At 38.8% G+C, this 70404-nt stretch overlaps 6 protein-coding genes across 7 annotated transcripts in view; 4 read left to right on the forward strand and 2 right to left on the reverse strand.

Annotated features, from left to right (window-relative positions):
• Window positions 1–16750: 16750 nt before the first annotated feature.
• On the reverse strand, window positions 16751–29158 carry LOC117788707 (UDP-GalNAc:beta-1,3-N-acetylgalactosaminyltransferase 1). Of its 2 annotated transcripts, none has more exons than XM_034627547.1 (3): window positions 28349–29158; window positions 18720–19807; window positions 16751–17991 (listed from the first exon to the last, which is right to left on the reverse strand). In XM_034627547.1, the coding sequence occupies exons 2-3, from the start codon at window positions 19695–19697 to the stop codon at window positions 17584–17586; spliced, it is 1386 nt and encodes a 461-aa protein (XP_034483438.1). In that variant the 5' UTR covers window positions 19698–19807; window positions 28349–29158; the 3' UTR covers window positions 16751–17583. The 2 variants fall into 2 exon arrangements, with proteins under 2 accessions (XP_034483438.1, XP_034483439.1); XM_034627548.1 differs by lacking the exon at window positions 28349–29158 and adding an exon at window positions 20203–20311.
• LOC117786946 (GATA zinc finger domain-containing protein 16-like) lies at window positions 23940–24542 on the forward strand. Its single transcript, XM_034625376.1, has one exon. It carries the CDS (start codon window positions 23940–23942, stop codon window positions 24540–24542), a length of 603 nt encoding a protein of 200 aa, XP_034481267.1.
• A 578-nt stretch (window positions 29159–29736) lies between the features above and the next one.
• Window positions 29737–35302, reverse strand: LOC117788672 (nose resistant to fluoxetine protein 6). The gene is made up of 6 exons (XM_034627506.1): window positions 34812–35302; window positions 32887–33513; window positions 31176–32031; window positions 30753–31118; window positions 30156–30699; window positions 29737–30090 (listed from the first exon to the last, which is right to left on the reverse strand). Exons 2-6 carry the CDS (start codon window positions 33239–33241, stop codon window positions 29953–29955), a joined length of 2259 nt encoding a protein of 752 aa, XP_034483397.1. The 5' UTR covers window positions 33242–33513; window positions 34812–35302; the 3' UTR covers window positions 29737–29952.
• A 1400-nt stretch (window positions 35303–36702) lies between these two features.
• LOC117788389 (mucin-5AC) lies at window positions 36703–59421 on the forward strand. Its single transcript, XM_034627153.1, has 6 exons — window positions 36703–37644; window positions 44075–44812; window positions 54543–56855; window positions 57771–57964; window positions 58033–58444; window positions 58509–59421. The coding sequence occupies exons 2-6, from the start codon at window positions 44446–44448 to the stop codon at window positions 58817–58819; spliced, it is 3597 nt and encodes a 1198-aa protein (XP_034483044.1). The 5' UTR covers window positions 36703–37644; window positions 44075–44445; the 3' UTR covers window positions 58820–59421.
• Window positions 59422–64565: 5144 nt separating this feature from the next.
• Window positions 64566–66154, forward strand: LOC117787688 (neurotrophin 1). Its single transcript, XM_034626280.1, has 2 exons — window positions 64566–65012; window positions 65073–66154. Exons 1-2 carry the CDS (start codon window positions 64566–64568, stop codon window positions 66006–66008), a joined length of 1383 nt encoding a protein of 460 aa, XP_034482171.1. The 3' UTR covers window positions 66009–66154.
• A 129-nt stretch (window positions 66155–66283) lies between these two features.
• The window catches only part of LOC117786947 (neurotrophin 1-like), a 4568-nt gene continuing 447 nt past the window's right edge, over window positions 66284–70404 (forward strand). Inside the window, exons 1-4 of the mRNA XM_034625377.1 lie at window positions 66284–66402; window positions 66458–66604; window positions 68937–69613; window positions 69791–70404. The exon at window positions 69791–70404 is cut by the window's right edge and continues 447 nt beyond it. Coding sequence (XP_034481268.1) covers window positions 66284–66402; window positions 66458–66604; window positions 68937–69613; window positions 69791–70404 — 1557 coding nt within the window. The remainder of the gene's footprint in view (window positions 66403–66457; window positions 66605–68936; window positions 69614–69790) is intronic.

Genomic DNA, 70404 nt, shown 5'->3' on the forward strand with positions numbered 1-70404 from the left:
TGTCCATTTTTTGCATACGTTCCCCTTGTCACTATCTCCCAAATTTCAATCTGCTAAAACTTTGTCAAATCTTAACCGATTTTCCTGCGGAATATCAATTTTATCATTATTTGGCCTCTATTTTAATTCTGCATCCAAATTGGAAAATTGAATTTTTCTTCCATCACTGACAATTTTTTGCATACGTTCCCCTTGTCACTATCTCCCAAACTTCAATCTGCTATAACTTTGTCAAATCTTAACCGATTTCCATGCGGAATATCAATTTTATCATTATTTGACCTCTATTTGAATTCTGCATCCAAATTGGAAAATTGAATTTTTCTTCCATCACTGTCCATTTTTTGCATACGTTCCCCTTGTCACTATCTCCCAAACTTCAATCTGCTATAACTTTGTCAAATCTTAACCGATTTCCATACGGAATATCAATTTTATCATTATTTGACCTCTATTTTAATTCTGCATCCAAATTGGAAAACTGAGTTTTTCTTCCATCACTGTCCATTTTTTCCATACTTTCCCCTTGACCTTTTTTCACAAACTTCAAACTGGCATAACTTTGTCAAATCTTAACCGATTTTCCTGCGGAATATCAATTTTATCATTATTTGGCCTCTATTTTAATTCTGCATTAAAATTGGAAAATTGAATTTTTCAGTCATCTTTGTCCATTTTTTCCATACTTTCGCCTTGAATTTAACTTAAGCAAGAGTTCGTTACAGCGAAGTTCTACTGTTTAAATTCATGTCCTTTTGCAGTGACTAAAATTTATCGTTTTAATCAAGTTTTAAATTGATGCTCATTTTAGATAGCTGCACACATACTTTTGCCACCCTTTGTGGCACATTTGGGAGTTCATTAATGATAAGACGTAGCCTTACCTCGACTAAAGCCAAAGCCGCTGGTGGAACCGGAAACTGTGGTGTCGAGTGGTGCGCGTCGTGGTGAGGCGCTAATCTCACGCGGACTGCTGTGGCTGCTGTTCAACATTTTGTTGTAGTTGGCTGTGCCTAACGGTGCTGCACGATGCTGTCCGTTGTTGTTGGTGCGCTGTTGTTGTTGCTGGTGCTGGTGGTGGTGTTGGTGCTGGTGTTGGTGGTGCAAGGACTGGTGGTGCAGTGGCCGTGGTGCATGACGTTGCTGACCAGCGGCTATTGGCATGCTGGTCTGCCAAAGACTGTCCGTGCGATCCGATATGTTGAGGCCGTGTTGCAACTTTAGTCGTTTCGATTTATTTGTGCAACAAATTTATGTGCATGTATTAAGGACAATTTGTGTTTATTGCTGGGTGAGAAAGACAATGGCCAGCTCAGAGAGTGATACAGAGAGAGAGAGAGAGAGCCAGTTGCAACTAAGATGAGTTTACAAGGATACGGATATCAGCACATGTTAATTGCCACAAGCGGCAGCAATTCTTTCCACCTGACAACTGGCAACACTGACAAACTTTTACGTTTATTTAAGTTTGGGCTTTAAGCACTGCTGCACCACAAGCCCAAAAACTCTACTCAAAAGTTTGCAGCCACAAAAAGTTGTTGGCTTTTGTCCGACGGCGCAAGTTGCAATTGCAACAAAAGGCAAATAGCATAAATATAAACTCCTTGTTGAGCAGCACAAAAACAATAACAAGCAGTGCACAATTATTATTAAATGTGGCTTCGTACTCAGAACGGGTTGTTGGCTGCTTGTGGTGCTCATGACCCTTGCCCCTTTGTGCCTTGTGGCTTGTCCAGTTTTAGTTTCAACACGAAAAACTAATTTAATAAAAACCGGAGTACATTGCCTGCGGTTATGTTTTTCAGTCTGTATTTCACTTTTTTTTTTTTTTTTTAAATATATTTTATTTATTTTATTATTATAATTCACTTGAGTTTGCTTTGAGGCAGCGCTCGATGTGCACTGACCACCAGCGTAGCTTATAGACCAGGCCCAACTGAACGGCAACGAGTGTTATTTAATTTATTTATTGTGTCCTGCACCATGTCCTTCTGCCCCTTCCACCCTCGGCAATCCATAAAATTGCATGTGCTGCACGTTTTGCGTAATGGGGTTACACTGTTTGCGCTTTGTGGACACGAACAAAGCGTTGGCCAAGTAACCGTACAGCTAAGCCAGGTGAGGGGGGGGTGATGGGGAAGAAGGACTCTTTGATGAACGACCAATTTGTGTGTGAACTGCCATTGACAGTGGTCTATGTTAATGGCTCGAATGTGTTGCGTAACATATAGCGTATGTATATGGCTTTTTTGGCCGCACTATGATTTTAGCTCAAGGATGGCAGGATGTGAACTGTCGACCGTCAACTGAGCAGTCGGAAATGCATTGAAGAAATTGCCGATGCATAAGCAGCTTTTGTGTCTGTCAACCTCGAGATAAACGACAACGGAAACCTCAAGCCGAAACCCCAATCCAAAACTGTAACCGAACTGTGTTCCATTGTGAATGATGAATGATTGTGACTGCCCGACAGACGCCGCGGTTGCTTCATTATGTTTATTTGGACTTGGCTCGATGACATCAGTCAAGTCAAGAAAACACAACGGAACTCACATTGACAGTGGCAGCTAGAAAGAGACAGTCAGCAAGTAGGACATTTTGCATGTGCTCTCTCTTTCTGTTTTTCTCTTAAAGGATGTCGCCTCTCAACCGGTTGCTCCCATGGGGCAGCAGCAGAGGTAATATCTGTGGCAACAAGCAGCAAGTGAAAGTCATACAAGCATTCTTGACTCTCATTTCACTCTTCAACATTTTTTTTTCCCCTTTCTAGCTGTCTCTTTCTGCCTCTGCTGGCATTTACATGCTTGCATAAACTTGAATATTTTATAATGCGACCCACTGCAATCGGGCTAAAAGAATCCTCAGCCAACTGTCGGCTTGTTATCGTTGTGCTTGTAAAATTGAATTGTAAATATTTAAGTGGCAGACACTTTAAAGCATCCGTCGAGTATACTTTGAATGCAGAACACTGACTATTTTTTACAATGAGCTGAACGAAACTGAACTTGAGCACATATTTATGTGTTTTTGATTTAAAGTTGTTTATTCAGTTGTTTCAATTTATTTAATTTAAGTTCTCTAAGACGATTTTTTGTTTTATTGGCTTATTTATACAGATGACAAGTATATTATTATAGTAGCATAACTAATATATTTTTTTAAGATTTTCAGCTTAAATTCAATTTAATTTTTATTTTGTAATAACAACCATATGATAATCTGCTTCAATATTGATTTCTCCGCTATTCAAAGCCATTATACATTTAAAATCAATAAGCACACAAATAATTTATTTAATGCCCCTATTATAAGACAAACTCAAGTCAAATTACATGGGAAATTGAGACCGAGCTCCATTTGATTAAAAATAATGAGTAGAAAATGCTCGAGCAATTAGTATAAATTACGTTGATTGGTTGCTTGTGTTGTGGCCATTTTCACTAGCATTTTACTGCTGACCCACTCAGTTAAACCACTGAAACAGCCACCCATTTATTCAGAGTGCAGTCAACTAACCATTTACCTGGAATTTCGTTTTTGGCCTGGTCAACAGCATTGACCAATAAATTGCGCAGTGTTTTAGAACAGCTGCTGTCTGTTCGTTGCTTGCAACAAGTTGCATGTTGCTGTGTCACTACAGCTACAGTAAATGCTGTTTTTAATGGCCATCAGTCTTGTGTTGTAATTACAGCAATACGTATACGAACTGTTGCAACAGGGTGCAGCATGTAGCGACGCGGCGCGAAGTGGCGCCACTTGTGCCCATTTTGGGGCAGCTGCGACGCCTTTGTGCGTCAAATTAACAACTTCCGCATGAGGCCACATGCCACTTGCACCCAAATGCGTCATTTTCTATGCCGCTTTTGTGCTCTGACACAGACAGAGACACACAGAGGACACACAGCGGACACACAGGACTTGGGGACAGTTTCTGGCGCAGGCCACTTTGGCCATATTGTCATTGCTTGGCCAGCTGCCAGAACGAAGGGTCTCTGACTTAACTGAAGATGCAGACTGCTTGCAGCCAGAGCAAAGAGACAGTGACTGAGACAGAGACAGAGCCTATTATTGTGCTTTAATGGCAGCTAAAATGGCAACAGCTTAGCACACAGCAAACTAACTGAGCTGACTGAAATGGGACATTAATTAAAAAAGACTTTCGAGTTGCACACGAAACGTTTAGCACAAGCATACAAGAATTTATTAACAAGCTAGTCCTAAATAAGTTTCAGAGTTGCTTTTTATTCTAAAGCATTTTCTCACTATTACTATCGAACTTAACAAACTGCTGAGCAATCAAACTATTCAAACTATTCAATCAACGTATTTTCAGCATTCAAATGGCATGTTTCCGTTTGTCTAATATCACCGCAAGGCATTCACAATGTGAATTTCCCACACATCCAGAGTTGCCAATCGATACTACACTAAAGTGTGTGTCCTTTGCAATATTCCTACACTTAAGTTGCTCAAAAATGGCAACTTTCAAGCAGCATCCTGTTGCAAAAAGTTGGCAACAAATTTGCTAGCTTGAAGCATGCTTCAAATTTAAAACACTATTCATTGTATAAGCCTTTCATAGGTCTTTGGTAGGGACCAGAGAACTGCAACGGGTATGAAATGTTCGATCATACTCAAACATTGACTCGAACCCGTTATGATTTTTTTGCTTTGGTTAAGCGACAGGAGCGGACCGTTCGAACTGAGCGCTCGGTTCGTTCGCTCAGTTCGAACACATTGCCAGTTTGTGTTCATGACCGTTGTGTTCGTTTGTTTTTGTTCAACCACGAGCATTGACCGAACCGGCAGGCTGACTTGATTTGATGCTTACTCATTTTGTTCAAACGATCAGGTTTGGGTATGGGTATGAGCAAGGGTAGCGGTTTTGGGTATCTAAATGGGTATGGGTATGGGTATGCGAATGAGTGTCGGCTTTTGGGTATGCAATCAGGTATGGGTATGGGTGTGAGCATGGGTATTGGTTTTGGGTATCTAAATGGGTATGGGTATGGGTATGAGTATGGCCGTGCGCATGGTTGCCTGCGTTTGGTTATGCAGGCTTGCAAGCGAATACATACGCGTATGTTTTTTTTTTGTACTCTTGTTAGTTAGTTGGTATTAAAATTATTATTGAATGGCAAAATAAATTTATGACAAAGAAATAATAATTGAAAATATATGAATTGCTTTATTTTGAACATAAAAAAAAACGTGTTATTATTAATAAATATTATTTTTGCTTTTTTAAAATGAACTTATGCTTAAAGTATTTTACTGACTGCATTTTTTAAGTAAATTAAACGAAGGAAACTAATTATTATTAACTTATTTCTAGAAGTTAATTTTAAGGTTTATTTAAAATTATTGACGAAACTATAGTTGTAAATTTTATTTACCTAATCCTAAAAGTTATACTTATTCAAGCAAAAGTAAAATTTTATCTTTTCTTAGACCTGTACAATACATACTATTTCTTTCACATACACATTTTAGTGTAAAAGTAAACGCCGCGCGTGCTCGCTATTGCGCGCTCTGTCGCACTCTTGTTAAGCACAGGCACTCAAGCTCATACCCATACCCATACCCATTTAGATACCCAAAACCGATACCCATGCTCATACCCATACCCATACCTGATTGCATACCCAAACGCCGACACTCATTCGCATACCCATACCCATACCCATTTAGATACCCAAAACCGACACATGTTTTCACACCCATACCCATACCTACCCAAGTTCGAAGCATACCCAAACCAAAACGTGGCTTTGGGTTTCGTCACAAACGAACCTCAATCCGGTTGAGTAGTTCGTAAACAAACAATCACGCTCGATACTCGATCGTAAACAGTGACGCGCGGAACCTGATCGAACACGCTGCGCCCGAGTGGTTGAGTTGATTTGGTTGAATTTTCTGCACACATGTTCGATCATACTCGAACATACCCAATGCAGCTCTCTGGTAGGGACTACTCGACTAGGAAATAGCTCCTGCTTAATATTAATAATGCAACATACGCAGGAAAAGCTTAAATTCTACTATGATAAATAATTTCTTGTCCACGTGGCATTTTTTACGCACATTTTGGGGTTTTGTGAGAAAAAAACAAACAAAGAGCATTCGTCTTAAAAGTTCGTAAAAAAAACAATTCAATAAAAAAAACTTCTTGCTTTAAAGTTGTTATTTTTTTGTTTTTTTAAGATGTTTTATTAAAAAAAATATATAAAACAATATTCTTGATTTTAAAACTAATTTTTTGTTAACACTCTAGAAAGAATATCATTTGTCTAAAAGCTTTTTAGCAGAAAATAATTTGGTTTTCACATAGAATAAATAGTTTATAGATTAAAAACACATTCTCTAATTCTTTTCATAGAACGAAACTTTAGCTAAATAATCAAATCCAATAGTATCAAATGTTTGAATCTCAGCAGAATAAAGAAATAAGTGTCTGGCGTTTAGCTTGGAAAGTCATAAGCGACTTCATAGCCAGGTCCGAAACGAATTCCCGTTATACTCGTATTTGGCTAGCAATTTAAGAGAAATCTCTCACAGCGAAACGACGAGTGACTAAGTGAAAAAGCCGAAGAAAACTTTTGCACTCAAATTGCAGTCAGGGACATAATATTTTATATGTGTGTGTGTGTGTTCGTCTCTCTTTGACTATGTGTGTGTGTGTGTGTGTGTGTTGAGGCTAAGGCGATTTTCTTAATGTTTACTGGAGGCTCTTCAGAGCATTGAACCAGACGCTTTTGCTGCTGCTCCTCTGTCTATTCTCCTGTGTCCTGACTCTTGGTCCTGTTTGGGTATCCACTTGGTCCTCGATTGGTTGGCAGCCAACGCCAGCGCCTCTGACTGCGCTTTGTGTTTGTCTTTATGGTCCGCACTCGACGCTGGTCAGAATGAGATGGAGGGTAGGGGTGTGAAGAGGATCATCAAAGTGGAACGTAAAACGCTTCGCATTTTTAATTTCTTTTATTTGGTCTTTGTTTTGCGGCCTTTTGTTATGTTTGCCTGCAAATTATTTGCTTTTTACTTTTGGTCTCGTTGCGCTGCGTTTATGCCAAAAGATATCAGCTCCCAACTGCCAACTGCCAACTACCAATGGCCAGCTGCTAAAGGCCAAGTTAATGCTAAATTAGGGACACAAACATAACAGAATGGGGATGGGAAAAAACAGAGTAAAAGGCCCAAATTAACTAATGATGAAAAATGCCTAATGCGCTGTTGTCTCTTGTCATCTTTGTCATACCCTAGAAATGACTAATAAGTGGGGAATATCAACTTAATTTATTTATTTTAACAACAACAAATAAGAAAGGTTGAACAAAAAGAAAATAAACATGTTAAAAAAAATAAGAAATGGAATTTATGATAGTAAAAAAATTAATAAAAATTATAAATAGATTTAAAATAGAAAACTGAGAGGCTAAAAAATAAATTAAATTTTAAAAGTGTAAGAAAAAAATGTTCCACTCATAAACTTTGCCTATTGCTTGATAATTTACAGGGTATCTTATAGTTGAGCATTGACAGCTGCTGTTGTCTGCATCGAGCTGTTATTTACAGATCAGCCTGGTCATTAATGTCGAGTGCAAATGATGTTTTATATGCGAGCATCAAATGAAGTTTTCTTCTGCGCAGACCAAATTATGAAGATAGAGACGAATCGCAGTATATATAGAAGCAGTGTCTGGCCAAAAGCCTAAGACCTCAATGCGTTGTGCATTTGCCAGACATTTGGGAAGAGAAAGCAGCCACCGAGACCACATAACGTACATAAAACAAATATTAAGCATACGCTCTGTCAGCCACAAGATGAACTTTGAGGCTGTCGAGAAAATTTACAAATGTTATGCTAATGCAATTGCACAACTACACACACACACTGATGCACTTACACACACACTTACACACGCACTCACACACTTACATATGTATGCAGTTAAGTTGATAGAAACTCGTGTAAATATATTATGTTAAAGAACTTAATTTTCGGCTAAACTATTTCCATTGCAATTCGGCAAAATGATAATGAAAATGCAAATGCAAATCAAATTATGAGTATATTCAAATGAAGCATACTTACACTTGAAATTGTATTCACTTATTTCATAGATTTACAAAAGCAAATTATGAAATTTTATATATAAATTGTACAGATTTAATTTCTAGGACTCACCAATTCTACGTACTACAGTTGTGTTGAATTTCATGTGAAAGAGAAGCATTTGATTGGTTGGTTGATTTTTGTTGGTTGATAATGCGTTTTGTTTATTTGTTATGCAAATTTGTACAGAGCGATTTTGAATTCCAAATTCGACGAATTTGTTGAGCAAGCATCATGAAATGATTACGGATTTAGTTAGTTGGTTAAATTAATTATAGTTGGTATATTACATAGGCTAGGCATTTAATACTAAGGATTACAAACATGCAGGCTATGACATGCATAGGCGTATGTGAAAGGGGCGTGGCTTACTTTTATAAGAAAAACCGCTAAGCGAAATGTTGAAACGCTATTTATTTGCTGATGCTGCTGTGACTGCTGTGAGAGGGAGTGGAAGAGGATGAGGGGGAGGAGGAGAGTGCAGGGAGCAGAGGGTCTTAACTATGTCAACTGTAAAGCCAGTAGGTCAGGGATAGTCCAAAGTTGCATGCAAAAATCCCAAGCAGCGCAGCAGCAGCAGCAAAAACAGCAGCAGTTACCTTTCTATATATGTGTTGGCTCTTTCGCGGGCAGGGAACATATACATACACTATATGGAACACACACATGGCTATGGGGGGGGCTGAGGGGGTTGACGGGGGTCTACTGGGGGGGCAGGGGAATGACACACTTACTTTTCATAATACGATTTCGGTATTCATCGTCGCGCTGCATGGTTACGCTGCCTCCTCCATTGGAGACCATCGAGCTCACTTGTTCCATAGGCACAATATCCTGCAGATCAAAGAAAGAGCGAGAGAGAGTGAGAGAGAGTGAGAGAGAGGCAGAGAAATAAATAGCAGCCAACTTGACAGCAATAATAACTAAAAGCATATTTATATGAGTTTGTTTTTCATTCGAAAAACTTTTGCTGCTGTGAAAAAATGTTGAACTGGGAAACTTAATTAGCAGCGTGTATGTACAACAGCCAAATTGCATTTATCCAGTACATGGATACCCCATGCAGTCGTTGCTCCTGGCCATTTTATAGTGTCTCTCTCTTGAGCCCCTTTCATCATCATCTTCTCTATTGCGAAAATTGAAGTAGATAAATTGTTTTTTTTTTTTTTGGTGTAAGGTTTTCTATTTTGCTGCCCCGCTGTGTGATGCCAACAATAGCATTTTCCGTATGCGGTTTTAAATGCTTCCTCTTGTTCCCTTTCCCCCTCTCTGACTGACTGCATCAGCAGCTGCTGCGTTGCCCAGCGAGCTGTGATATTTTTCAATGTTTATTGTTTGCATTCAGCAAACAGCCATTGCTCTAAACCCAAAAACCAACCCCTCATTTCCCTCTTGTTCCCTTTTGTCCTGACATGAGCAAACATTGAGTAAAATGGATTATTTTCTGTACGCTCGTCGACATTTATTAATGAAATTCGCAGTTAGCCGAGCTGGGCATTGTCTGCCCGGATTTGCGTTATAATAAACGCATTTTGGCCAACTGAAACATTTGCCGGCCAATCAAGAATTAGCTGATAATACATTCTGTGTGCGTTATTTTTTAAATGCTGAAATTGCTATAATAAAATTAAATGAAAATATTAATAGTTTTTTCATAAGCATAACTATAACAAAATAATCCTATGTTGGAGTGAAATAAAAAAGAACGGTTTTTTTCAAGGCTATATGTAAAATAATGTAATAATTTGGGGCAAATCTTATTATAAATATTTCACGAACTACACCATAATTTGCATTTGTAAATTGTTTCTATATTTTTAGTCTCCATATTCGGAGAATGCTCATTATTTTTCTCGGAAATTATTCAAATTTATTCATGAATTTTACCATTAGATGTTTATAATTGCCTATTTCTATCTATTTTTGTTGTTTGTTTATTAAAATTCCAATGCATGTTTATAGTAAACAAATTAATTGGAGAAATAAATAGAGCAATTTGTTTAGAATAATAATAATAATAATAAATAAATAAATTCCAGAAATATGTAGAAAACATTTATTTCAAATCAAGAACAAATGTTATTTGGTTTTTAAAATGAAGCAATCAAAATGCATAATAGAAAGTAATATATAATTGAACATTAAAACTTTTGAAATTTGATATTGAATCCACATGTACAAATAAAAGAGACCGCCAATCAAATGGCATGAATAAGAAGAATGCTGAGAGTAAATCGCCAAATACGGATATGCTTGGCTATAAATCAACCCACAGCAACAACAGTAACAACAACAACAGCAACAACAAGAATAACAGATCAGAAATGTCATGATTTATTTGTAGCATCGTTCATCTATCGTGTGCCTTCATCTTTCGACTGAACGCCCAAACTGACAATAACTTTGAATTTAATCTGTCGCACAGCAGACGTGCCCGGTCAGACACACACACACACACATACATAAGCAATAGTCATTTGTATTATGCAGCAAAAATAAGAAATATTAGAAAATTCTAAGCCGGGCTGCGAATGAAGTGCCAAAATAAACATCACGTATACGCCATGTAAAATGCGCAATTCAATTTTGATCTAAACACGCATTATGCAGCATATTACGCATACGCCAAGTGAGCACACTTGCACACATACACATAAACATGCATAAAATAACAGCAATTTAAATGCAAGGAGAGAGGGGGACTAGAGGGGAACTTTAGCTGCGCCCCTGCGTCACATTAACGACTTTTGCATATTGAAAATGTTTTGCCGACAGAATGTGACAAACTTTCAACGACTTTGTCGACGACATTTGCCTGCCAAAGTCAGAGTCACTGAAAGAGAAGAGTTTTTAGCTCTGTTTGCTGAAATGGCAGTCTGCCAAGTGGCATGCAGCTATCTTCAATACATACGTGTACATAGGTCGTATCTGCTGATGGCAGCAGGTAGCCCCAAAAACTAGACTTCAATTAAAATGCAACACAAATTGGTTTTTTGTGTTTGTGTTGTAAATAAACACAACTCAGAGCTCAACTGCCTGGGCGAAAACAGCTAACAGGTAACATTTCCCCATTAAATGTTGCTCGATAAACGGATTAAGCTGGAATCTCTCTCCTCAGGTTGATATACTGATAAACTGATATGCTGAGTGAAATGCTCTACAGTTGATGGCACTTTGAGTGCAGTTCTGGCTCTTTGATTTTAATTTAACAAGTGGAACTCAGTGAGTGCAGGAAAATTATTCATCATTTTTAGTGTTCACTTAAAGCCAGAATACTTAGCTTTATGAATACAGTTTTATTTATGACTCGTATTTATATTTATTTAATGTCAACTATGGTTATTGACATAAGTAATAATTATAACAAACATCAGAAAAAGTAAGATTTTTAATGATAAAAATAATATATAAAAATATAACATATTAAAATACTTATTCACCTTAAATTTTCTCAACTTTTTCAAGATATAATATTTAATATACTTAAATATCTTAACTTTATTAAGACAATCATTAAAAAAAATATTCGTATAACGATTATACAATTTTATTGTACGATAAAACTGTCTTAGCTATGTTCTGTCAAAATTTCAGCCTTCTAGGTCTTATGGTTTCAGCTGTGCAATGATCAATCAGTGAGTGAGTCAGGACAAAGAGTTTTATATATATAGATTTATAATTAAGAAATTATACAAAATATCGATGAATCTAACCGAATACAATAAATATTAAAAAACAAACCAACAATACCAAAATTAATTAAAAATACCTAGTAATATAAAACTTAAAATTTTTTTTAAACTCAAAATTGAATTTGCTGTTCTACTTTGTGCTCACTTTAAACTTGCACTATATTAAATGTTGTTGTTGTTGATTTTGTTGTGGCTGCTACTTTGTCATGTAAATTAACGGTTAAATTGTAGCGACAACGCGACCGCAACGAGGACTATGGAATAAGGACCAAGGACCGAGGACAGCTGCCAGCACCCAGGAAAGTAGCAAAGGACTCGCAGCTCGGTGTTGACTATGCGCTCGCTCACAAACAGCTGTAAATCAAACAAAGGCTCACACGATACACATGGCACACACACACACACACACACACACGCACATATAGGATATACACACCCACACACACCCACATACGTACACACGCTTAGGTATAAGTAAGCTGTTGGGTGGCTTAGTGCGAGCGAAAGTTTATTGCATGTTGTATTGAATAATTAACATTTTATTGATCGCGATTGTGTTCACACACACACCACATATACACACTCACACACACATGCTTTGTTGCTTTAACATGTTTATTAGTTTTGAGGCTTTGTTTAGTGGCTCAGTTAGTGGGGCATAAAAGGCTTTCAGACTGCCCTTGTTAAAAATACTACGACGCATAATTATGTGTCTTTGTATTGTTCCAAAGTGTACTCTGTGTTTATGAGTGTGTGTGTGTGTGCTGTTGATACAGTTGTATGGCGCTAATAAAGCTAATGTGAACGCTAAACTGCTGGCCATGACTTGTAGTTGGCCCTTCTGACCCAAACGAAGTGCGCTAATTGCCTTTTAAGTTGTTTACACAACTCTCAGCGGCTTTCGGCTTTCTTCTACATACATGGTTTACTTTCAGTCCTTGCCCAGTTATCGGTGTATTAGATGGATAGTTTCAGTGTTTAAGGTCTTTTGAGTGACATAGCATACAAAAGGAAATAGATACTTGGCCGGCAAAGTGTAAAAGCACCATAAAAAGAGAGTGCATGCAGCAGTTAAATTCTTAATTTATATGGTCGCAGTGTACACTGGACATGCAACTAATCAGACGTGAATAAGGATGACCAGAGTGCATCCTGACAGCTTGCTTGATCGCCTAAGACAGTCGGAGATAGACGTTTAAGCAGTGGAAATTGGTTTAGAGAGGGCTTAAGAGGGATAGATACAGAGAGAGAGAGAGAGAGAGAGAGAGAGAGAGAGAGAGAGAGAGAGAGAGAGAGAGAGAGAGAGAGAGAGAGAGAAAGAGCTAGAAATAAATTCAGTTGAGGTAAAGGCAGAGAAAATTAAATTAAGATGTGTATTGAGAAAAAAAGAGAGAGGTACACAGAAAAAGAGAGAGAGAGAAATTCAAACAATGAGAGGTTGATATAGAAACGATTGAAAACTTGGAGAACGGAAATAACAAATAACTAAGCATACCTTTCGCTGTCTAACATGATTTGATCATAATAAAGTATTTTGTCAAACAAAGATTTGTTTTTTATTCCTTACAGTATTCAGCTAAAATCTTGACTTAAGATTAGACGTAGACAACCTTCAAATTCCCACAATAACCTAACAAACATAAAGGCAAGATGTTGAAGTTAAACCATCACTACAATTGTTTTTCCTACCTTTAAAGTACATACAATTAATAATCATTTTAAGAATAATATTAAGCTATAAATAATCCGAAGAACGAAATGTTACAACCATGTATTACAGCTAATTAAAAATGTACATTAATTAAAAGAAAGCAACAGTTTGACAGCTTGTGGTAAAGCATCTAGTATCAAATGAAATATCACGTATACGCCATGCAAATTATATACACAACAGAAAGCAGACTGTGTACAAAAATGAAAAATTAATTACAATTAATGAAAAATACAAAACATAGCAAATAAATAAACGTAAAAGCCACAATTGAATAAAATGTTGTAAGCATTTCCTGCACAGATTTTAAGCTGTTCTCAGGCCAAACTCATTAACTGATGCCACTGCGAAATGAAGCTGCTTCAAGTGGCACTTAAATGCGACTGCAACATTCATATTATCATTTGAAGCATGCAACGCAGCTGCAACTTAAGGTTTAATGGCACAACTAAATATTTGGCTAAAGCTGGCATTTAGAATAAGAGCTAAAGCAACTGCAGAAGGTAAATCACAGCTGGAACAAAAGCCAAAAAACAAATGTTGTAAGCTGTTGAGCGTAACGGTAAATGCAGTGGCAGCGACAACGACAACGACAACAGCAAACTGATTAAATATCCGGCCTACATTCGCTTGAAGGAAAGTCAGCATAATGCAAATTCTTGTAGAGAAATGTAATTTGAACAGCACAACAAACAGCAGTCGAGCAGAGCTTTAGTCGGCGAGGATAACAGGAGAGTAGAAAAGGGGAAGGGGGGAAGCTGGAAAAGGGAATGACAGGATGTTGAGTAGGTGGTTGCTGGCGCGAAACAAAAGCCGCTGTTGCTGCCGCATCCGTTTGCCACTTCTTATTTGTCTTAACTGCCGCTGCGTGTGTTGCATGACAGCGGGCACAGGACACAGGACACAGCACAATGTGGCAGGACAATGCCATGCCATAAGGATTAAGAGAAAAGGTAGGTGGCAGAGGAGGGAGGAAGGGGTTGGGCAACTCACCTCGTAGCGTGTGTCGATTTCAGGTAATTTCTCTAGAAACTCTTCAACCATCTTGTGTTGCACACATACAAACACACAAACACACACGGAGACACGGATTTACACAGGATTGTGCATTAATTAAATTTGTTTATGATTGTTAGTTTAATATAAGCTGAAACACCTGTTGTTATTGTTCTTTTTGGCACATTTATTTTTAAGTTTTTTTATGGAAATTCTTAAATTGCTTATTTAATTTGCACTCTATTGTAATTGTTTGATTGTCCACTTGTCACTTGATTTTAGGCGCTATAATTTTTTAGCTCACACACGCACACACCAGCACACACACACACACACACACACAGATACGTGCACGAGCACAAATACAGAGATGCAAAGAGTCGAGTAGATCTGAGCTCGCTGTGAATTACGTTCTGGTGTTGATGTGCGAGAGATGATGTTGGCCAACAAACGCTGCCCGTTCACCGTTCAGCACTAACAACAAACTGCAGAAAAACAAAACATTTATAGGCGCACGGACGTTGAAACGAAGCGAAGCATACACACATGTATATGTATATGTAGATGTAGTTGTATGTGTGTGAGTATGTGTCTGTATCTGTGTTGGATGTTGTACATGTGGATACGAGGAGCAGTCAACACAGTCTGTGCTGCCCCAGCCAAGTGTTGCCGAAGCCAAGGCGAATCTATATATATTTTGTGTACTAAAAAAAATACTAAAAGCATTGGCCGCAGTCAGAGAAGTTCGACAGCTTGCCGAGCCAGCAGCAGCTGTGGCATCAACATAATCACTGTTGGCAGCAGCAACTGAAAACCGAACTGAAAAATCTGTGGCATGCGCGCTTTCGCAGGGGCAGCAACAATAGTCAGCAGAAAGCGCAACGACTCCTCTTTCGTGTATGTATAAGCATATAGTATAGTACTCGTATTCCTACTCCACAACTTGACACACATTTAAAGTTGAAGAGCTTTCATGCCACACAGCATACACAGCATCCACAGCATCCACAAAAGTGAGAGATAACCGTTTTTAGCACCATTGTGGATCGCAACTTGGACAACTCAGCTGAAGTTGTGTGTGGAGCAATGACTGTAGCGACTGTGCAGCATGTGGCAAGTAGCATGTTGTTTGCATCCACTTGTTAACAAATTTGCAGCTAACGAAGGCGGCATTCCACTCAAAAATGCAACGAGGCTCGTTGTTAGCCCAAGTCTGGATAAGCGGCAAATACTTCAGTTCCGGCATTGTTTGTGTCAGCTCAAGCAACAACAATAGCGACAACAACAACTTTCTGTTGATTGTCAGGCAACTAGAAAACTATAGAACTCACCAACACCATTGTAATACGAGTATGTTCCTTTTTTTTCGAATTCCTGACTATTTCCTGTCAATGTCCGTACACTTTGACCGTCCAATGGTCACTAACAACACGAAATGTGTTGAATGCAACAATTTGTGTGGCAGACACACGTCATCAACGCCAGCGGTGAAAGGTTAAAGGCTGTCTAACCCGCTACACTTGGAGGCGTGTCAATGTCAAAGGCAATCGACAGCGAAAACAAATCTTAACAGACAGTACTCACCTACATATGCACCTGTGTGTGCCTTTATTTAACAATTGCCTTTTATTTGCACATTAACGGCCAACGTAGCGTATGAAAATTAAGCGATATATTTGCATGTCCTTGAACGCAGCTGACGAAATGAACACATTTAATTATTCATTTTATACCATTGCTGTGTATTAGCGCCTTAGCAATTGATAAATCGATATTGCTACAGTTAATATTATTAACAACACTTAGCAATGTTTAAAAATTTAAAAGCTCCCGCGCAGTGCAGTTCAGTTTGCTATCCACTAAAAACTCTCTGCTATGCTACTCACATTCGTTGAGTTTACTGCATTCCGTTTGTTATCCACCAAGAGCTGGCTGCTGTGTTACTTGTTATAGTCAACAGTCTGCTGCCTTCGTTGTGTTTACTGCACAGCGCACTGCTTGTCAAGCAGTGCAACTCGTTACATATGTTCAATTCAAACTTGGTGTCCGTTACATTGTACAATTTGTAAGTTTTTATTTTTTATATATGGATTTTTCATGTTTTTTTCATATATGTATGTATATAATTTCTGACAAACTTGAACATTCAATTAATTTGTTTTACACATTTATAAATTTCATTTGTTACAAATTTCTTTCGTTCATTTCGTTACATCCTTGTTTGTTTGTTTTGTATGATTTTTTGATATTTCTGTTAACGTTCCTGGCATTAATGTTCCCTCTTTTTAATCTGTCTTTCTTTGTTTGCTCCATGTATACAATGTCAATTAGACTAATATTTTCATGCAGTTTCAATAAAACGTAAATAGATATTTTCTATAGACAAAAATACAAAATAGATTATTGATTATTTTCATCTTTATGCGAAATATTTGATTTACTAAGTTCCCCAACAGATTTATCATATTGCATAACACTCGGTTTGCACAATTTCAATTTCAATATCAATTAATTTATATTAGTTCAGACTAAACATTTTTGTTATACATCATGTTTGCTAGTTTTACAAATAATCGCATCGATTTTGAAATGAGTTTGCTTTCATTTGCTTACAGTGGCGAAAAGACGTTTTGAAATTAATTGTTCTTCTTGTTGTTGCTTACTATTGTTATAACTATTGTTGGCTTAGGAGTTAAGAGTTGTGCTTAAATCTTTATGTTCATATACGAATGTGTGTATCACCCAGAGAGGCTTGAATGTATGACTATCGTTAATCATTAATCGTTATCGTAAGTCATGTATTTATCGTTATGCTTCAGTTATGCTATCATTAATGATACGAATGATTGTAGGCAGGTGGTTGGTGGTTCACTTGACTTGCAATGTTTTTCTTGTTTTTCTCTTCTTTGTTTCAACTGACAAAATGCTAACTAATAGTTTAATAACTAGTCTACAGATTAACAACTAAATTAATAGCAAAACAGCCAAAAGTATAAAATAATAAACTTAAACTAAACGACGACTCGTCTCTTCCATTTGTACAACTGAAATCCTAAGCTTTAACCCATAAACTAGCTAAATTCCGAATCCGTGTCCATATCCGTGTCCAGCTGAACGTTACGCTGTGTCAGCGTATAGTTCTGTGCCACATGCAGCTGCCACAGTGCGCTTATCTGCTCCGGCGCAATGCTATGCCACGTGAAGAGAAACTCCTGCTGCTCGAGATCGCTCTTCCCGCTCAACAGACGCTCGCATTCCAGCCTATAGAGCACATACGGCTGCAGATTCGTGATCGTTGTGTTTGTTTGCTGTGCCAGCACTCCGGTAATGTGCACATCATCCACCCAGAAGTAGCCAGCATGCTGAGCCGCCTGATAGAGGCGCTGCACCACATCCGACGAGTAGACAATTGCAAAGCCGGGACAATACGGCGGATAATAATGGGCGGGAAACTCGCGAAAGCTGACACGCCACTTGGACTAGATAAAGAAAAGAAAGTCAGTAAGTTAATATATATAAATAAATCCATATTACATAGCCTAACTATTTATCTTTTCAGTTATAACATTAACACGGTTAACATACTAAATTACAATTTTCAAAAATGCAACGGACTCGCTTTGCATAAATATTAAAGCAGAAAGAATTTAGAGGCCAAACTGTGATCAAAATGACATTCTGTTTAAAATTCGGTTCAGTTTTGACAAAGTTATGGAAGTTTGAAGTTGGTCAGACTTTGGATCTTACAACTTTACTAGTCAAAATTTTTGTCAGATTTCACATGATTTTTTACAGAAAGTTGAAAGGTATCAGAAACATATTTAAAGTGTTGTCTTATACTATTTACGATATAAGGAGTTAATTAAAAGTGAAAACTTGACAATTAAAATTTTTAATTTTCAAAATATCAAAGGGGGGACCCTTAGCATTGAACCTATGATCTATAGGAAAAAATTTTTTTTACAAAACTAATTAAATTTAAGTGCAGAATGAATTTCGAGGCCAAGTCATGATCAAACTGACATTCCGTTCATCAATTGGTTAAGTATTGACAAAGTTATAGAAGTTCAAAGTTTGACCTTTGACCAAACAACTTTACAAGTCAACATTTCTGTTATTTGGTAATATAAAGCAATTATAACCATAATTTTTGTCGACATTAAATTAATGAATTATTAAATGGGAAATATATCTAGTTTGTACTCACGCGATAAGAGCGCTTCACACGCGTCGCCAACACGGGGCGACAGAAGAGCAGCTCGTGACGTTGTTGCAACAATGAACGCAACGAAGGCGTCGCTGGCGTCGACGACGACATGGTTAGATTCGAATTTGTCGGGGAATCACGGAGCAGCTTTATCAACTGCGGCGTATTCACATAGACATCATCGTCCACCTTGATGAGCAGCTGGGCATTTGGGCAATTGCTGTTGAACCATTTGAGAGCCATCACATGTTTGTAGGTCATGTTGCGATAGGCATCCCGAAAGTTGCCCTGCACCATATCGCCATGTCGCACATTCTCCAGCGACAGAGAATGCTGCAGTTGATGCTCCGTTTGGTTAACAGCTCCCAGCAGAAAAACAACACGCAATGGTGAATTGGCATTCGTCATGGGACGACTTCCCCACGTCTGGCGGATCAGTGTACGCTTCTCTGCGTTCCGAGGTGCCGTGTGGACCAGGATGAGTGCTTGGATGTGTGCCTCACATGATGGCTGACCCATTGTATATGCAAAGTTATGCAGATCAATCAATTGACTGTCATCCGCTGATGATGATGACGATGATGATGTTGATGGCGATGATGGTAGCGAGAGTCGACTGGCGATTGTGGGCATTGGAGCGGGCGTGGCCGCTTTGTCTAGACTAACTAGGCTAGGGCTATAATAATAATAACTACTTAGGTTGCTACTAAGTTGCTGAGTGCGACTAGGGTCGTGTATTTGGTTTGGTTTACTACTGCCATTGGCACTCGATTGGGCTTCTTGCTGTTGCTGTTGCAGTTGTGTTGACGCAATCAACGCTGAGGATGCCGATGACGATGCTCCTCCATCATCAGTTGCCTCCAATTGTTGCACGCTCACCAGCCAGATGACAAAGCACAGATTCACACAGATGATGAGGCAACACAGTGAACGTTTATCCATCGTGTGGTTGTTCTTAGCCCGATTAACTGCTCCCATTTGCAGGCTGTGACAGCTCGTCCACTTCCTTTTTAACTGTTTGCTGTGGGCACCTCAAACGGAAGCGTTTTCTGCGTGCCTTTGCCATTTAATTGACAATCGACCAGTGACTAAAAAGTGATAGAAAAAGTGAATTTAATTAAACCACACACACCACTCATTGAACTTATTAACAAATTATCTACAGAGCTTATCAATAGGCGATTTATCAGGTGCGAAATAAGAATCAACATTAATTTCATTGAGCACGCCACGAACATTGTTAAACGGACAACTCAATTTTGTGAATTGCCCCAGTGAAAGGACACTTGCCACTTGCCACTTGCTCCCCGTAGTGAATACGATTGACAGTGCTGTGACATTTAGCTGCTTTCAAGCTAATTTTAGTCATGCTAAAAGTACATATTTTTAGATTAAAACTTTCAAGTGTTCTTAATAAAAAGGAAAGGTCAACACCTGACGTCATTACAATCGATGCGCTTTTAAAGTTAAACCGAATACACACCTCGCATTACTCGTAATTAATTCACTTGCAAAAAAAAAGAAGAAGAAGGAAGGAAACACCTGATGGATTCCGTCGAGTGTCTTGCGGTCAACTGAACCCCGTGCCCATTAACCAAGCCCAACAAACCCACAATCCACATTCCACAATCCATGTTGGGTCAGGCGTCTATCAGTTAAATGTGTCGATTGTATGCTATCTGTGTATGTGTGTGTGTGTGTGTGTGTATTTATTATCGGTGTGGCCTTATCGCGGCAATTTGACGCAACTATGAAAACTACAACAACAAAATTTGGTCAATTATATTTTTCTTAATCATTTTTTTTTATTATTTTAGGTTTGTCATAAAACTAATTTTGTTGAAAATGAAAATGCGGGTTTTTTGATAAGATTTCCAATGCTTACGCCAGTTATTGGCGTTTATCAATCAATTATAATTTGAAATTGTATTTACAATGACCCCGATTTAAGCAGGCAGAAACAGAAAAAGAAAAAAAGAAAATCGAACCTAAAGAAAATTATCCGATTTAGTGGAAAAATCTTACATATACTACTCTTGTAAGGGTATCCTGGCAGCAGGATAAACTTTTTTTTTTCCAGTTTCATTAAAAAAACTAAATTTAAGCTTTTACTCTATGAATTCTAAAAATTGTACGATGATCGAATCTAATACAGGGTAACTGCTAGGCGAGCGCACTTCATACGAGCGTTGACAAATTAATTCTATTAAGAGTATCAAAAATGGGCGTTTGTCTGGCATATTTCGACAGTCTTTCATTCAATTGATTTGTTTTTTCTCTTTTTTACTTCTTATTCATTCTTCAGGTTCATTCAACCAATTGTCAGTATATCATATTTTATACAAGAGTTGCCTTCATATGCTGCCACATTGTGTCGTGTTTGCCACAAAAGGCAGCTGCGTTGTTGCCCCATTGTGAGTCGATCACGTAGTTGCCACATACGATAAGTGTAATTGAAATTTGCGGCATTTGCAACTGCAACACATGCCAACATGCACATACATATTTACATATATCTTTCATTATATATAAAGAAATGAACAAGCTGTTGAAAGGCTTTTGAACGTGCTCTGATAAGATAATGCCAACTGTCAATCACAATCAGCAATGGCGATAAGATTAGACATTGATAACAGTGTAATCGAAGTCGGATCTATTGCTTAATTAGTACCTTTGAATACTGCAGTTAGTCACAAGGCAAAATCAATATTTTCGTGAAATTACGAGTTGCGTTTTGAAACGCGTTACATGCAAAGTTCACGGCAAAGGTCGTTAAAGAAGCGAAATATTGAGCCACACAAATGGAGTGGCAATAAAATTTTAATATTCATGTAAATTCTAGGGATACCATCATGTACAAGGGTTGTGTTTTCCATTATTATATTGTTGTTGCTGTTGTTATTGTTGCTGGTGGTGCGACGAAGCGTGGCATAGAGCGTCTAGACACGCAATTGCCCTTCTGGCTTTCATGTGTTCTGGCCTGGCCAGGACTCTGCTGGGCTTAACCCTAGTCCAAGTCGGAGTCGAGGAGCTGCAAAAGCCCCAGATGACGTCAGCGAGTCTGCGGCTGCGTCGCAATTTCTCAATGGCCCCAAGATAAGGAAAAACTAATTACAAGTCAGAGAAGCCGACCTGCACAGATTGATTGATACTGAGAGGGCTGTCCAAAAACACATGATTTCTGGTTATAATAATTCAAGTGTTGTTAAATTTAAAGAGTATCTCTAGTCTCTCTCTCTCTACTGTCTCTATTGACCGCATAAATGATTCACGCTTGCACTGCATTTTCAACTTCATTGCTGTTTATTGCCTGTAAAAATACTCGCAAATTTCTTGAATGCATTTGCCAGCAGTGCATAACTTTACGTGCCACTCTCGTTGCTACAAAATAAAACCACATGGACAAAGGGTACAGTCAGACTGCGCCTAGTTGGGTTTAAAATTTTCTGAGGCTCTGAGCCTGGGCCGACTGTCAGGCGCCTGCCAATGCTATTTGTACCCTACACACAGGGTATATCTGACGAGCAAGCAATAAATGAAGGTGAATTCAGTATATATAAAGTTAATATTTATTATTTAATTAGAATTATCAAACAGTTCATAATAAAAATTACAAAATAAGAATTAAATTTAATTTAAAAAAAACTAAGCAATAAACATTTAAAGTATGTATCTTCAGAATAAACTGTGATTACCTTTTTTAAATTAAAAGTTTCCTTTCAAATTTGGTCGTTTTGACTGCTTAAAGGGTATTTATCAATCGAGCAGTCTCGACTTGTTTTTCTCTAGTGATTTGCATTTTGCACTCGATAAAAATGGCAAGGCAAAAAAGTTTTTTTTTTTTTCAAGTCGAAGGTTAGATTTCATCGTGGCATTTTTTTTTGGGAAGCAACAACAACATTTTTGTTGTTATTGTTCGCTGTCGTCTATTGTTTATCGAGCTTTGATTTGCAGCAGACACATTGCAGCACTTGCACCACCCTCACCCCATAACCCACATTGGCTGAGCAAGTTGGCAAAATAAATTTGGCAGTTGGCCAAAAACGCTTTGAATGTTTGTGCACTTTTCCACTTGCAAACAATACGAGGAGCATTTTCATGAGGAGCAAAAACATTTTGATATGTTGTGCAAATGTATGTGTCGGTGTGTGTGTGTAATTGTAATTGTTATAAATTCTGGCTGGAAATGTGTTTAGCACTTCATTGGCGTTCACATGCGCGACTAACAACAAAACAAACAAACACACAAATGTGTGAAATATATACATACATATTTATAGAGCAGATGAAGTATATATTTGCCACTTGGAGAACTCTCGCAATTAGCGTAAGCGAAAACAACTTCAATGTCTACTGCTGCACTTGTAATTGCTAAAAACAACATTTTGGAGTAGATATAAAAGCGAAATTTAGCGGAAAATAGCATTTAAAAAAAATGCTTACATATAACCTGTAACTAAGCTAATTCCACGATTTAGATTGTAAAATATTCAAAGTTATGTAAAAATAAGAAACATTGTTTCAAATGAAAGGGCTGATTAGGCAATTACCCTATAAATAACATAACTAACTATTATAAATACAATCTAAATACAAATATGTATAAAAAAAACTCAGTTTGCTACAAAAATAACAAAATAAATGCGTTTAATTATATTATAATTTTTATTATTATATTATATTAATATATAATAATTCAATAATTATTGAAAGCGTTGAGCAAGCGAATGTGCTTTTAAATCATAACTTATAAATAAATTGGATTAATCAAACATTACAAATTTCGTAGAATTCGAAGCTAACAGAGGCTGAACAAAATTTAGAATTGATTATTTCATTTCTATAAACTTTCCAAAATAATTAATTATTCATTTAGACTTTAAATCAAAGTTGACCAGCTGCATAACTTATTTTTAACAATTATAGAATTACAGCTAATACAAAGAACAACTAATCGAAGTAATATTAGAAACTACTTCCGAGTTTTTGATTCAGAGAATTGTTATTTCCATGTTAATATTTACATTCATTAAGTAACTTCAAAAGTAATATTTTTACAAAAACAAGGTAACTTTGCTTTTCAAAGTTTAGAGCTTCTTGTCACATAGATTCTTAAATTAGTTCCAGCTTGGAGGTCAGACAAGAAACATACAAAATATCAGATGAGGTTATAAGAATATCTCAAAAACAATTCAACATATATCAAATAAAAACTCGAACATGTCGTCCAACTCATCCCAGATTGATCCCCGCGAGATTGACGATCGCAATTCAAGCACACCCATTATAGTGGACGAGATAACTCCTGCACAACCCCCGATTCTTAGCAATGATCGATCAACAGGAACACGTCGACGTGGACGTCGCACTGGAATTCGAGTCCGTCGTCTGGCCGAAATGCAACGTTTGGAAAGTATTGATCCAGGCCTCGCTTATCGGTTGGATCAAGCTCAAGTGAATAATCATTATCGTCCTTACGTTATTCGACGCAGAGGTCGAAGAATTGGGCCGGGAGTAAATCGCAACGTTCAACAGCAAGCCGAGGGCAGTCATATTACTCTTCAGCTCAGATTAGTGGAAGCTGGCGTTAGAAATGTGAACAATGTAATCAACATTGATATCGGAACACCAGAAGGTAGCTCAACTACCTTGGTGGCAACACTCAGTGCTGGCAACGACGAGACCAATAATGAAAATACCAACAACAATGAGAATAACCCCAATAATGAAAATAACCCCAACAGTGAGAATAACCCCATTGGAGACAATTCCCAAGATGCTCCAATAGATCGTGATCCTGTTGACCAAGTCCGTAGCATATGATACAGATATCATCTATATTTATCTTATAAATGTTATTAAACACATAACAAGAACAAACTCGCTGTTTAGACTTTTTATTATAGATAACATATAATTTCAAGCATAATATTCGTGGAATAAATTCATTATCTTCTAAATAATAGATAATCCTAGACTTGAACTTTCTCGTAAATAATTTATATAATTTATTTATATGCTTTATTTGAAGCCGTAGTTCCTAATTTTATTTTAACCTATATGACTTATGTTAAATTTAGGTAAAAATGCAACAGAACATTTCTTATATTCTCACGCTTGTTTTAGGCACAATTCTCTGCCGACTACAGTTATTTGATACCCCTTAGATAATAGGCTTAGTATCTATCTGTCCTGAAAATTTCATAATAATCGGACGACAAACAAAAGAGCTGCTTAAGAGTCAAATGGGGCAATTTTGTTGCATGACTTGGCGTTGCACTTTGTTGTTGTTGTTGTTGTTGCTGTTAACATGCTGCAATTACAACATGCAATGCGATACCAGACTATATATGTATTAATGTGTGTGTGTGTCTGTGCATAAGTGTTTTCTCCCCCTTTGGCTTGTTTGTTGTGTTGCACAGCAACTATTTGCGGCTTGTTGAGGCACAACTTTTGTCGGGTGCCACTTTTTAAATGCTGTGCCACAGACAACAAAATTACAACAAAAAAGCAAAGTAAGTAAAGCCGGATGCGTTGATTCATTCGCAGTGTAGGCGTTGGAATCTATATCAGTGTTTGTGTGTGTTGATATCTGTGTGGGGTTGCAATAAGATGTACGCAGGTCGCAAACATGTTCAAGGCATGCACAGTCGACATCGGAAGTAATCTGCCAACGTACCCCAGTTGCACAGTGGTAATTTTGGGCAGTTTAATTAAATATTTTTATAAAAAATTACACCTTTTACATACAGTTTATTTTAAATATTTGTTTATTTATTCCTACTCGACCATAAAAATAGCAAACGCACTAGAATACACAGAGTTATATATTATTAATCAATAAATCACAAACTATCGAATATATAAAATAAATATATATAAAAAATGGAAAATAATTGAAGGTAAATTGCATAAAAGGACCACTGTGCGTTGGTTAGGCTCAAGCACACACACACAGACACTCACGTAATTAACCTCAGCTGCTCCTTATAGAGCAATAGATTTCCTTTTTGCTGTGGCAGCATCCGTTTCCTGCCTCAGCAGAAACGGAAAAGGAGTTCCAGGTTGCCTTTTAGCCTGACAGAAAAGGCGAGGCGCCTTTGGATACTTGTATGGAGCGGTGAAAGAGGCAGAGAGACAGAGAGAGGGTAAGGTAGACAGAGAAATGAAACGGCGAGAAATGCATTTGAGTTGATTGACGACAGAGAGTCGACCCAAATTGCCAATTAAAATGTGACAACAACTCAAAAGGAAAACATGCAAATATATGAATGTTTGTACTTATATAGTGGATATGTGTAGATGGCAGACTAAAGAATAAAATAGAACTAATAGAAGCCACTGTGGACACACCCAAAAGACAGTTGGTCAAAAAGGTTGGTCTAAATAATTTATGAATAAATATTCTCCTTGTCCTTTAACTTTTGTATACAAATTTAATTACTCGCATTTTGTTTACATTTTCACGGCTGTCGCCGCTCACAAGTCAACTGGGCCAATGACCATTTCTCCTCGCCCCTCTTCTCAAATCCCTCTTCCGCCTCAGTTCGAAACGAGTTTCATGCACGCACAACAATTGATGACGGAAGGGCGGCGGTTTAGGGCGGGCCAATAGTCTTATAAAGAAAGGCAACAACATGAAGTGAATGGCCACAAAGGCAAAAATCATTGACAGACGAGCACAGTGCGATCAAGAAATCACGCTCTGAGCATATGAAATTCAACAACAGTGAGTCAACAATTGCACAGTGGGCAATATAAACAACATACATATAACACTCAACACTTGATAATATCCCTGTAAATATCATTGAATCTCATATTGCTTACGGCGCTTTAAATTGCACAAGCTTAGAGAACTGTTATAAAAAAACTGTAATCATAAACAATTTATTATAATTTGTGTTAATTGTTGATAATATATTTTTTTTTTGGAATTATGTTTACTGCTGATAACTAAATCATTCCGGAACATTCACCAGATGTTTTTTTTTTTTTGCGGAAGGGCAAGATAAACAAACATTTGCTTGTTGCAAGACCGGTTGGTCCCACTGCCCATTAATAAATTCAAGTTTCTTTATCAAGTGTAAACATTGCCATCATTTCCAGCTGTTTCCAACTGTCGACCACATAAAACACAGAGTTTTTGTTTACAAATTACCATTGATTATTTGTATATTTTTGCAACTGAAGTCAGAAAATATGTGCAAGTCGAGCCATATCCAAATATTTGGCTAATTTGGTAGATTAAACTAACTATAAACGGAAGACGTGGCATTTGTTATTACTTAATAGCCGCACTTTAGGCATTAATGTAATTAAAAACTTATATGAGGGGTTGAATTTCGACAGACAACTTAAGAGCAAAAAGTCACGAATGCTGATAACACTTGTCGCACGAGCTAGCCGATAAGGAAGGCTAACAAACTGTCAAAACTGTTTACTTGAACAAATTCAATTACAACAATTGCAGACTTATTTGGCATGTTTTCAAAATAACGCAGTGAGTTTTTTTAGCATGATTCATTGGCACATGAGTAAATGGAGCTTTATGAATTTTTTTTTTGGCCATCAATGGAATTTTCAAAGAATAAAAAGCTTTGCACGTGACGTCGCTGTTGTTAACAAAAACAGGTTATGACACATTGGGTTCAATGTCCGACGAAAGTTGTAGACAAATAAACAAATTTAACAATTACATAAATAGTAATGCGAATAAGATTAATGTTAAACACTTTCTTGCCAATTAAAATGTTTAGAGAGCGACAGACAGAGAGAGCGAGCGATTAACGCGCAACTTCAGTCAAACAAAGAGCGAGCGAGCGACAGAGAGAGAGAGACTGAGGGAGAGCGAGAGCGGAAGCTTATATCGGAAGCTGCTTATGGCATTTGAACACGTGATGGGAAAAACTTTAACGTCATCAACGCATTTAATAATATTAATTGACAACAAATATTTGCTTTATATGCAAGACAAGAATATATTTATATATACATATATAAAAGAAACAACAATAAAAAAGCACATTGAATGCGTGTGTGTTAAGTAAGCACTTATGTATTTTGCTTGTTGGCAGGCGTCGCTGCAGCCAAGGCCAAGGCTTCCTTGTGTCAGCCGGCAGAAGCAGAGCAGGAGCAGCAACAACAGTGCCTGTGCAGCTGAACTTGTTCAAGGTCAGCGACGTCGCGACGTTGGCATGCAAAGAGCTGCCAAAGTTTGAGTGCCAAAAGGGAGCAAAAGAAGCCAAAGCAATTCCACATGAGCAATAACTTGAGCAGCAACAACAACAACACAATTAGCGGCTGCCAAAAAAAAGATGAGCGCATGGAGTGTGGAGAGAGAGAGTGCGTGTTGAGAGAGAGTGAGTGAATGAGAGTGTGGGTTCAAAAAGAACCACAGCAAAATTGTTGCCTGATGATGCTTTCCGTTGCGTTGCGTTGCGTTGTTGTTGTTAAGAGGCAAAGAAGAATAGAAGAAGAGCGTGAAGTGGCAGCGTCGACTGCCAAAATAGAACACAACACCTAAACATATATGCATACATACATGCGTATGTTTTCCACATTTCGGGCTAATTTAATTCATAAATTTGCATGCACAGTTTAATGGCTTATTTGTGAATTTTGTTTACCTTCTTGGGTGTCGCTGCTGTTCCCTCTGCTGCTGCTGCTTTTGTTGTTCTTGTTGTTGCTGTTGCCGTGGCGCGTTTTATTGGCACATTGGCAAACATTGGCTGCCCACACACACACAGGCACACCCTCACACATGCACGCACACACGCACACGGACACTCAGGGAGAGAGTGAACTTCAGAACAAAAGGAAACTTAAAAAGGAATAAAAGCTTGAGGCCTTTTGTTGTTTTTGCTCTTATGGCTGTTCTCAAAATCACATGTCCTTAATTGCTCTGCATTTTTAATTGATTTTGGAGAAAATTATGCATCAAGGCCAAAACGATAAATAAATAAACACGTTTCGATCATAATAATAGCCACATTTCACTTTTGTCGATTCCACTTTCATTTAATTTGCACTAAGTATAAATATTCTGTGGAATTTTTGCGGCATTGAGGGCGGAGCACACACACATGCTCATGCACACATGCTCATGTACACATGTACACACACACACACACACAGGGACCCTCTGAAGGATGCTCCCTTGATGCTGATGCTGAGCGTCGCTTCAAATTGGCTATGCAAATTTTCGCATTTCTTTTCAACGTTTTCAATTACTTTTTCTTTGTGTATTTTATTTAAATCTGTACGAAAACGTTTCTTTGCAATTAAATTAAGACAAACAAACTATCTGCGCGCGATTTTAAGCAAGAAAATGCTACGGGAGGAATGAATTTAACTTTGTGGGCGCACGCGCTGCGCTTTGGTGTTTTTCCGCGATGAAAATGTGGGACTGCCTCTGGGAGCAGCCGGCGCAGCACTGAGAGCAAGTTACTTTGTTACTTTCGTGCGCTCAGCCCACACACACACACACATCCGAATTTATATTTAAAATTTAAACAATTTAACACCAGACAGGGAGAGAGAGAAAGTTAGCGAGAGCACAAGCCGACGCGCATACGCACCACTGTTGCCAACTTAGCTATTTTAGGGCTAGGTCTGACTATTTTGAAAGTTCGTTGGCTAGAAATTTTTGAAAATTGCTATTAGCCGGAAATCTGGCTATTTTAAATATATTTTCAGCTGTGTTTATTGCAAACATTTTTTCTATAACTGTGCCAAAGTGCCACAAAAACAAATTTAGATGCTTTCCAGCCAGAAACATCTATTTTTTTCCTAATAAGTTGGCAGCACTGATGTGGTAGCACTATTTTGGCCCAAGAGGCTGCCACCCAGCTAAATTTTTCTATCTGGCAAGTCGTACCATTTGAGGTAATATTAAAAAAATGGTACTTGCCAAAATATAAGTTTATGAGTTTCTTAATCATAAAGCTAGAATTTTTTAAATTTATGCAGAATTATTTTGCCCTTATTTAACTAAAAAGATTTTACTATGATTTTCAAGGTCTGGTAACGTTCAATAAACTTAAGCTGGCAACGTCTGTCAAAGCGCGGGTGACTTGTTTTTGTTTTGCTTACATATTTATTTTGTTTATAATTACATCTACAATTATAACAAGACTACGGCTACTAATAATTTTAACGATAACAATGAGTTGTACGTGGACGCGATCACAATTGAATTATGGAGGCATGTTTACTTATAAAATAGCATCATTCAGGCGCTTTTCGGTTTGCTGCTGGCGCCTCGCTTCAACAGCAGGCTTGACAAATTGCTGTAGGGCAGCTCGAATGCCAGGGAGAAGAGGATGGACGCCAAATAGACGATGACAGCAAAACCACAGGTGACTACACTCTGAAAGAGTAGAGTATGAGCATTAATATGCAATTATTAATGAGTGTTCATCATATAAATCTCACCAGCATCAAAGGATCTGCGTGTGTGCTGGAGCTGGTCAGGCTATAAATGAAGGCAATGACCAATGGATTGAGCAAGTAGATTGCATAGGATAGTCGACTCAGGTGCTGGAAGCCCTTGGCCTCCAGGAGACGTGACCACCAGACGCCGCGTCCCTTCGCACTGCCCGCAATCATCCAGCATACGCTCAGCGAGAAGAAGAGTCTTCCCAGGACAAACAACGAGATGGCCAGCAGGGAGCCCAGATCCCGCTTGATTGTCGAGTAGATGCAGATGAAGAAGACGCACAGTGCAAAGTGCCAGCAGGAACGCTCTTGCATGTCACTCAGTTCTAGCTGGGAACGCTTCTCCAACAAGAACCAGGCTGTAATGGAGCCTAGGATGTAGGGCAGAATGCGTACAAATGGAGATGTGTAGATCTCGGTGCCAGTGGCAAAGGCGGCATCGAAGGACAGCTGGAACTTGATGGTTAGTCCAATGCCATAGGACCAGGCAGTGCTGCAGATCAGAATCGTGGGTACCAAGATCTTTGTCAGCTTGGGATGCCTGAGAATGAATATAGTTAATCAACTGTATCTTTATATCATGCTCTAGCTTACTTGGCATATAGGAAGAGCAGCACATTGGCCAGTATAAAGAACTGCATCTCACAGGCCAGAGACCAGCTCCAATTGGCGCACATATCGCGATGATCAAACAGATTCTGGATGAAGAAGAGATTGCGCCACCAGTGCTTGGAGCACATCTCATCAAAACGCTCATTGATGTGATAAACTGAGGTGTCTCCGATGTAAGCATAAGCCAGATCCACACAGAGCATGACAACGAGATATAGAGGCCCCAATCTCAGGTAGCGATGAAACAGTAGCTTGCCAAAGAGCTGCAGATTCTGGCGCCAGCTATTCCGACGCACTGCCTCCAATTGAGTCGAGTTGCGCAGAAAGTTGTACGTTTGCAGAAAGCCACTGAAAGGAAGCTGGATTAGTATGGAAGATCACTTTAAGGAACACTCCAAAACTCACCTGATGGTAAAGAAAACATCGACTAGCAGAGGAGCCGAGGAGACATACTGAAAGAACGCCTGTTCCGCATAGGTTATCAAGACGGTTTTGTTGTGCACGGTAAAGTACATGAACCACACAACATGGAAGATCATTATCCAGATGGCACACACAGATCTCAAGCCATTCATCACTGGAATCTCATGGACTTTATTCTCACGCACCGCAAAGATCTTCGACCAATTGCTGGGCACATCATAGCAGCTGACCAGCTTCTGTAATCTTTGCCAGCGGAGCAGCGAGTGCAAGGCGCGCCAGAGCTCCGATTCAGCGGGAGCTAATCCTCCAGACTCCTGCTCCTCTTCCCCAACTGGAGGCAACTTCTTGCTGACCAACAGCTGCTGGGCGCAGAGCATCAAGGCGCCAGTGGCCAAGGCACTGGCCACCAACAAACGGAAGCTGGAACGCTGATAGAAGACATCGCGCAATTGGAGATCCTTCATGTAGACCACCTCCGGGCGTATATCAAAGATGTCGTTCTCGGCGAACATGCCACTTGATACATATTCCCCTGCCAGCTGCTTCACTTCCTCCGAGCTGCAAGCTCTGGGCAGGCACAGTCCAATGTGGATGATCTGCTCGGACATTAGCTTAATCTCCACCTGCCAAGGTGAATTGTGACGTAGATAAACGACCCGATAGTCCATATCGAAGGGTGCCTGCTGAGTGATTAATCCATAGTGCATAACACGATCAAAGTTCTTGGATAACGTGATGCCCACGGGACTCTGGACTCCTTTGCAGGCCTCCCGACTGCCCAGCCAATAGTTTTGGCCATAAACAAAGCCAGACGGCTTTGTTCCAGATGCATCCAGTACTAAAGAAGAGGAAGAGGAAGGGGAAGATCATTTAGTTAAGCTTGAGCTGGATTTGGAGATGCAACGAATGCCACGTGACTCATTGATCAAATTCGAATGTAACTATGCATATAACATTTGCTAACAACAAGTATAAGTATCGGTCGAGTGTAATCAACGGCCAAATACTCGATACTCAGCGACTAACAACAAATAAATTAATACTAATCAGATAAATAATACAAACTAAAAATGGCCAAAATAAATAAGAAATCCAAAAAAAAAGAAAAACAAAAAGTGAATTGTTTTCCGGGTTTTTCATACGGGTTTAAAGGTCTCAAAGTGAATCAGCTCCTACATGGATGATTAACATTCGATTCTATTAATCGATCTATATTAAAATTAAGCAATATAATCAGGGACACTTAAGCTATATTATCAAGGCTGTCATTTTTAAATTGCAAGAGCGATATTTAAAATCAATAATAAACGTCTTAAATATATGTATTTTTTTTTTTTAAACAAGACAATAACTTAAGAGAAAAATACAAAATTATATCTTATGTCTCCTTCGCATTAAAGGTCAAACTCATTTAAAATATTAAATATGCGCAATTAGTGGGCAAATGTTTTAAAGGGTCGAAGACGTCTGTTACAAAAATGGCCATTAAGTTGTTAAACTCTATTACCCTTTGGTTATCGAGTGTAATTATTGTGTCAACAGGTTTGTTGTTTATGTTAATTGACAACTATTGAAATAGTCGCAGTCCACACAAGTGTTTGCGTTATTAATGCGGATGCTTTCTGGTACTACACACGACTACAGTAAATCCTCGGGATATGCACCCACCCACCACCCACCACTTCACACTCACCTTTCATTGCCCACGGCTGTTTGCTGAGTATTCCACGTTGCACTTGACGCAACTGGGATTCGCATTTGGCATTCACATTGCTCTCATTGGCCATTTTTGTTAGCCCAAAGATGACCGAGGTGCGTGTCAAATGTGGTTCATGCAGTCTGCTAAACTCTGCGCCAAGCAGAGCATCAACTGAGGCAAGCTTTTGTTGCACCTGTTCCTTATGTTGCAAGCTGTCATTTAAACGATGTTGATGTTGCTGCTGCCACTGTGTTGCTGTTGTTACTGTTGCTGTTGCTGTTGTTGGGCTGCTCTGGTTTGCAATGCCCTTGGCTACGCCCAGAAATATGAAAATCAGCCAGATCTCCATGTTGTCTGTTGTCCGTTGTTGTTGTCACTTGTTAGTTGCTGCTATCACCTTGCTTTATTTATTGTTGTAATTATGTGCGGTATTGAATCTCTTTCTATGTGTGTGTTTGAACACCGTTTGCTTGCTTGGCCTGGTTGATTTTTGGCTTTTGTTGGCCCGAAGGTCAAATAGCAAGTTTACCAACACCTCTATTTACTTTATAATATCTCTTAATAGTTGTTAAATTATCTATTAAATTATTTTTTCGCATTTATTTCACACACTGCAACGAACTGTAAAAAACAAGAGTAAAAACGCAGAAATTTAATTTAAAACTGGCTTAAATGTCTTTTAATTTTGTTATATTACAAGATCTACAAGGATTCCCTTATAAATTCTAATAACAATTTATCAAATTACCAAAAATTAATTGGCTTCATATTTTTTTTAGCTATCATTTAATGTATTTATTTATATTTGAAATTATCTTCTTTTTAGTTTGACCTAGTTAAGTTTGTCCCCACATTTTTCTTTCTTGTTTCGTTCCTGTCTTCTTCTTTCTCCACTTCACTCCCCATCTTTTTTACTTTATTAAGTTACGCTCATTTAATCGCTGTCAACCACTTTGCTTCACATTTTTTACATTAATTTAAAATGCATTTAGAATATTACGCATACGCCACTTAAGCCGCTTTGATTGGTTTATCACGTTGTCGTTTCAATTAATTTGACTGAAAACTTATGCAATAATTAACACACAATTTCGGTTAATAATTTCATTATTTATCTCGAACAGTAAAAGTTTTTGAAACGCAACAAAAAAAGTAAACAAAACAAAACGAAAAGCAAAACAAAACAAAAACCAAACTCCAACTCAACCCAATTTCCGTTGGCAACCACAAAACGACTAAGGTTCAATTGACCACCGACAACAACGCTGCTGATGATGATGAGTCCGACTCGAACTTGAGTTGATATTTGAGTGAAATCGCTTACAGACTGACCACTGACTGTCTGATTGACTCTGACTCGGCTCTGACTTCAACTGGGAGTCTCTCGAGTCGAATGAATGTTTGCTGGCCTTTCGTTTTCGTTTTGGGCGACACGTAATAATTCCAAGTTTATTGCTTATTATTGCAAGACCCGGGCTTATGTCGAGTCTGCTGTGCTTGTTGCTTGACCGAGAATAAAGTTTTTCTTCTCTCTCTTTGTTTTTTTTATAGCTGCAGGGAAAAGCGTCTGGCATTGACTAAGGTCGTGTGTTTGTGTCTGAGTTATACATATTTTTCTGTTTTATTTGTTTTAAGCTATTTTTTGTTGATGATCCACCTAATTTGCATAGTTAACGCTTTTTGCATTTTTCGCTTTCCTCAGCGTTGTTTAAGCTTTTGCATAATTTGAGGCAAGCTTAATGCGGGTTGGGCTTCTTTCTTGCAGATGTTGTAAGCTCCTCTTTTATCTTTATATAATATTGAGTTATGCATAACAAATTTCAAGCCGATCGAACGCGTGGGGAGAGTTAAGCTCGTTCGTTTCTTCAATTAACAACTATTTATTTGCACTGAGTTCAGAACACTTTAAGCGAACTTACTCTTCTGGGATTTTTACTATCGTTGTTAATCAGTTCAGTTCAGTTGATGAGCGTGTGGTTAATTTTCACTTTGTAGCTAAGTACATTGCCGGCGATACGAAATTGCGATATATTATTTTATTGAGCCATTTACACACACAGAGCGAGAGAGACACGACTTGGCCAGTTGGCTTTGGGCTAATGGGGTATGGCCTGAAGATCCGTGTTTATGCTTTGGACCGACTTTCGTTTTCGTTTCTTGCTGATGCCGTTGATGCTGATAAAGCGCACTGCACAACAACAACAGCAAGCACTGTGATTAGCTGCTCTCTTGGCCCTGAAGCCCTGCAACTCGTTTTATTTCGCTGTTAAAAGCTGTTAACCGACAACCGAAATTTCGTTTTTAACTTGAATTGTTTTCTGTTTTTTGTTTTTTTTTTTTGTTTTTTGCTTCTACTTTATTTTGATGATCGACACGACAGACGGCCGCGCGTGCAACGTTGTCGAAGCAACTGTGCGACGCTTGCATTTTGGCCCAAAGTTTTATAAACTTGGTCAGTAAGTCGCAGCGGCGTCGCAGCGACAACGACAGCGACAGCAACTGAGAGATAAATCAACAATTGGTATAACCCTCTCAAGATCAACATAAAATTGTTGGGGAGCCGAAACTGCCCCGTTGCTGTCTTCCCCCATGGCTCCGCCCTCTTCCCGCCTCGGGAGACACTCGGACGAGTGCTTTTCGTGTTGCCTTTTGGGCGGCGCTTTCGACGCGCTTTTTTCGTAATGAGTCGAACTCAATTCCGGCCGATCGTTACCACGCACATCGATTGGTTTTTTTTTATATTTTTACCTGTGCTGATTTTACGATAATATTTTTTTATATATGCTTTATGGCATATAAGCGTCAAATGACTCAAATAGTCGCCCTAAATTTGTTTCTTTGCAATTGTTTAATGACAAGCTTATGTAAATCCTTAGCAACTCAAACTAATTAACTACTTATTTTTAGGCTTTTTATTTTTATTTGTTTCAATTTGAGATTTAAAATCTTAATTTATTCAAAATCCGACGGATGGAGTCTTTGTTTAAATCGAAGACAAGATCCATAAGGCTAATTTTTTTTTAAGCGAAATGAAATAAATTTGAACGCCTAGTAATTTAAGAGTCCAGTTTATGATCAAAATGACATTCCGCTTGAAAATCGGCCAAGTTTTGACAAAGTTATGAAAGTTTGAAGTTGGCCGAACCTTTGACCTAGATACTTTACAAGTCAAAATTTTTGTCCAATTTATCATGATTTTTTACAGAAAAATGAAAGGTTCCAGAATCAAGTTTAAAGTGTTGTTTTATACTAACTACGATATAAGGAGTTGACTAAAAGTGAAAACTTGAGATTTCAAATTTTCAGTTTTCAAAATATCAAAGGGGGGACCCTTAGCATGAAACCCATGATCTAGGGGAAAATATTTTTTTTTAACAAAATTTATTAAATTTGAATGTAGAACGAATTCAGGCGCTAAACCATGATCAAAATGACATTCTGCTTGAAAATCGGCTCAGTTTTGACAAAGTTATGGGAGTTTGAAGTTGATCAAAAATTTTCAATTTTTACAATATCAAAGGTGGGGATCCTTGGCAACCAATTCAAAATACTTTATCTGGTGAAAAAGATTTTTTTTAATTTAAGATTTTTATCTAATATTATAGATATTTTAAATATTTAAAAATCTAACCGATTATTAACAGTTTATTTATTTTAAAACCAAAATGATCAAGTCCTTAGTTGCTAGACTTTTTAGACAGATGGCGCTTAAGCACCAATCAACAGCTTTCTGCAAGTAAAGTCAATGCTTGAGCTTTTAAGCTCCGCTCGCGCTGTTTGCGCAGCTGAGCCGCTGCTTTCGCTCAGTCGTCTCGCGCAGCTTGTGGCCAACAGTACAAATCGCGGAACGTGCGATACTCAATTTTTTTCGCCCACCCCCACCCCCACAGCGAGGTAGCGAAACGAACCAAAGAGAGGGAGAGATCGCGAGTGAGGAAGAGCAACAATATCAATTTGTGGGTGCTAAACGCGCGCGCGCAACTGAAAAATTTACAAAATTCATGAAAATATTTTAGGCAAGAGCTGCGCTTCTCTCTATCTAAGCAGGTGTGTGTGTGTTTTGGTGTTTGTTTGTGTGTGAATTGTGTTGGTGTTGAAAAAGAAAAAAATAAAATACAAACAAACCAACGAGCAGCAACAAGTGCAAAAGAAAAATCCAAAACAGCTAACAAGTTTTTTCTGCGTAGAATTCAACGACATCGAAATTCCAAGAAAACAACAAGTTGTTGTTGATTTGTGTTTTGTTTTGTTTTGTTTTGTTGTTTTAAAGCGGGTCAAATGCATAAATAAATAAGTGTATTTATAAAATAAAATTAAAAATAAAATAAACAAAAAACGCTTAGGTTTTTAAGCTGAGAAACCTGAAGCTAAAGTAAATCACACGAGTTACTTATCATTGTAAATGCAATAAATACAACAAAAAGAAGCGACAACAAAAAAGTTAAATGAAAATTGTTGCAAAGTTTTTCGGCAATCTCTCGCACGTACTCGCAGTACCAACTAGTACCATATTGCCATCCCACTCCGACACGCGCCCGCTCTCACTAGACTCGCTCGAAAGCTCGACGTAGTATGTAAAGCAACAACAACAGCAGCAGTAACGACAACAGCAACAACAGCAACATCAACAAGCAAAACAGTAAAAACAAAAGATACAAATAAAGTTGGGAGTTCTAATCAAACCCGAAATGCTACTGCACTTGGCGGAATTGTTTTGAACACCTTTTGTGGAATCACCAAATGGCTGTTAAAGTAAGAAAACAATTTATTTACCTATATATTTATAAATTAACTAATTTAATTGACATACATTGCGGGATACCCTGTAGCTGCAAAACAGTTTTTGCATTTCGGTTCTCACGCCGAAACAGGCAAAAAGCTGTAAACCACAAAAAACAACTGTATACCTTTGAACTTTAAAACAGGAGTGCAAAATGCAAACAGTCATCAATGAACCAGTCAGCAATCGAATAGTACGAAAATAACAACCATCGAGTACCCATAAAAAAAGGTTTCAAGAAAAGCCAACTGTAAAGGCGCAGACACTGCACAGTGGCCGGAAAGTCTGGCAATTTATGAGATATTCTGGCAATACTAAAAAAGTAGGTTGGATGTTTAGTTTACTTCCAAAAAACTCCGAGTTACTTTAATGATCTAAAAAGAGTAGATAGTAGATATTCTTTAGCTATAATAAATTGTAAAAATACTTTATTAACAGTAAAATATATGAATATGATAATAATAATAAAATAAGGAATATTCAAATGTGAATTATTTGCTTTTTTGGTTTTTTTATTGTTTCTATTGGTCAAACTAATTTAAAATTATTGAATTTTTAAACATTCAATATGTACATTATTTTAAAATAAAAACAAAGTTTATAAAAGCAAGAAAGTGTACATAATTTTGTAGAGCTATTAAAGGGATATCCTCTTTTAGTATAATCTTCAAAATAGAGATCCAATAGGAAAAGCGCAAAACATACACAAAACAATTTCTGCAAACTTCTAACATATTTTAAATTATTGCAGGGTGCTCAAAACTTATTAATCATACACTGTTTGATTCGTTTTACTAGTTTATAAAATTGATTTTCTGCAAAATCAATAAGAAAACTACTTTGAATTAATTAAGTTGTAATTTATGCTGCACATACACAGTTCTATAATCATTAATCAGTGTGAAATAGTCTTTAACCACTGTGCGCACTGAGTGCATTTTGTGACCATGTGTCCAACCTGCATTGAGCATGGACTAAACTGCACTTGTCGCTGAAACAGGTTTTTGCATTTGTTGCTGGTTTTTTTTATTTTTTTTATTATTATTATTATTGTTGTTGGCTTTGTTTGTATTATGGCCAACAACATTTTAATGGCGTCCGTCTGTAGTTGCTGCATTTTTCATGTTTTTCCGGCTGACCTCCGTTTCGAATCTGCACGGTCCAGTTTTTATATTTTGAAGCCAATTGGATTGGACTTGTCTCTGGGGCATTCTAATTTGCCAATTGCCACTGCATGTTGTTTGTGGACAATTGGAGCATTGTTAATGAGACGCCAAAGGGCAAAGGTCGGGCTCATTAGACTTGGGCGGCTGGCACGCCCACAGGCAAATAGGCGCCCATCACAGACAGCAAGCAGAACTTGCAGCAGCATTGTTGTCAGCTTGTTAAACAATTTAAAAATACATTTATGATAAATCGTGTAAACATCAACAGCAACCACAGCAACAAACGGCAACAAACAGCAACAACAACAACAGTGCAACTGACAGTGAATGCATTAACTGAAAACTGTGTGAACATATTGAAATTGAAAAGTTGTTTGGCCAGCCATTGAGTTGACCATAACCATAACACAGTGGCAATTGGATACGGACCGTAGACAGTTGTCGGAGATCAGAAATCAACAATTGGTTAGCTATTAACTGTAAAGCGGTAAAACTGTTAGCGGTAAACGGATCAGTCGGCAACCGGACACCAGAGCATCGGAGCATCAGAGCGGACAATGTTGTCAATGAGGCTTAATTGCTTTGCAAGTGGTTGGCAGTGGAGCATTAAGTTGCAAGCTCGCGTTATGCAACATCGACTCTGACTCACTTCAAGATGCCACACAATCTCTATTTTTTCTTCTCTCTCTGTGTTATTTTTTTGCTAGAATTCAAACGGTATCAGCTGCTCGACACGTGCAGCTTGAACTAATTAAGCAAATGGCATTACGAGCGCAACTCGAATTTGTTATTGCTTATGACCATATCGAGAGGTTTCAGCTGCGCCCCTGACTCACGGGCGCGTCTAGAAATTCCTCAGAATAAAATCAGTAATGTTTCGACCCACGCAATTCCGACCAACCTCAAAAGCCTTGATGATTGGCCATGTTCTCAGTGATTTAAAAATATCTCTTTCATAATCTCTGCTAATTCTTTTTACTTTGCATTGTCTTCTCAGCTTATTAACTTTTCTCGCTTTTCTCGCCTTTCCTTTGTTGACCGCAAACTGCAAATTTGCCTTAATGACTCGCTGGCACGCTAACTGTCATTTGCTATCAAAATTGGCTGCAAATTAAATTCACAGCGCTTTTTAAACTATTGCACAAGTTGGCAATTTGTTTCAATGCTCACTTTCCAGTCAGCGGTAAAATTGCAATTTGTTAACTGATAAAGTGTGGAAAGTGCCATAATCAATGCAGCAATGCAGATACATTTGTAACTACCTGACAAGCTAGTTGAAAGTATGCAGATTAATCAATTGTAAAAAGTTTTGGTCAAACGGAGAAGTCAGCTTTTAAATAAACTTGCATACCAATTGTATTTTTTTATTGATAACATTTTAATTTTTATGATATTTTTATCTAAAGATCTTTTTTTAAAGTCTGTAAAATTTCAGCTCTATCGATTGAGATTTGTAGCATTTAATTATGAATTTAAGGAAAGTATTGCTGAGTACAGACATAAAAAGTGAGTCGACATTCCATTTGCCTTTCCTATAATTTTATTTTAAAATCTGCACTAGAAATCTAAAATAATTAAGCCTTTTGCTTTATCAAATGAGAGATATAATAAGTAATTAAAATTTTATGGGGTTTGTTTCTGTTTAAAGAGTATCTTCTAGTCGAAAACTGTCAGCTGCAGCTGGGTAATTTGTAGCTGGTATGTTTTCATTAGAATGAAACGTGTAAAAATCCAGTACAAATTATAGTTCTCTCTGTCGGCAACATATAACAATGGAACATTCTTACGTGTGCTGCGACTCGGCGACTGCGATTCGACGACTTGACGACTCGTGAGTCGTTTGATGATGGGGTTCAGGGTCAATTATTGTACGAGTATTGCACGATCGGTCTGAAGTCGGCAGTCGGTAGTCGGTATTGGCATCGGACTCCCTCGACTAAACTATGCATTATTTGTAGAATATTATTAAATCAAATTGTCGGTTGTGTTTTTGGCCCGCAAGTTACTTAATATTTATTCTTCATAATTATTTTATTACGTACAAACAAAAACATTCAAAAGGAAGTTGACGACATTTGCTGCTGTCGATTTTGTCATGCGTGGCTTGGAATTAATGTCGAAAAAAACTGAAATTCACCTTCATGCCTGACAAATTTGTAGATTGTAGTTGATGTGGCAGTCGTTGAGATCCAAGTAGAAAAAAAAAGACGACTATGTGGATGCCTCTAATTGCTGATGTGCTGCTTATGAGCTTAATAACTATATTTTTCTCTCTTTCGCAATTAGCCAAGTTCTGAGAGGCTTTCCGAGAGCTGTTTAATTGAAACTTGTTGGCCATCTAACCTTTTGTCGGCGCCGTCTCCATATCCGAGTCTTTTTTTTTTATTAGATATGCTATTTAGTTGAAGCTATTAACTGATTATAATTAGATACTCAGCTACCTGCTGTTGTTGCTGCTTGGCTTTCTAATAATTATTCTTTTTCATGTTGATTATTATGTGCAACAACAATCAACAATCTTTGGGGCCAATTAAAGTCAAAGACGTGCTTGGAGTTTTCAGCACAGTTACTCCCAGTATGTTTACTTCCTAAGCACATTAGTTGCATATTAAACACAAGTGAGCGAAGATTAGATCATTATTTTAATAGGCGAACTTGTGATATGAAGATATATTGGATTTATTGAAGAAATCTGGAAAGAATATCAAGAATTTTTATGAAAATATATTGGAAACTGCTCAGCAAATTTTAGAATCCACTTTAGCCAGATAACTTATCAAAATCCTCAGTTTCTATAGGAGGTCTACATTTCTCAGCTCATATTACACAATCTGCTTTTAAAAATTCTTCCGGTGTTCTTAACCGCATTCGTTAACTGCTTCCCCTGTTGGCTAATAAATCATATAATTCGCTTCCCATATTTATGATCCGACAAGTTTTATGCTGTCATTATATGAAAATACAAAGTCATATATCGATCGAATTAGGTTTAGAAATTGATCAATCAACATAGAGATAAGATGTTGTTTAGTGTCTGGATCACAAGTTAATTGCTTATAAATGGATTAATTGTTGTTTATTTAAATGTCTTAATGTCTTGTTAGCTAAAAAAGATATAATTTCAGTTTATTTATTGTATGTATTAATTTCTAGTCTCCATTTCTCTGTCGAGTCGTGTAATCGATAGCAGTTGCAATAACTTGGCTATGATCCCAGTGTGTTTATGCGGTGAAATAATTTTCTATTTGCCAATTCGATTGTGAATTGTGGCTAAAAGTGGGAATCCAGTGATTACAACAGCTTGTTTACATTTAAGTGCCAAGATCTTGGCTGATAAAATTGTATTGAAATTAAATAAACAATTTAGTGTTCGTGTCGTGTTTTGTTGTTGTTTTGTCGCATGTTTAATCAGCTGCGAATCCATTGTTCCCAATACAAAGGCATTAAAAACCAAATAGATTTCAGTCTCGCTAGATTGATAATAAAAGCTTAAGTAAATGATGAAAAACTGTGGGCGTTTGATGTTAGAAAATCCAATTCTTTCGCACGCTTTTGTGTGGCCGAGAATTTGTGTATTGGTTAAAATAAGCTTTGCAGTACTTAATCAAGCTAACAATCAGGCAAACAACTCGACACAGAACACAGAACTATGTTACTTCAAACCCAAAGTCATCCAATTGTCAGGCACTTGAGAGTGTTCTCTGCTCTCTGTGTTCCGTTCTCGATGATCTTGACGTTGATTGAGCTCCACTCATAAGTTTCCCAGTCCCGTCCCCAAACATGACACGAAAGCTGCCGCGCCACATGGCCAAAACCTAAGAGCTAACAGCACAAAAAATGCCGAAATGTCTAAGCCGACTTTGGCAGCGTTTCTGTTATTGTAATCTTATTGCGCGTTGTTAAGTTTAGAACGCTGATGTTATAACAAATTCAGAGAAGAAAACAGGCAAAAAGCGGAGAATAAATTCGTGAAACAAGCGCAAGCATGTAAAAAAAAGTCAATGGCTTTCTTATAATTAAACGTTGTTTTTTTAATGAGCAAAAAATTTGTTGAAATTTAATAATTCTCAAATATAGCCAAGGCAAATTATTTGTTAGCCAATATAATTTTGTTTTCTGCTTTTATTTCGGCTGCTTCTGTCATGCAAATCTCTTGGGCTTTTCTTACATTAAGCATTAATGTTGTTGTTGTTAATTAATCATAGAGCTGCCAAACTATGCTCCCTGAAAAACCAATTCGAATTATCTGAAGATTCTTGGCGTGCATTGAACTTTTGCGTTCTGCCTTTTTGGCCATTTTGGCTGTGAAAGACTTTTGATTAATGTAAAAGATTGCCCATAGATTCTTACCAATGCTAATGAAGAAGTGTTTGGCAACTGCTTTGTGTTGGCGATTCTTGGACTTCTTCATTTGGCCAGCTATGTAGCTAGCTCATCTGCATGACAATTGGCCATTTAGCCTAAACAGGCAGCTGTTTTTTTTTTTTTTGTTTGGCAGTTTAATAATTTGGCGTTGCACATTACGCAAACGGAGGCGTTAAAGGTGGCACACCCATAATTTGAGGCACTCGCCCCCCCCGCAAACTCCGCAAACATGGCATACCCCGCACGTGCTTGCATTTCATTAACTGTTTATGCGGCATACCAATATCCAAAAGTCCAAGTGAAATTGCCAACGTAATTTTGCGCAAGAGGCTCGAGTATTTGAGTATTTTTTTTATTTATTTTTGTTTTTGTTTAATTGATTTCTCGACAGGCAATGACACACATTGCCATAAAGCTAACGATTTGTCTATAGACAGCAACTGCCTTGTACAACTGGGCGTATGCGTGTTTCGGATTATTTTATTATTGAACCGACAACGCACAGCGACCTCAGTTATCACTCTTACTTAATGTGACTTATAATGATATGTTCACATACTACAGATGATACGCACCGATGGCCAATAGATCAATTGAGCTGCTGTGGGTTATCTTCAGTCAGTTAAAGCCTTAGCATTGGCCTGTCTATAAAACCATTTAAGGACACAACAATTACAGCTTATTGCAAGAAATTACCCAACTTTGCAGCCAAAAACAGTCAATGAAAATTGTGCAAACTGCGCATAAACGAAAAACGGGATTGTTAGAGAAAAGCAGCAGTTAAATGTATAGACTTAGCTACTAAGTTAGTAGTTGTGCTAAGCATTTCACTAATTCAAAAACTCTCTTTCACATTTCCGACATTTTGCAGCAACAAGAAGGCGTACGATTTCCCAAGGCAGCCGCACAGATAAGTCGACAACAAGACTTGAATTATTGCACGCAACAGCAGCAGCAACAGCAACAGGAGGAAGAGGCAACAACAGCAGCAGCAGCAACTGCCACAGCAACAGCCAAAGTAACTGCAACTGCAACTGCAACCGCAAGACGCACACATTGCAACGCAGCTTCGGCAAACAATTGTGGAAAAGTGTGCAAACGAACAATAGAGACAGAGACTAGATAGAAAATCAGTAAAAGACCACAACAACAGCAGCAGCAACAGCAACAGCAACAACGACTTGCAACCGAAAACAGAGCAAACAGCGGCAACATATATTTTTGGTATATGCTTCGGTAACGATGTCGTTGATGAAAATTCATCGAAGCAATGAATCATTTTGGCGTTGTGGCATGTTGTTGTTGCTAGTGGCATTGTTGTTGGCAGAGGCTGCCAACGCGGCATCGGCGACATCGACGACGACGACGACGACGGCGACGACAGGCAGTGAAACGCAAACGAGTGCAACTAATGGTGCAATTAGACAGCAGCAGCAACAACAACAGCAACAGCAGCAGCAACAACAACAGCAGCAACAAGCAACTGAAGAGCTTGCGGATCATGTGCAACAGCAACAGCAACAGCAACAGCAGCAACTGCAACTGCAACACAATGAAAGCCAAACGTTGGCTGCCAATTCTGCAGAAATTTTAAGCCCCAGCGATGTTGGTAAGTATTTTCATCTCTTACATACACACAGCTACACACATGCTTACACACACATATTGCACACACACATCAACTGCGCCCCTTTGGCAAACTCTCCTAGAAAATGATTTTTTCGCTTTTCGACCCGATGAGAGGGGTAAAATTGGCCTAGTGCGCAAATTGCAAACGAGCCGAAATAAATCTATGCCAATTATTGACCAACTGACAGCGGGCACAAAGCAACAACAATAACTTTCAATGCAATAGCAACAACTTCGACGGCAACAACAACACATAAAAAAAAAAACAACAGGAACGAGTTGCCAACTTGCTCTGTTGGCCAGCTAAAACAATTGACCAGCTAAATGTGCGGCAGAAGAGGCAACAACGAGACGGACAACAACGGCAACAACCACAGACAAAAGTGAATACAAACACTCGCATTGGCTAATCTTTGGCGTTTGAAAGACCGAAAAGCGTCGTCAACATGGTTGCTGCCATTTCACATGAAATACGCTTAAATACTCTGCTTTGATAGGGGTATACAACTTCAAAAATAAGCTTGCAATTTTTGTCTAAAAAATTTAGTTTTCTTACAGAATTAAAAAAATATATAATGGCTTAAAATATTATTTAAAATTATTATTTATGCCATGCTAATAGATTTTATGTTGCGACTTTTAATATAATGAGACTAGCAAGTAGTGAAAGAGAGAGTATTTAAAATCATTATGTCATATAAAAAAGAGGAAAAAATGCATATTTCAATCCTATATATAAGTTCTTAAAGACGATATAAGAAGTACTTAACAATATTTCCAAACTATTTTTAGATTTTATCAATAAAGTACATAATAGTTTCAAAAAAATGTCCAGGTCCTTAAATAATAATTACCAGAGTTTTCGTAAAACAATTTTTTTAGCTAGAAAAATAAGTTTACTAATATTTATAATTTTAATGAGATTTTTAAAACAACTTTCTGGATAGAAAAAAAATTATAGCTTAAATTTATTATTTTAATGAGATTCTTTAAATTTCGGATGAAAATTTAATGATTTCAGGAGTAACATTTTTCTCAGCTTTGTTAAAAAAAATCATATTTAATTCACATATTTTATTTTTTTAGGATTTTCAAAGTTGTACTTAATATCTTCAACTGCATCTGCTGAGTTTGTCAAGCGAATTTACATAAAAACCCAACCGTAACCATCAACTGAGCGAGGTCATGTGATTTCTTTATTTCGTTTTTTTTTTTTAAATTTTTTTGTGATTTTGTAAAAATAATAATCTATTTATTATAGACAAGTATCTAACCTAGGGATGGCCAAGCCAAGCCATGCCAAGTGAAGCACACACGAATTATGCAAAGAGCAAATGTCTTCAAGTGCATATTAAAATGCGAAATAAATAAATATAGTTTGGTAAAGTTGGATCAAGATCTCAGAGATATTTATGAGTCTAATATGAAGATTGTTTTGCAAGCTCTTCATAATGAAAACAAATTGTGTTTGGATGGCTTCGGCATGCCACAAATAGCCTTCCTTTCATGTGTTGCAAGTGAACTTTAGCCAATAAGATACAAGATACAAGATACGAGCCAAACTTTAGACTTTAGACTCTGCTCATGGCGTTGAGATGTGTGTGTGTGTGTGTGTGCTCTTAATTGTTATTTCAATTAAGTATTTTCATAAGCAATTATTCGTTTAGTTAAAGCTGTGAATTTTTGTTTTTTGTGGGCGTCAATTGTCAATTGACAATTGTCTTTTGTCTTAGCCATGTGGCAGCTCAAGTGTTGGCCATGTTGCTGCTAGGCCTAAGCTGTCAAGGCAACAAACGCATTTTCACCCAACGTTTGGTTTAAAAAAAAAAAAAACCCAACACTAAAATTGTTGAAAAATTATGTATTTATGCATGTTTATTCATGAGGCCTCTATTTTTTTTTGTATTATTGTTATTATAATTTGAATTGTGTGTGTTACCTACTCGTAAAGGCGAAGCCATAACTTGGCTTAAACTTTGAGTGCAAGTGGCGAGCATGAGTATTATTACATAAACAGGTTGTAGCCAAAATAAAAAAAGAAGCTAACTAAACAAAAGTTTAATGCATTTTGATTATTTTTAATGTATGCGCATTAAAACATCTAGCCAAAAGGGGAAGTTGAATGGGGAGAAGCCCGCATCCAAGTCCAAGTTAAAGCCAAAGCGATGAATGCGCATATATTTTGTTTTTTGGGGATGTTACGAAATGACGTCAAAAAAAAAAAGAAAAAATCAGTATATGCAGTTCTCTTTCAGTCGAAGTTCGCTAACCTGTGGTTGTAGGTGTCGTGGCTAACTGTGTGATGGCTAACTAAAAAACACACTGGCCAACAAGTTGTTGGCTAAAAAAATCCTCAACATAAATATCAATATTGGTGTGTCTTGTGGCTCATTTAGCTGTTGTTGGCTCATTACGTTTACCTGTTCGTCTCTTCGTCTGTCTGTCCGTCTGTCTGTTTGTCCGTCTGTCTGTTTGTCCGTCTGTCTGTTTGTCCGTCTGTCTGCTTGTCGCTGCTCATGTGCGTTCATTGCGTAATCGCAACACATTTACCAGGCGTATTCAAGCGTTGGCTGCCATTCGCTTCGCGAAGAAGAGCGGCCTCACAAGCCAAATCAGAAAAGTCAACAAAAAGCCAACTCACAAGCTCACAAACTGGCAACAGGCATCGGCAGTGGCAACAGGTCTGCCTCTTCTGTCAGCCAGTCAACCAACTAGCTGCCAAGTGCAACGCTTGCAACATTTACTTGCAACGTCTGCAACTTGTTTTCTTCTCTATTTTTTTCTGCTGTACCTCCTGGCGTATGCGCAATGTGGGCGGCATCTATAACTCATACGTGAACGCTGAGCTATTGCCAACTTGTTGTCGAGGCTGTGCTTTTGGCGGCACTTAAGTGGGTGTAGCAGCTACACATACGACTATATACGACTATATATATGATTATGAATCATTGTTTTAGCCGCTATCACGAACAAAAAATCCCAGTTACCACTTTAAGTACGGGGAAAAAATACTTTACCGCATACGTAATAGTGCAAACATAAATCTTTAGTGCAGTGCCTACCGCGTTACGTGTTTTGTTTATGTTTACCCAAAGTAACAAATATTCAATAAAATAAATTAATGTTTTTCTTTACACATTGGAATTGTGTTTTTTTATGCGAAAACATATACAAAGAAGTCATAAAGCTCAGCTTTTTATTGGTTATAAGTTGGCAGAGGTTTCCCGATTGATTTTTACGTTATGATGAGGGTAAATTGAGAGATTAACAGTTGAAGTTTGATTTGAACTCATTTTTTATTTATTTACAAGTTAACGCTAAGTCTTACTTTAATTGGTCGATTTCTCAGCTGTAATTTAACTGGATTTTAATTATTTTAAGCATAGACGCCCAATTATTAAATTGGTTAGTTTAATAACTAAAAGATTTTTTAAAATATGTAAAATGTATGAAATAAATTTCGGATTCAAAAATATAAATCAATTACAAATTAACTGCACTGAAATAAATCTTACTTCCAATTGTATGAAACTTTCTAAAGATTTTCTTTTATTCGCTATTGTTTGTTTTGATAAGCAATTTTCTTTCTTCTCATTAATACAACTTCTTAACTTTTAGTTGTTAAAAGGGCCTTAAGATTTATCTACTCTTCTTATGCAACTTTCTACGGATTTTCTTACCTTTTCTTTTGTTTGGCTGAGATAACAATTTTCAGTCATAATTTGCGTGTTGTTTTCCCTGCCTCTTGCCAAGTGATTTTTCATTTGAAACTAAATTTGTTGTTATTATTTTGTGGCTATTTGATGTTGTTGTTTTAGTTTTTTGTTGTCGATCGGCGCATAAAGGAAAAGGAAATGAAACGCGTAATTTGTGTGCGGTGTGCGGTGGTCACACGGAACGGCTATTAAAAAGCTGTTGGCGAATTCGGTTTCGGTTTCGCTTGTTTTTCGCTATTTTGTTTTTGGCATTTCTGATGTTTACATAAAATGTTTATAATTTCATTTTCATTAGTTTTTAGTTTGCATTGCAAAATGCGACTAATCAAAAACGAACAGAAACGATCAAAACTGACCAGGTTTATTGAACTCAATAAAAGGGGTAGCCTCATCTTCAAGTTGTCATCAACTTTTGACTAATTTTCTTCTTCTTTTTTTTCACATTTTTGTTATTTTTTGTGTGTGATTAATTAAACTCTTAGCTGACCCAAAGTTGTGGGACCATTATGTAAGAGCTCTGAGCTTACATGATTTAGTTGAACGGATTGAGGGGAGGGGGAGGGGGACGAACCTAATTTTGGGGGCACAAAAGAAAGCGGCCAACTAACTAATGATGCCAAAGTTGCAGGCGGGTCGCGGGCATAGAAAAACCGACTGAAAAATCAGTTTTTAACATTGCGTAAAAGTGTGCAACAAGCTGCTGATGGGAGCTTTGGATGCTACTCGATGTTATTGTTGTTGCTCATGTTGTTGATGATGACGAACAAGTGACACGCCCCACAGCCAGCATTTGCAACGCCTCAATGCACAACAACAACAACTAAGGGAACAACAACAATAAGTTTGCCTATTGAAAAACTTTTCAGACCAAACCAAGCGACTCGCACTGAATTCGTAAAGCCAAAGCCAAACAAATAAACGGAAGCCCCCAAACCTCGTACAATGGTCGCAGAAAAAAACTCACAAAAAAACATCTTAAAAAAAAAAAAACAGAAACAAAATGAACTTTGCAATTATTCAATGCTGTTGCAGTTGTTATTGTTGTTGACGTCGCTGATCATTTAACATATTGTCGGCGCTTTAAAAAAACAAAATACAAAAACTAAACGTAACAAAAACACATTTGAAATGTTCCAAGTCTCATTTGTGATTGCGCAAAAGGTCAGTAAGTCATTTGGCTGTTGGCCAGGTCAATTCTAGAGCTCAAGGCTTGGCCAAGGGTTGGCTGCTTTTAACCAGGAAGCAGATGCAACAGCAACAACAACAACAACAACAACAGCAACAGCAGCGGGTGCAACACTTAGTGGCATTTCACGACAACTTTACTTTGATTTCCGCATTGACATCCGCAACGATATTTTGTTTTCTGTTTATTTTTGATTTACCTTTGCCATTTCTTTTGCTTTCTCACGGCAGCTGCTTTAGTTGTTGCTGTTGTTGCTGTAGTCGATGTCGTCTGCAACATTTCCTGTATTTAACTGCACCTACAAGAGGCCCATGGCTAACAGCTCCAATTCCAATTCCAGCTTTAACTCCACTTAAGGCAAAATGTCACGCACATGAACTGCCAACTTTGGCAGAGCTGCTGTTATAGTTGTTGCTATTGTTGCTGTTGTTGCTGTTGTTGTTGCTGTTGTTGCTGTTGCAACGTTATGTTTGCAGAAATTTACGGCATTTTGCTAGCTGCTTTTGGCATTTTGTTGCATGTTTCGATTTCACATTAGAAATGCTTTCGATCGCCTCGACCAAAACGTGCCTGTTGCATGTCTGTCTGTCTGTCTGTTTTGCGGGCCAACAAACAAGTTTTAGCCATGAACGTGGGCAGCCAAACCGTAGGGTGCAGCGTGCAACTAACAACAGCAACAACATATACAAAATTACAACAAAACATGCTGAAATTGCAATGCAAAAAGGCTGGCAAGTAAGTAAGTAAAAAAGTGCAACGAAAGCGCGCGTGGAGAAAGTTTTGTTATAAGCCAAGGCGGCATTTAAAAATTGTATTTATGAGCAGGCCAAAAGCAAAAGCAAACCAAAAGCCAAAGCCAAAGCCAAGCGCCAAGAAAGCAAAAGTGAAGCAACAGTGAAGCAAAAGTGAAGCTGCACCACTTGAATTGGTGCCAATGAATTAATGAAAGTTTTTTCTGTTATATTTATGTATTTAATTTTTTTTATTTAACTCGTTTACGTTTTATTGAAACGTTGTTTGCGGTTTTGGCGCTAGCGGAAATGATTCACAATTAGTCACAATTGTTTGTGCAGAAATGTAACAAACAAGCAATCAAAAAACATTCATATAAATTTACCCTTTCAAGGCCAAATTGTGCAGGCAACAGTTAGAATTAACTTTAGAATAAAAGTCAGCTAATAACGAAGACTTCAATTAGCTAACAATTCTGAGAAAATTTTCCACATTTAATATTAATTTTCTGTGGAGATTTCCATTGCGATTATGCAGTCAGAAATTTAAATAACAATTATTTATTTTCAGCACATTTTCTATAATTATTTTTACTTTTCGTTCAGCAAATTGAGCTAAAAAGGCGGCTCACTTTTTTGATTATGACATGTGCAACGTTGCGTATGATTGATATTAATGTCATAGGCACAGGTAACTGAGTGTCTGTGTGTGTGTGTCTGTTGTATTTTTCGCTCATTGTATAATATTTCATAATATTTAATACGACTCCATTAAATAAGTAAGTTAGTTTAGGCAAACAAATATTGTTGTGTGTGTATGTCGATGCTGTCAGTCAGTTTGTCAGCTTGTCAGCTTGTCAAGTTGTCAATCTTTCAATTAGCCAATGACTTGGCTACCCACTTGTGTTTGTAATTTATTTATAATTAAAAGTTCTAATACAAAAGACATGCGATTCAGTCAAGCGCTAATACCCCGAACAAAAAAGTATTTCGAGTATTTATAAAAACACTTGTGCGCACTCGAATTCAATTCGAATGTAATTAAAGCAGGCATCATCTAGTTGCGGCTTAAATATACAATTAATGGCCAAAACAAAGGCCAAAAGCTCAGCTAGCCAGTTCGTGGGAGCCTTGATGCTTTTGTGGAAGTGGAAGTGGAACCGAAGCCAAGTGAAGGCTCATTAACTGAAATTGCCACTGCCACTGCCACTGTCCATCTGGCCAAATCGTCAATTTGGCTTAGAACTCCACACTGAATGCTCGCCCATTGTGTGCGCTGTGATTGGCCAAATTGCCGGCAATTAAATTTCACATAAACAGGCAAAAATCTGGCAATAAGTTTTAAGCAAATATTGACATTAGTCACGCTGTCGCAAACTGAAGATTAATAACTTGACGTGTTTACTCGTATTATTGCACACTTTTTTTTTCAGTTTTATTATTAAGTATTATTATTTTGTTCGGGGCATTGTGTAAGCACACCAGTCGAAGCTACGTTAAGCTTTTTAGAATTCGAATTTGCCAAATAAGATCGGAGAATTCTTTGAACATTTCAGCTCAAATGTTTGGTTAGTTGACCATTTTTTGACTTCGTTTCGTTTTGGTTCGCTTCGTGCAGCCGCAGCCCAAAAACAAAATCGTGTCTATGACCAAAATCAAATTAAAATTCCACAACGCATGCCAAGAGCAGCGACAACAACAACAACAACAGAGACAACAGCGATGGCCACAACAGCAGCATAGCTAATGCCAAGAAGTTGCGCGGCCAAGTGGAATTGGCCTGCACCACCAGCACAACCACCACTGACACTAACACCACCAACACCACCACAATAAGCTAAACAACAACAGAGACTGCCTTAGAAATTTGAATGAAAGTTAATCGATTCTAGGTTGCTCTATTTTCATTTGATTCTATATTTTATAATCATAATCTGTGCCTGTTCATTCACATTATTTCCTGTATGGAAGCAAATTTTAAACAAACTTAGTAAATGGAAAGAAAATAATATAGTTACGTAACAACACTTAGTTGTAACTTTTATAAAAAAATCTATTAAAAATAAATTAATAGTTTTAATTTAAAATAATACTTTCTTTGAATTTTTGATAATAATTATTTTTATTAAGAAAAATATTTTGAAACACATAAGTTTTCAAATCGATAAATATAAATATTTAAATTTAATTATTACTGGCAATATTTATAGTAAAAAAAAAAAAATACTAAAAAAATAAAAATATTTTTTACATCACAGTTCTTATTATTACTGTTATAAATAATAGTTAAGGTCTATAATTTTCTGGTTACTTTCTGTGTTATGTCTTCTTTTTGTATGTTTATATATTATTTATTTTTAATAATGTAGGTACTTAGTTACTTTTAACATCCATTAGACATTCCTTTAGATAGATATTTTTTCTTAAGAAATCAAATAACAAAGTCTATGTATCTTTAGCTAGAGTATATCAATAACTATAGTAGGCACAGCAAACGCCTGTGTCTCGCAACACACAGCAAAAATGGCAGTCGCAGTCTGTTGTTGTTGTTGTCGTTGTTGTTGTTGTTGCTGCTGCTATTGTTGTTGGTGTAGTTGTTGCCGTTGTCGTTGTGGGTTCTGTTGAAGGCAGCGAGGCGACGTGACGAGACGCCCAAATGGGGCGCACAGTGTACAATACGAGTACAATAAAACATAGGCATCCCCAAGTGGAGTGCAGTCAATGGAGAAGCCAACGAAGCTCGAACTTAGACCGCCAAGTTTAAAGCTTCAAGCTCCAAGCCCAAATCGAAATCTAAATCCAAAATCCAACAGCCAACAGCCAAAATCCGAATTCAAGCCTTAAGCCAAAGCGACGTCTGCAGTGGCCAAAAAGCGTCAGAGTTAGAGTTTGTTTTGTCGCTTGTTCTAGTCGCTGCGCTTGAGATGCCAGGCCTAACCTTGGCCTAAACTGCAAGCCAATGAACTAAATGCCTGTGAAAAATGGCAACAACAACGACAAGCGGCAAGAGCAAATTGTGTGTGTGTGTGTGTTTGTTAACATTGTTTGACTGTTGCCGGTCGTTTTGGCAGTTTTAATGGCAACGTGAAAATTAAACAATTGTGCAAGCAGCCCAGCTTGATAATCGCTTCAATGATTCATGGCCCAAACAACGCGCAGCATTACATTTGGCCAAAGCCCACACAATGGCCAGTTGTGGCAGTGGCAACGGCAACAGCAACAGCAACAGCAGCTGTGCCCCTTTGGGGCAAAGTCAGAAAGAACATCAAAAGCGTTTGCCACCAATTTGTGTGTCAAGCTAATTAGTCAGACAGACAGACAACAACAGACGGACAGACAGACAACAACAACAACAACAACAACAGCGACATGTCAAGAGGCTACAACGAAGTATTGTAAACCAGTTGGATAACTGAAATTTCTAGGCTAAGAAACGCACCTAAAACGCGCTCACTGATTAATGGCCCCAAAAAGAGATGAACGATCCAAAAACGAGTTTATGCCTCGTGTTGATTTAATGCTGAGCTGACGCACTGTTTATCTTTCCCATTCTCCACCAAGATTGTTTTTCCAATACGCGTCACGATTTTTGGGCATCAAGTATACGCTGCGTTGTATGAGCAGAACAATAACCCGTAGAAAAGGCTAAGCCAGACTCTGAGAGACTCTGTATTTATTTTATAGAAATAGAACATTACTTCTTAAAGTTAAAATAATTATTAAAATAAAAATACAAATATTACACTATTAAAAAGAATCGTTTTATTGAGTCAAGAATATTCGACCTTAATATTTATTTAAAATAAACAGAATTAAAGAGAAAATTAATTAGAAAAACAAAGAAACAATTAAGATGTTTTCTTCATTTTCTGAAAATTTATATTGTAAATAGAGTCTGCCAAGATTTCTTGTAACTACTACGAATTTATAAATTTTTGATTCTAACAAGCTGAACAAACCCTTAGCATTTTTTAAGTACAGAGTCCAAAAAATCGTTAACCTCGTTGTGACACTTATACAGATTTGTCTTACATAACCGCTTCTCACTGATTCCCTTGCTTCTCTGCTTCGTTACAGATGTGGTTGCCGAGAAGCCCACCACATACCGCCCTGCGGCCGGCAATCGACCCTCGATTGCACCACTCAACTCGGCACAGGAGCGAGAACGCAAACTGATGAATGTTTTGGCCGCTCGACGTTCGGCTTTGCATCGCGGTGGTTTTCGCACCCGCATTGGCACCACTGGCCGCAGCGCCACCTCACCCGCCACGGCGGCGGTTGAGAGCACCTCGAAGTCTCCGAGTGATCCGCGTTCGGTGTGCATACGCAACTGTACCAAGAACTTCACCCGCCGCACCACCGCCAGCTGTATGCGACAGTGTGCGAACTTCACGCGCATGGCAATGGCAACCACCAACAGCAGCTCGGTGGTGCTGCGTACGCCCAGCAAGGCAAGTGTTGCCACTGGCGAAAGGGACACCAATGAGATACTGTTTAGCGATGAATCCTCTCATGGACTCTTTGTGGTGGCCAAGGAACAGAATGATACATTGAATCATATTGCGGATGGTGCCAAGTCGTCAGTCGGTGGCAAGCAGCGTGGACGTCGCAAGCAAGCGGCCACAGTTACAATTGCCACCACTTCGGTGGAGCAGGACGACGACGAGGACGATGATGAACTGCAGCCGTATCTTTATTTTGGCGCCAAGTTGCCTCCTCTCAAGCCTGGCGCTTTAGCGATAACAGCCGCCGCTGATGATAATGAGCATCCACGTGTGCTGGAGGTTTCAGTGGTGCAGAGCACCACCACAACTCCAGTGCCGTCCGTGGAATCCACAGTGAAACCCACCGTCCCCACGCGTCGTCCCTTGACGGCTGTGGAGCGCAGTCGCAGTCGCTATAAGTACCACATGCGAGATCGTGGTGTGCCACTGGCAGCATCCGCGGCACCACCTGCACCACCCATCAGTAGGAGCCGCTATGTGGGCTCTGGGCGACCCACGGCGGCTCAAGCGGCAAGTTTCTTGGAGCAAAAGCTGCCCGAAACGGAAGCTGAGCTGCCGAAGCCTGTGGTGGTGCGGCGGTTGGCTGGCAATCCCTTGGCTTCCTCTACACCACTCATTATAACGGTGCTGAGCGCTGAGGAGGAAACCACAGTGGTTCAAGCGGAGCCGGAGCTGTTTACGGAACGTTCCAGCACCACCAGCAGTACAAGCACAACTAAAGCGCCAATTAGCACCACTAAGAAGCCAACCACAACCACAACGACATCTACAACCACGACAAACACCACAACGACCACCACTTCAACGACACCCGCGACAACGACAACCACAAGCAGCAGCAGCACAGCAACCACTACACCCAGCACCACCACAACAACCTCGACACCAAGCACCACCACCACCACCACTACCACCACAACTGTAGCTAGTAGCACCGCTAAACAGAAGACCATCAGCGAGGAGGACATTGAAAGGCTGAGAGCCTTGGGACCATCCTTAACCCAAGAGATCAACATCGAGGATCAAAATAATCTCATCATCTTTTGCAACAGCACCGCCAACTGTGAGGCGACACCACGCCCCCAGCTGTCCCACACCACAGACTCCAGCTCGAATTCAAAGATACTGCGCACCACTGTGCTTACCTCAGTGCGTTCCACAGTGAATCCACGACCCACCACAGTAGCACCACGAGCACCAACTGTACCCGCAAATGTCTACATCGGAATTGTGGAATCTTCATCGTCAACGCCGTCGGATATCAGCTCCACGGTGATTGCCGCTGAGCGTGATGTGAATCTGGAAGTGAGACGCATGAATTTGGTCACCTTGGTGCTGGTGGCGGTGGGAGTGGTGCCGCTGGTGGCCATCATACTCTATCTGGTGCGCAATTATATGGTCAGGCGTCAGGCCAAACAGGACGAGGTCTTTGACGTTTGCATCGCAGATCAACAGCCCATAAGTCCTGTCAAGAAAGTGGACTCCAAATATCAGCTGGATCACGATGACGATGAGGTGGATCATCATCAGCAGGCCATGCCCATGTCCATCTCCCAACAACAACAACAGCAACAACAACCACAACAGACACGCGATGCGAATCACAATCGTTACGATGACAAAACCTCCTTGGCCAGCGAATTCCAGGACTTTGAACGGAGCAACATCCGATTGAAGAGTCTGCTCGGCGAGGGCAACTTTGGACAGGTGTGGAAGGCTGAGGCGGACGATCTGAGTGGACATTTTGGCGCTACACGCATTGTGGCCGTGAAGACAATACGTGCTTGCAGCGCTCAGGTGAGCCTCAAGGATGAGGCCAACATAATGCGCAAACTGGGCTCGCATCAGAATGTGGTAACACTGCTGGGTGCATGTGTGGAGAGCGGTGAGTTCTTCTAAGAATAAGAATATATAAGTATTATAGCTAAGTGTCAAAGCAAGACCATACACTGAAAAAAAGAACAACTTCTAATATCAAGAACATTCATCTTAAATATTTTGTTCTTAAAATAATATTATTTTTGGACCAAATTATTAAAACTAAAATTATTGATCTAAAAAATCTTAAAATCTTAATATAAGAATAAATATCTTAAATTGTTAGGAAAGTATAAATAGGTACTTTTTCGTATCAAACAAATGGTGGCACTCTGGTTAGAGAGGACGCTTCAGTAGTGAAGCAGTAGGCGGCGGTTCGAATCCCACTCGTAAGAAATTAAAATAACATTTATTAAATTACTATAACAAAAAATAATGCAAATATATTAAAATTTAAAAATAAACAAAATTATAGATATAAAAAATAATTTTTATTAATTTAATTTTTTGAGTTTAATTTTAATAACATTTATTCTTAAAATAAGAACTTCGTCTTATTTAAAATGTTCTTTAAATCAAGATGTGTTCTCTTAATTTAAGAATTTTATGTTCTCGACGCATTTTTTAGACCAAAAATCTTAGTTCTGATCTTAGAACATTTTTTTATCAGACACAACAATAAAACACAGCATATGCGCTGCTTCGAGTTGAGGCGCTGAACACAATTAAATAAACAAAACACTAAAAATGTTTATGTAAAGCTCACCTGCAGAATTTGGCTGTTCACCTCTCCTTTAAAGTATTGAGATTAGTATTAGAATCGAGTAGAGGACTCGATGCTCCGATTTTAAAATCTACAAACTAATGAAGTTCCATAGGAAGATCAATTTACTTTTTTTGATGCTGAGACAGGGTATCTCGTTGCCAAGCTACCTCAACTAGAGCGTTCTTAGTTATTTATTCATACTACATTTATTTCTAGAGCCGCACATGCTGATCATGGAGTATGCGATGCGAGGACGACTTTTATCCTTGCTACGCGCCGCACGCAGTGCCACAAATATTCTGCCCGCCTCAGTGCCAGGTGGACGCAGCCTCGCACCGCTCTCCCCCCGCACTCTAGCCGGCTTTGCGCTGGACATTGCCTGCGGCATGGAGTACATAGCCGGACGCAGGGTAAGTCCACATTTCCCTGCCCAAAATCAACAGCTTAGTAATCATTTTTATTCTCTACTCTTACGCAGATTGTGCATCGAGATCTGGCAGCGAGAAATGTGTTATTGGATCACAATGGCATGTGCAAGATCTGTGATTTTGGCATGTCCATTGATCTGGATGCGGAGCGCATGCGCAAGGAGCAGGAGAAGAATGCAGCCAATGATATTTTGCGCAGCAATGCGGCCAAGTTCAAGTTTGACTTTGGCAGTCGCTACATTCTGCAGCATTGGCAGCACACTTTTGGCCAGGGCCAGAATGGCAACTGCTCCAAGGATGCCACGCACTCGGAGAAGAAGTCACATGGCCACGATACGATTGGCAAGCGACATGCTCTTCCAATACGCTGGATGGCGCCAGAGAGTCTGCAGTTTCACATGTTCACCACCGAAACGGACATTTGGGCCTTTGGCATTGTCCTCTGGGAGATTGCCACACTGGGTAGGACGAAGACTTGTTTAGCTATTGTGTTTATCTTTTATTAAATTATCTTTTTCTTTTAAAGGCTCCACGCCGTATTCCCATCTAACTGGTCGCGAGGTCATACGCCGTGTGCCGCAGGGCTTGCGTCCGGAGTTGCCTAAGGAGAGTCGCCACGAGTTTTACAATCTCATGTCGCGCTGCTGGCACAAGGAACCGCACATGCGACCCTCGTTTGCCCAGTCGCGTCTGGAGATCACGCGATCGCTGCACAAATGGGTCGACGATGACTCTGCCGCCTCGGATTATATGGATGTGAGCGGTTTTAGCGAGGATCTCGAGCATGGCGTTGTCTATTTTAACCACCGCATCTCCGAGTTTGAATGCGAAATATGACGTTGACTGAATCACCCTTTCCAACCACAAATCACCATCCATTTGCATACCACGTCGCCATTGCCCACCAACTAATTAGTACATCAGGCTCATCAGCATCTGCATTAGTATTCTCCATACATCTCGATTCATCAAACCATCTATGTAACTGTACTATTTCGAAATTCGCGTGCTTGTCGAGCAGTATTATTTGTCTTCTGTATCTTTTTCCAGTTTAGTTTCGATTCGTTTTGTTATGATTTCGTTGCGATTTCGGTTTGCCAGCGGCTTTAAAAGCTCTTGTAAATATTATATTTGTATTTTCTTGCAAATATTTATTATGATTTATCATTTAGGAATTTTATTTTAATAAATAATTGGCGCTACTTGTGCTTAGTTGATATTAGTCACTTAGTTCTTCTAGTCTGTATCTAAAAATTCATCTTCAAGTTGAGTCAATTCGTTTGACGAGTTGACTGCACCGCAATGTGGCACACAATATAGTTTTTGAAAATTATTCTATCGTTTAGACTTTAATTTTATTGATATCGATATAGAAATACACACATAATTGTACAAATAAATTAATTTAACACAAGAAATAAAATAATTATACTCTTTACACCAAACGATTTGTTTTTTATTTAATGAAAGTCATAACTGAGGGCGTGAATTTGATAAAAGTCAAAATATGTTAGCTAAAAGTTCTATACCCTATTTTAATAGAGTACATCTGTATCTTTTAATTCATTTTACGGAAATTTAATAAATTTTCAAATTTTTAACAGTTAAATTTGAACGAAGTATTCACAAATCTTTTTTTAACGAGCTGGCAGCGTTGCTTGCCCAATTATAAGGTTGCCACTTAGGTTTAACAAAGTTGGTAACATGTTCTACTCATCTGGCCACTTTAACAAGTTCCGCTCGGAGCTGAACTCTCGGAGCGGGTCACAATTTAAAAAGCCGTTAACAATGAATTAATTTAAAATTTAATTCATAACAAGTAATTAATCTTATGTACTTAAGTTTTATTGATTAATTCAAATTAGATAAATATATATACGTGTGTGCACTCCAAAGAAAAATATTATAACGGCTTTAAATAAATGTGTATTTTTATTACCTTGATAAATGATATAAAACCGGAAGGCATTTCACATTATTTTCAATTTTAAAGCTAAGTTAAAATAAAGTTCAGAGACAGCATACAAAACTTGTCTTTGTGCATAATTAACAGTTAGTGGCAATCGCTTTGCATTTCATGCTGCATATTAATGAGTTGAGTTTTAGTTAATCACAGTTAAAGTTCACTTGCAGACGAATAACGCGTTTTCCTCATTATGACACATGAGTAGTTAGGCCATCAATCAGACAACTAATGAAAATTTCGACAGTGCACGGTTAAGGAGCAATAACCACAACAACAATGACAACTGACAACTGACATCAACAACAACATAAGTACAAGCAATTTGCAAATTAGCCAAACTTATTGTGGGGGTTTTTTATGGCCTGTGAAGATGGGAAAACAGCGGAAAAGTTTTGCTCATATGATATTGCTGATTGATGACTCGGCAATAAACTGAATCGCCAACGATGCGGTAATATGGTTAATGGACATAAATTTAATGTGCGTAGACAGGCCTAAGCAGATGAAAACGCATTGCGTGAAAATAAAAATGCAGTCTGTTTTCGCACTGTGGTTACCAAGAAAGTGTGAAGAAAACTGTTTCAAATGGCAATTGAAAGTGCGGCAGGGCCTGAGGCATAAACTAAAAACCAAAACTACATTAAAATACTTAACAGTGTTTAATTTTTCCCCTCCCAAATGATGAAGAAATAACAGTAAAGCGCATAAAAGCGAAACGACAAAAACCTCCTTTCCCTGCCAGCTAAACTGCCCCCAAAATGACCATTAATAGAGCAATAACCGCGGTGAGGAGCTGCTGCAGTTCAATCAGCAAGTTAACTTGACGTAGTTATTGTCGGAGTCGGAGTCGGAGGTGATTAAAGTGCAGCTTAAGTCACTTGCCGAGGGCTGTTTTTGTTGTAAAACGAAAGTGCTGCCTGCCTGCTTGCCTGGCAGCCTGCTCAAATTGATTTACACTGTGGCGCCCTCTAGGCTTGACCCCTGGACAGTTGATTGGGCATTTCAACAGGTTGGCAAGTCTCGGTGGCAAGCATGACCAATAAATAGCTGTTTATCATGCTTCCGTTAGAGGGAATGCTTTTTATGCTTCCTGACCCACAGCCCCAAAACAAAAGACTTAAGACACGAACTTTGTAATGAGGCGTGAATAAGCGTGAAGCGGCCAACTTAAACTTCCGCATTACGTGCGAGCTATTTAGCTAATTGAATTTTAACGGTTCACTGAACGCGCGCTGCAAAAGAAAGGCAATTAAAAAATTGGCAATTGAATGCAAAAAAAAACACGTAGCAACGCCAAATTGCAAGGCAGAAGCAGAAGAAGAAGCAGCAACAGAAGCCGCAGCAGAACCAGCCCGCAGCGACGCCAACAGTCGCCGTGGCAGTGGCAGTGGCAGAAACTAAAGCAGAGGCAGCGGCAGCTCTGTCAGCAGTTACAGCAAACAGTCTGCGGCGAGTGTTGAAAGCGTTAAGACGTGATAGCGGCAGCTGAAGCACGTTACTAAAGACTTAAGATTTGCTCTACTCTCTATAGGTCAGTATCGGCCTCTCGCTGACAGCGAGAAATGTGCATGTGTGTGTGTTAGCTATAGAAAATTTCCTAGCATAAGATGCAAATTAAGACGCGTGTGAAATCTGTGAAAATTTGCGTTTAAACAAAATCAAGAGAAGCGGCAGAAGTAGTTATAGAAGATAAACGTAGTGGCAGACATAAAAAGTGAAAATTAGCCGCTTTAAGTGAAGTGAAACAGCTTTAGTTCTCTTAACGTGCGAACAGGAAATAAACGGGCCAAAGCAGAGCTTAAACATAAAGATACAGATACGAAGCTGCAGATACTGGAGATAGAGCTACAAAGTAAACGAGGTGATTTCTTGGCAGCCTCATTTAATAAATTAATCATAAGACGAAAATCGAAAATGGAATCTTAAAATGCTTCGTTTTTATTTGTTTCTTGCCTTTTTGTTAGCCAAATATGTGAAATGGAAACAACTTTCTAAAAGAAATAAAAACAACAACAACAATGACAGCGACGCACCAAAATTTGAATTCTTTTTTTTTTATATATGTTTTTTGTTGTTGTTAATTCTTTACGCCCGAGGAAATTGTGTCAGCTTGTTAAGGTATGCATGCGTGCGTGTTGTTTTTGTTGTTGTTGTTGTTGTCGTTTTGCCAAGTGTTTTTGTTGTTTTTGTTCGTATAAAGTGTCAAGTTCGTTGCCTAAGTCTTTCGTTTAGGGCCGGCAAATTGAATTTGTCAGCACGCGTCGTCAATATTTGAGTGCTTCTAATGGAGTGACAGCTCCAATCGATCTCCGATCTTAAGTTGTCTAGGTCGCTCTGCGGGTTCTGCGCTTACTAGGTTAGTCGGTTAGTTGTTGTTGTTGTTGCAACTGCTTGGTCTCTGCTTAGAGGACTCTCGGCGACTTTCTTGCTGCGGTTGTTTCTCTCAATGCTGCGCTTGAATTTCCTACTTTTTATTGCTACTCTAGTGGTTTTTGTTGTTGTTGTTGTTGTTGTTACGGCTTGCTGTGTTTTTGACTGGCCCCGTTTCAATGGCAACGCACGCGAATTATAAGCTAATTAAAGCTTGCCAAAGAATTTGCAGTGAAATTGCATTCGGCATCTGCATCTGCAACAACAGTTGCATTAGCAGCTGCAACAACTCTATCATTTCAGCGATTTGAATACTCACGAGTATTCACTTTTACTTATAGGGGCGCCCACACGCCTGGGAACCAAAATCTTCGTTGGGAATTGTTGTGCCTTATTGGCTTAATTTGATTTATGTATAGCATCATCACTTTCTCAGTGTCATATGCAAAAAACAAGGCAATCCACACACACACAAAACCAGGAGCGATGTTGTCTTTCTCTTGGCCATTAGACATAGCCAATTCCATTACCTTCTGCACAGGTGTGCAAAATAAATTAAAGACTTTGGCGCAAAGATGCGCACGAATAGCCAAAACGATGCTCACAAATCTCAGCTACTTGGCGGCTGGGGGCGTCCCGGCTGCCAGCTGAAGATGTGCTATAAGTTTTTATTTACGAATCGTTTTTTATTTTTGTTTATTTATTTTTGTTGTTTTGCTGGCCTTGTGACTTGTTTTGGCAATAAGCTCCTGGCAGCATTAATGTCGCTTGTTGCCTTTTCTAAACTGTCAACCAGTCGATAGATAAAGCAAACGTCGCTAAGTTTTCACTTTTCAACTGCGCCAAAGGTCAGCAGCGTCTGCAGATGCAACACGATTGCCGCAGCTGTAGACTGTCTGCAGGCAATGCCTTAAGGAGCTGCCTGCATGCCTGTTGTTAGCATTTAAATTTGTCAGCTCTGGCTCCCAGGCCTTAGACATCTATTCATTGATGCGGCACTTTCGAATGCATTCCATGGGGGCGCCATTGTGTTGTGTGGCAAGGAATCATTGCAGATGAGTTCAACCAAGGGCATGTGCAAGTCTGGCTTAGCAGTCAGGAAATCACAAACAGTAGCTAAAGTTTATTAACCTCAACATGCAATAAGCAATATGTTGCACTATGCTTCAAAGTCACTTCTTAAACTTAATAAATTTACAGATCTAAATATACAAATTCAAATAGAAAATCTTTACTGTACGAATTTGTAGTTATTTCTTGACAATATTACACATAATTAAAATTTAATGAGTAAAGATATTAATAAATTTTATATATTTAAAAGGTAAAAATAATTAAGTTAACAATTTTGTGTATCAATAATTTATTTAAAACGAATATAAATAGTCAACTTCATACTTATTAGAGTTAACCATTGTGAGGTTCAACTGTAAAAAAGTCAACTAAGACATCAAAAACATGTTGAAAAGTTTTACGCTAACATTAAAGTGCCCAAATTAACTGTAGCATAGTGTAACAACATTGTTATCTTTGTCTGTTTTGATGCATAGATCAAAGCTTACACAGGTTGTCTGATTCATGACTGCTCACTGCATCAACTAACAGACAGGTATCAGCAACTGTGGCAGCAACAACAACAAGCTAACTAACACTAACAACGACACTTATGAGTTATTTGGTGCTTCACGCCTTGTTGAGCATGCGAGAAGACGACGATAGCCACAATGGCAATGGCAATGGCAATGGCGATTACCTAAAAGCCAAAGCCAAAGTTGCAGTTGTAGCTGTTGCTGTTGCTGTTGCAGGAGCTGCGGTAATAGCCACAACCATGACTTGATTATGATTATGGCTATGACGCTGACACGGAGTTGAAGTGGCGATGCGGTGGTTGAGCTGCTTACGACTTTATTACAATTGTTAATGGCTTTTTCACTTTCGGTGGAAAGGCGAACGACAAAAATTCAAATCTAAGGCAATGAAAGCAAAAGTTCGCTGCCTAAGTCTTTCGTTTAGAATGCGCGCTGTCGAAAGCGTGCGACGCATAACAACAAATGGTGTATGTGTTGTTTTGTTTGTTGTTTTCTTAATTTATATTATTGCTGTGGCTATTATTATTGTTTTAATCTTTTATTATTATTTTTGTTTTTTTGTTTTTTGTGGAATTTAATTGCGTTATAATAACTGCAATCTGACCGCCCATTTTCCATCAACTTTCGTTTGCTTGCAGCGTCACCTCCGAAAACGAAAATGAAAGCTGGCCGCGCATTTGGTTGCCTCTTCTGGGCGTTGCTCTATTGTGTGCTATATTTAGATTTGACCAATGCCAGCGAGGATGAGCTGCTGGACTTTGATTTTGCCGACGCCAAAGATACAGACTCGGCATTTGATGATTGGCAGCTGGAGGATGAGCGGCAGGTGCAGCAGTCGGATAAGAAACTCGAGGATAATATGCTGGACTTTAGTGTCGATCTGGATGAACCGGAGCCGGAGAAGCAACTGCCGCCCTTTGACTGGCGTGAGAAAGTGCTACGCACAGCCTTGGCCAAGGCTCTAACAGATCGTGTGCTGCGCCAGAAATTCGCCGAAGTGATGCCCATACTGCGTGTGCTTTCCTCTCAGCAGCGTCTAGCACTCTCAGCTCTGATTTCCGCACAAATGAATGCCAAGCAGGGTCACGAGCTCAGACTGGAGCAGGTGAGTTGTACGAATCAAGAGTATGCCAATTACTTTTATTGGTTTTTCTTTACTTGCCAGGTACGCATGATGTTTGGCGATGACAAGAAACTGCTGCTGCCCATTGTCTATGACTTGGCCAATCTTGTAAAGAGTTCCGCCCGCAAGTACATTCAACTGGGCAGCGATTTGGCAGCTGCTGCCTTGAGACACACTCCGCTGCAGAAGCGCAAGGATGTGCTGACTGTGGAAGAGTCGGAACAGGATGACAGCGTGGGCACAATTGATGTGAGCGCTAAGCCAGAGGAAGCTGCTGCTTCCCTAGAGGATTTCTTTGATGAAATGCAATCGGAGCTGCTGGATCCACAGATGATCAATGAGGCACTGCAGGCGGCCACACCCACAACAGTCACTCCCACTCCCAGTCCCAGTAGCAGCTCCAACTCCAGCTCCACCCATGGCCAGCGAGTGCGTCGTTCAGCCAATGAATTTGTGCATAAGCTGACGCGCTCTGTGCCCATTTCCGTCACGGAACAACAGCTGTTGGGTGGTGCCGCCGGACGTACAATTAAACTGAATACAACGGCGTTTCAGCAGCCCAGTGGTGCAGTTACAGAACCCGCTAGCAGTCAGACAACCTCCGAAACAATTCCCAGCTCTACTCTATCCTATGAGGAAATCGAGGATCTCGCCTTTGCCGGTCTTAATGGCACAGAGCTTCCACTGATCACCGCCGATGAGCGCAATTATCAGGTGAACAATGGCAACAGCAGTGCAGAGGAGCCACTGCCCAGTCCAGAGGAGCTGATTGCCGGTCCACGTTACCGCCTCAACAGCAACAAGCGATACGGTCAAAAGATGCCTCCCATCAAGCGAAAGCGTGTCCAGAGTTCGTTGCACAGTCGAGGCAGACCCAAGACCTCGGCCAGTTCCCACAATCCTGTAGTGGTTTCGCATAAGAAATGCGAGCGGTTTACCAACAACATGTGCATTCGCACCGATGATTATCCGCTGTAAGATCCACTTAGTTAGTTAGCTGGCTTTTGGGTTGGCTCCACGGTTGCTCAGGGTTCCCCCCGGTTGTACCTTCTAGTTGATTTACTCCTTAGTTTAGTTGTAATCCTAGTGAGATATTAGTTTAAATAAAAATGTAATTTACTTCACGTCCACAATTCTTAATTGCACATATATATTTAGTGGTTACGGTGGTTCTACTAATCCTCTTTCCACCAGCCACTAGTTAAACACTCTTCACTTTCCCTCCACTTTCAACTCATCACAGCGAGCAGATCATGGGCAGCATTCGAAGGCACAAGAATGCAATGAGCGCCCTTTTGGCCGAATTCTACGACAAGCCCAACAACAATCTCGAGTTTGACGAATTCGATGATTACATTGTCAACAAAAAGCGGTAAGTATTACTTATTGAAGTTAAACTGTGCTAATCTTTCGAACATTTCTTTTAGTCGCGAGGATGAAGGCAGCGCGGGGGGAATGTGCCAAAGTGTGGTGCGTTATGCTCGGCCACAAAAGGCCAAAGCCGCCTCTGGAGAATGGAAATACATTGTGAATACGGGTCAGCATACTCAAACATTACGTCTGGAGAAATGCAGGTGAGTACAGCGGGGCTGATAAAACATCAAACTGTCATAACTTTGTTAAAAATCATCCGATTTCCATCCGGAATGTCAATTTTTCCATTATTTTGCCTCTATTTTGAATCTGCATCAAAATTAGAAAATTCATTTTTTTTCCCTTACTGTCCATTTTTTCCTTACCCATATCCAACCCCTTGACACTTTTTCGAAAACTTCAAACTGTCATAACTTGGTCAATTCTTAACCGATTTCCATGCGGAATGTCAATTTTTTCATTATTTTGCCTCTATTTTGAATCTGCATCAAAATTAGAAAATTCATTTTTTTTTCATTACTGTCCATTTTTTCCATACCAACCCCTTGACACTCTTTCGAAAACTTCAAACTGTCATAACTTGGTCAATTTTCAACCGATTTCCATGCGGAATGTCAATTTTTTCATTATTTTGCCTCTTTTTTGAATGTGCATCAAAATTAGAAAATTAATTTTTTCCATTACTGTCCATTTTTCCATACCAACCCTTGACACTCTTTCGAAAACTTCAAACTGTCATAACTTGGTAAATTTTCAACCGATTTCCATGCGGAATGTCAATTTTTTCATTATTTTGCCTCTATTTTGAATGTGCATCAAAATTAGAAAATTCATTTTTTTTCCATTACTGTCCATTTTTTCCATACCAACCCCTTGACACTCTTTCGAAAACTTCAAACTGTCATAACTTGGTCAATTTTCAACCGATTTCCATGCGGAATGTCAATTTTTTCATTATTTTGCCTCTTTTTTGAATGTGCATCAAAATTAGAAAATTAATTTTTTTTCCATTACTGTCCATTTTTTCCATACCAGCCCCTTGACACTCTTTCGAAAACTTCAAACTGTCATAACTTGGTCAATTTTCAACCGATTTCCATGCGGAATGTCAATTTTTTCATTATTTTGCCTCTATTTTGAATGTGCATCAAAATTAGAAAATTCATTTTTTTTCCATTACTGTCCATATTTTCCATACCAACCCCTTGACACTCTTTCGAAAACTTCAAACTGTCATAGCTTGGTCAATTTTCAACCGATTTCCATGCGGAATGTCAATTTTTCCATTATTTTGCCTCTATTTTGAACCTGCATCAAAATTAGAAAATTCATTTTTTTTTCATTACTGTCCATTTTTTCCATACCAACCCCTTGACACTCTTTCGAAAACTTCAAACTGTCATAACTTGGTCAATTTTCAACCGATTTCCATGCGGAATGTCAATTTTTTCATTATTTTGCCTCTTTTTTGAATGTGCATCAAAATTAGAAAATTAATTTTTTTTCCATTACTGTCCATTTTTTCCATACCAGCCCCTTGACACTCTTTCGAAAACTTCAAACTGTCATAACTTGTCAATTTTCAACCGATTTCCATGCGGAATGTCAATTTTCCATTATTTTGCCTCTATTTTGAATGTGCATCAAAATTAGAAAATTCATTTTTTTTCCATTACTGTCCATTTTTTCCATACCAACCCCTTGACACTCTTTCGAAAACTTCAAACTGTCATAGCTTGGTCAATTTTCAACCGATTTCCATGCGGAATGTCAATTTTTTCATTATTTTGCCTCTTATTTGATTCTGCATCAAAATTGGAAAATTGAATTTTTCAGTCACCTTTGTCCATTTTTTGCATACGTTCCCCTTGTCACTATCTCCAAAACTTCAAATTTTCATAACTTTGTCAAAACTTAACCTTTTTCTTTACGGCAAATCAAATCTATTATTATTTGGCTGATATTTTAATTCTGCATCATAATTTGAAAATTAAATTTTTTTTCATTATTGACATTTTTCCTACAACTTCAACTTGTTGTAGTTTCTTTCTTTACATGTTAATTTAGTAGACATTTTCTATTTTTAGTTCAGAGTATAATTGTTTTTTAATAATTGTGTTTATTTTTATTTTTTTTTTTTTTAATTTCCCAACGTGTTTTCAATAGTCTTTTTTTTAGTTCAGTGGGTTATTAGTAAAGTTATTAATCATCCGCCAAGTTGGACTTGGTTTCGATACACAGATACTGGAATATTAACTGTTAGGTTGATGAAACTGTTGAGCTATTTTTTCATAACTAATTTGTCTTTCTTTACAGGCAATTTTATGATAATTAATAATGTCTTTCAAAGTGCAGAAAAAAGTTGAACATTTTTTTTCAGTTAATTAATATTATTACTACGTAGCAAGTGACAGCTATAATTCATGCTACAAAAGCATCACTTTACGTAATAGTTTGGTTTGGGTGTTTATCTTTTTATACAGTAAAGTGTTTCTATTTGTTTCTTATTCCGCTTTCTTCTATTTTTTTTAGCAATCCTGGCGATAGCTGCTCATATCTGGCTCAAACTTATCGCTCGCATTGCGCTCAGGTGTACAACTATCATCGCTTGCTCAGTTGGGACAAGGTGCGTGGACTGCATGTGGATATCTTCAAGGTGCCCACTTGCTGTTCCTGCCAGGTAGATGGTTATCGCCAGCAATTTCCACCACTTGCCTCCATACAGTCCAAGGACTATTCACCGGGTAGCTATAAGGTGGAAAATGGCAACAGCAATGGCTATAGCACAATTAATGAAGAGGATCTCGACTACAATGATGAGAGTGATGAGGATGAGCTGGGCTCAAGTTATTCCCCCTACAACAGTCGCGATACCAACGAGTTGAGCTATTTGGGCAGCAAGAAGGTGCGTTCCAAGTTGCCAGCACCTTCCAGTGTTGGCCCATATCTGAGTCCGCCCGATGATGAGGAACAGTTTGGTGGCTATAAGAGCCACAAGAGCAGCAGCAGTCCCACGTACAGTTCCAGCTCCAGCTCGAAAAAGTATTACAGCCAGTTGAGCCGCCGGCGGCCGCAGCAGAATGAGCCACGTGTGGATGTCGCTTTGGATCTATCGCCGAGTGAGACACAGGCCGAACAAGAGGTAAACGTATTTGGCCCACCGCTGGCTGGGGAACAGCCTCAACAGCGCGTGTCTCTCAAGCGCAAGCGTATTTATACCTCAACCACCCACACAGCAGCAGGCGCAGCAGCAGCAGCAGCAGCAACAATTGGAGGAGCAACATCAGCAACAGCTCGAGTACGCATACCCATATCCCAACCACAGACCACAGCCGCCACCAGCAGCAGCAGCAGCAGCCTACCAGCCCGAACAGGAACCGCCGCAGGTGCAGCCACAATCGGCGTCAGTATCAGTGCTGCCACCCATGCCCACCAAGAAGCAGCTGTTCCATCCGGCACAATTGCGTCATCTAACATTGCCGTCGGCCAGGGTCAACATACACGATACTACACAGGCGGCAAGTCGAGACCTAGGTACTATGCGCCCATCACGACGACGACCGTTGCCGCTGCCCCAACGATCCCCGCCAGCGCAGCGACGCCTCTACCGACCACATTCTATCAGCAGAAGCAACAACAACAGTCGACGGCATTTCCACAACCGTCACATGTGAACAGCATCTACGGAAATGGCAATGGCAACGGGATTGGGAATGGGAATGGGAATGGAACTCGACGCATCAACTACAGCTATCATCCCATCATTGATTTCTTTGAGAAGAACAGACGCGCCGAGGCAGCAGCTGCGGTGACTTCAACACAAGCCACACACGACACCGACACCGACACCGACAACGACTACGTGGTGGAGGAGGAGTCACGGCTGGTGGAGCAACGTTATCCACATAGGACACCAGCAGCTGCTGTGGGCATGGGCGTCTACCAACATGCGATACCAACTCCACACGAGCGTAGAATTGGCTTTGGTGCTGGTGGAGCT

Source organism: Drosophila innubila (assembly GCF_004354385.1).
Source record: "Drosophila innubila isolate TH190305 chromosome 3L unlocalized genomic scaffold, UK_Dinn_1.0 0_D_3L, whole genome shotgun sequence".
NCBI classification, from domain to species: Eukaryota; Metazoa; Arthropoda; class Insecta; order Diptera; family Drosophilidae; genus Drosophila; species Drosophila innubila.

Coding starts and splice junctions, on each gene's coding strand:
- LOC117788389 (XM_034627153.1), top strand. CDS start 44,446: ATGTCGTTGATGAAAATTCATCGAAGCAATGAATCATTTTGGCGTTGT. Junction 56,856..57,770: donor GGGTGCATGTGTGGAGAGCG/GTGAGTTCTTCT, acceptor ATTTATTTCTAG/AGCCGCACATGCTGATCATG. Junction 58,445..58,508: donor CTGGGAGATTGCCACACTGG/GTAGGACGAAGA, acceptor TTTCTTTTAAAG/GCTCCACGCCGTATTCCCAT.
- LOC117788672 (XM_034627506.1), bottom strand. CDS start 33,241: ATGGAGATCTGGCTGATTTTCATATTTCTGGGCGTAGCCAAGGGCATT. Junction 31,119..31,175: donor GATGTTTTCTTTACCATCAG/GTGAGTTTTGGA, acceptor GCTTCCTTTCAG/TGGCTTTCTGCAAACGTACA. Junction 30,700..30,752: donor CTGCTCTTCCTATATGCCAA/GTAAGCTAGAGC, acceptor ATTCATTCTCAG/GCATCCCAAGCTGACAAAGA.
- LOC117788707 (XM_034627547.1), bottom strand. CDS start 19,697: ATGGGAGCAGTTAATCGGGCTAAGAACAACCACACGATGGATAAACGT. Junction 17,992..18,719: donor GTGTGAAGCGCTCTTATCGC/GTGAGTACAAAC, acceptor TTCTTTATCTAG/TCCAAGTGGCGTGTCAGCTT.
- LOC117787688 (XM_034626280.1), top strand. CDS start 64,566: ATGAAAGCTGGCCGCGCATTTGGTTGCCTCTTCTGGGCGTTGCTCTAT. Junction 65,013..65,072: donor ACGAGCTCAGACTGGAGCAG/GTGAGTTGTACG, acceptor TTTACTTGCCAG/GTACGCATGATGTTTGGCGA.
- LOC117786946 (XM_034625376.1), top strand. CDS start 23,940: ATGTCGTCCAACTCATCCCAGATTGATCCCCGCGAGATTGACGATCGC.